This window comes from Syngnathoides biaculeatus, chromosome 11 (genome assembly GCF_019802595.1).
Source record: "Syngnathoides biaculeatus isolate LvHL_M chromosome 11, ASM1980259v1, whole genome shotgun sequence".
Taxonomy (NCBI): Eukaryota; Metazoa; Chordata; class Actinopteri; order Syngnathiformes; family Syngnathidae; genus Syngnathoides; species Syngnathoides biaculeatus.
Window position 1 is genome coordinate 5,157,060 of NC_084650.1, and position 72,089 is coordinate 5,229,148.

A 72,089-nucleotide genomic window follows, 5' to 3' on the forward strand; every position below is an offset into this window, starting at 1 on the left:
AATAAATTGTTAAAAAATAATACTTTGATTTCTGGATTTTTTTTTAGATTATCTCTCTCACAGTGGATATGCACTCCATGATTTCTAAGTGGGAGAATTTCCAATATAGCATGGTGTTCAAATGCTTATTTTCTTCACTGTATACAAACACACACACACACATATATATATATATATATATATATATATATATATATATATATATATATAATATATATATATATATATATATACATATATATATATATATATATATATATTCACACACTGTATTTAAGAAATACAAAGTCAGCAATAGGACAGCAATACTGATCAAAAGTAAATGATCAGACGTGTGCCAATTACGCAATGTGTCAGTGCTGCAATGATGAATTGACTAATAATGACTACAGAGATGACAGCAAAGTGTCAGTACTTCATGGACAACTGCAGTAATTAAGATTAGTAATTAAGAACAGAAGTCCAAAAAAAGGTTTGAACTCACAGCGAACCTTTGAGTCAACAATTTAAAAACTTAATGGCAAGGGGATAGAAACTGCTGGAATGCGTATCAGTTTTGCAGCACAGTCCGCACTTTCACGAAATCTCAAGGCAGATGGCCACCCGATGGCGAGATTCCGTTGTTTGAGGTTTCTTCCTTGGAGAGAATTTTCTTTGCCTGTCGCTAAAGTGCTTTCTCAGATTAAGTTCAACTGGTATCATAAATGTGTGAGTAGCAAGGTTCTTGACCTGCACTATGCGGAAAGTGCTCTGAGATAATGTCTGTTGTGAAGTGGCACTATAGAAAATTAACTTAACATTATTTTTTCTCTGGGTCCTCTGATTTTGTCCAACACTCCCAAAAATATACGCAGTAGGTTACTTCAAGAGTGTAGATTGCTCGTAGGAGTGAACATAAGTGTGAATGCGTGTCTGTCTGTACTTCATGTGCTCCACGATTAATCACAGTCCAGCGTGTTTTGTTTTTTTTTTGCCCACAGTCAGATCAATCTAGCGTTATCATAAATCGCAACAGGATGATAAACTAATTATATAATTTGATCCAAGTACAAATCTATTTGGATTCACTGAAGATTGAGACACAAAGACTTACTGCAATGAACACTTTTCTAGTGTTCGCCTATGTTACCAAGAGACACTAAGTTTATTGTGACTTACAAATTTGGGTTATTGTGCGTCAAGAGTAGCCCCTTATTAATAATAAACGTCATTGTCACTGAAATCATGTGAATTATAACTACAAGTCTATAAATTATTCATGTTTTTATTTATAGTCTTCTATTTCAGATCCATCGTGGTTGTATGTAACTTACAGGCAAAAACTGTGAAAGGATACATCCATGCATTCCTTTTGCACTGCTTATCCTTGGTAGCAATCACAAGACAGTTACAAACTCGTCACACTCACATTTACACTCATGTAAAATTAATGTTCAGTTTACTGAGTGAAGATGTAGGAGGAAGTTGAACTTAGCAGGAAAAACTCAGTGCAAAGCAAAACAAGAACTGCAAATGAAAAATGTGAAAATGCAAAGTGCACATACAACAGTAATAACCTAAGATTCTAACTAAGAACCAAGTTTGTGAGGCAGGCAGGCTTAAACAAGTTATTGGCTTTGTAATAATGAAATGAACGGATAAGTGAATGGGTTTTACTTTCAGTTCACTTAATTACATCATTTAAGATGTGTTTTTTTAGCTCTTTGTATTCATATGTTGGCAGCACAGTGGAACAGCTTTAAAATGTTGGCCTTGGAGTTCTGAGGACCGGGGTTCAAATCCGGGCACCACGTGTGTGGGGTTTGCATGTTTTTCCCATGCCTGCATGTGTTTTCTCCGAGGAATCCAGTTTCCTCCGCCGCGAGAGTGGATCGGACGATGCGTTATGGCCGTGATCGGATATCATCTGAATATGGCTCAAAACAATAGTGTAATATTGTCCCGGTAACTTCACTTGGTTGTGTGGTGTTGTCCTTTTCGAAAAGAGCTTCGGTGTCAGAAGGGGTGTCAGAAAAATGCAAATATCTCTGTTGTTCGGCTTCCATAGTAGCAGGCACTGCGCGTTTTCAACGGCGGAAGTAACGATGACGTCAAGGACAGAGGACGCGACTAATATGACGACCACTTGGATGTCAAGGGACACGCAATTGTGCAACTTTGTGCATGGATGACACATTCTCCGCTCACTTTTTTTTTCCGTATAGACATTGAAGTGAATACTGTTATATGTATTTTTCATTACAATATCTATTTTAGAATATTTATAGGTATGTCAGTCCCAGTTTAAAGAGGTACACATTTCTACTGTGAAACTTTAACTGCACAAAGACAAATGTCAGAGAAGGCTTACATCATTTTGCTTCTGGCTTGTGACATAACGCTCTTTTAAGTTAGATATTCTAATAGTTCATGCTCAAGGGCTTAATAAACTAACAGTAAGTTAAACAGTAAGGCTTAATGCAAATATCGCAAGTCCATGTTTAACTCCTCAAGACAGAATAGAACTTAACACGAAATGGTATTTATTTTCACGAACATCACTCATATGTTGCGAAAATGGCAGCCCGTTTCCACAACTGAGCAAAACCACCACATTTAATGAGGCAGCTGTTGGGAAGGCGATGTATTGTTTCCCTCTCATTGGGGATGCAGTGAGTAATTAGCACTAACTGGGGAGAAGCTCCCCCCCCCCCTCCTTCATCCTGCTTCAAACATCCACCTGACCACAACGGATGCCAAAACCACATTAACATTCCCCAACACAGGCCGACAATAGACATGCGCCACTGCGGTTATAATTGTTACCCCACAGTTTAGCAGGGTGTTTAGGATGATATTAGCTCACAATTAAATGAAATACCACAGGAGAACACAGCATATAGAATGTAATGCAGAGGAGAAACCAGCTAGTTTCAACCCAGCACAGGCACAGATTCACGTTTCTTACTTTTGACTAGGCATAATCAAAACCATTTTTACAAACCAAAACCAGTATGAGCATTCACTCTTGAGTACTCAGTGATACAGAGTATTGATGGCATCAAATATATATATGATACATAATATTTCAATCAACACAATGACAGATAATTGTGAACAAAGATGTTTCTTTCTTTGTGATACAGAAGGATTTACTTGATATAATTTTTTTTTAATTTTAGTTGTTTTTATTTTCTGCCTAACATACCGATGGCTGATATTCACAGCCTTCACGAGTACCAGTAGCAGTATCTTGAAATAAAGCGGTATCTTCCTGATACCTGGCATTGGTACTCAGCCATCCCTACTTTTGACACTACAGTACTGTATAACTGTCCTTCATGATCCTGTATCTCACAGTGCCCCTTGTGGCCAATGTCATAAAGTAACCTCATGCCCTTCAGTTAATGCAGTGCCCGAAGGCATTGACCAGAACTCCCATGAGAGCTCATAAGGGGTGCCTTGGGAAATAATCTGACTTCACTGTGTCAGAAAATTATCTATTAATTACATATATATCTTTGTTAAGCTATCATGACAGCCTGATCGATTGAATACTTTTCCATTAGATGGAAGGAGGTCAAATAAACCTGTGTATCCACCTGTTGCCATTCGTAAATCAGAATAAGTCATAGCTTGTTCAATTAAATAGGATCTGATATCACAATAGGTCTATTTGTTCGTCAATTCATACTTTTCATGACCTTTGTGTTATGGTGCTACACTGTATGTGCTTTCTCATGTAAATTGGGTGCCATTGCTCAATAAAGGTTGAGAAATACTGCCGTAAAGCTCAATTACAATGTTCCCAAAAGGAGGCATAGATACCAAAAAGCAAACCCACCAGTTAAGAATGGTCCCAACCACCACAGGGATGGTTTTTACAAGTGGATTCAAGCAAAGAATTGCATTTTTTTTCCAACAGCATGTTATAGACCACAGCTAAAAGATAGAAAATACAGTTATCAGACATTGTTTTGCAATTATACAGATGTATTACCCCCTTAAGGAACCCATGAATAGAATACTGCACTACAGTTAAATCACAGCAATTACATTGTGAACTGAGCAGACATATTTCCAGCTCAATGTAGTCTATATCAAGTATCCAAGTACAAGCATGACATTGCCAAGCAATATGATTACAAATATGACCAACCAGGCAAGGAAAATTATGTGTAAAACAGTGAGCATTCTGTGGGAGAGAACTTATCTAAATTTACTACCCTTTCCGACATCCTTTTTTAGTTCATAACTGCCATAGAATTAATAATTAATGAGGAAAATTCTCTGGCGTCTGGATGAGTCATACTTTCAGCTACTTGGTTCCCCAAAATCCCCATAGGTTGTATTAACACAGACGGAAATCCAGATTTTTTTTTTTCTTTTTTACTCTGTAATGGAACAAGCATGAATGTTTGATTTGTGCCTAAAACAGAAGAAACCTTTATACAGTACCTGTTGGATAAATGATTTGTGGCACAAAAGCACATGAGTCAAAGAGACATTGGAGTTAAAGCTTCCTCAAAACATGCTCAAATTAAATTATTTGTAACTTGATGGGGGACATACTTTGTTGCATTTCTAACTGATTTTCTAATTGAAAATGTTATGCCTTGAGTTAAAAGAAGTAGATGTGTGCTTACACCAACAGTTTATATGAATTAATCTAAACTGTAAAGCTACATAAACTTAACAAGTACAACATTGCGCCACTTAAAGATGTCCAACACTAAACTTTAAGATAATTCAACTTTGCTTTCAATGACCATCAACACTGTGTAGGACCCAACTTGACTGATTAAGTCAAGTCTCTGGGAAAACTAAGAGTGCAACTTGAAATAAATTGTGGGGACACAAATGCAAAAAGGTGCTTATTTTAATACCTTCACATTAACATAATAATACAAGAAAAAAATTAACCATTATACAGGAAATTTATGACTGAGAGAAAATTGGATTTATTATACTTTGTAAATTACATTCTATTGATTCGCAATGTTAACAAACAGTTGCGTATAATCAGTTTAACTTAACAATACTTTTAAATAAAAAACATAGAGTTAAGTTGTCTAACTTTGAACTGCATATTTTCTTTCAACAATATGACCTCAAACTAAATAAAACAAACACAATTTCAACATATTTCCTACTTGACTAGCTCTTAATATTGCACGTTGTCCGATGATATGATTCTGTCCTTGTCATAAGAGCCCAGATTTTTAGAATGTCACCACTCCCACATCAACAATCGGGAACCTTATTAAGTTTAATGCACATTTATTTTGGTTGCATAAGTTCATAAGAAATCTTTACAAGATGCTGAGGGAGATGTAAGAATTCAGAACATATTTGAGCCTTTACAGACTCCACCAGGCCTGTCGTGTGAAACAACACAGATCACACTTCACAATTGTTCATTATGGTAACTTGGTAAGAGAACAGAAATTATAAACCATTGAAACAAATCAATGGTCACATCGAGCTGTGACCTGTATTAGCTCTGATGAAAGTTAGTTCCTCTCAGGGTTGCAACCATTTTTGAATAATACCATCATCTCTTTAAATATCCCTGCATAGAAAAATAAACTAACTATCTTTTTAAATTCTTTCACTATGAATTGAGAACTGACAAGAAGGAAAGGTTTTATCACTGATTGAGTCATTAATGATCTCTGACATTTCTACAGGGGAGTCTCAACATGATGATGCTCCGCCATACAGCATGTCTGTGTGTGTGCATATGCAGATATTTGTCAGCGTAATTTACAAACCAGTCCCACAGATACAAATAATGTAAGACTTACAAAATAAATTCCAAGTTACGCTTACATGGCAAGCATCTTTACTTTTTTATCCTAGGGTTTTCGTTTTTAAGAAACATCTCTTGACAGTGTAATTGCCCATTCGGTTTCACCCAAAAACATACATTTTCAAATAGTAACTTGAAGAGGAAACACAACTCCATTCAGAATACATTATATATTAACATGGCTCTTTACACAAAGAAAACAAGTCATGAATTAGATCTCAAAAGAGTTTTTCAGTACATTGCCTTCCCATGAACAAAAAAACAGGAGCCGTTCAACCTTTCAGCATAGAGCAGGTGATCTGCCACGAGTGTATAATCCTGACAAAATGTCATCAAATCTGCAGGGAGCCCCAGAGAGATTCCCTACGAAAAAAACAAATATCCTTACAAAAAAAAAAAAAAAAACTAAAAAAAAAACATTGAATCCACTGAGTCATTCTTTTTAACTAAGCCCAGAAGTAGTGATTTCAGATACCTGTACATTTAGGAGCCAAAAAGGATACAACGTTAGGTCCCGTCATCTTTCTGTTTCAACGCCTTCTGTTATAAAATGAGGGGAGGAGCCTGCGAGGTATATTCTCAAGCACGGTTTCCAAGACCATTTGATTTGTTAGAAACTCAAAAAATAATAACAGCAATGGGAAAAAAAAGTTGCTATTCCTACAGCAACAAAAATATTATGACTGTCAGGTTGTTTGTAGGCTGTCCTCTGGTAGCTAGGTACAATTCATACATGTGGGATGGATGATCCAAACGTCTTTCACTGTAACATGTATCGTTGCTGATCCAAGTAAAAGCTTTGTCGTATGGAGCCATTTTGTCCATCTAAGCAGTGGTCATTACGATTTTCCAGAAGGCACTTTTTTGCTGAATGCGTGTGTGTGCGAGGGAGTGTATGCGCACAGCTGGCTGCAAAGAGAAAAAGGAAGATGGAAAGGAAAGGGTTTGGGGTTATATGATGCGTGCAACTAGAGGGGGGGGGGACAAAAAAAAACATGATTTGTTTGACCATCTTATTACCTATACGTGTATCTGACGCTGCTGTTTTTTTATGCAATTCCTTCACTGAATCAAACAACGCGTCTACATTTTAGTCAGTGCAGTCTGCTCCTCAAGCACCTGAAGATAATCAGGTATTCCTTGGAGCTTGGCTTTCAGCTCATAATACTCACTTTTTCTTTGCTCCACCACAATCTTACTGTGGTTCCCACCTATCAGTGATGATTTCTTCATCTTTCGATCCAGAGTTTTCTCCGGGTATCGGATTTCGTACGCACCCATTCCTATGCTGTTGAAATTTCTCTTACCGTCCAGGAAATTCTGGATGAACATGCTGGGCTCTCGATTTGGAAGGAATTCCTCAAGTTCGTCGATTGTACTGAGGCGCTTGTTACGCTCCAAAGTGGAGAGTGTCTCTTTATCCTTGTCGGCACTGCTCCGAAGGATAATTTTCTGCCTTTGTGAGTCAGCAAACTTAAACCCGGCATCCATGTCTGATGAGCGTCCAATACCACAAGTGTGGCTCTTACCAATGTGTTCAATGGTTTGGGGGATAAATGTTTCACCCCCCAATTCATCTCCTGGAATTGATCCTTTTTTGCCTGATTTGTGACCATGGCGGTGGAGCTGCAGCGACATGGAGCCACACTCCTGATTCCCCAGTTCCTGACGACCAGCTGGTTTTTTATTCCGTCTTAGGACAAAGACTAAAAGGCAGAAGGCCACAAACACTGTAAGTATTAGCACTACAAGGATACTAAGGATCATGATTGAGAGAGGTACAGGACCTCCTGTCGGGGCTTTGCCAACTCCTGCAGGTGAAACTGAAGTCAAAACCGGGGTAGCGGTGGTAAAAATGAAAGGCGGCCGAGCAATCAGCTTTGGGCACAAGATCTCGTTTTTCAACAGGCGTAGTTCAATATTGGAGAATTGCACAGGGGAGGCACATCTCACCTCTTTAGCAGCCACTCCATCATTTAACTTGTCTAACCATAGTTTGAGAGCGACCAAATCGCAGGAACACTCCCATGGGTTGCCCTCTAGGTCTATCTGGGTCAAAGAACTCAGCTGATCCAGGACACCACTTACTGGCAGGGTCATGAAGTGGTTGTTTTTCAAATTAAGTTTGGCTAAAGAGATGCCTGCAAACACATAGGCAGGGAGACTCCGCAATACATTATTATTGAGATACAAGAGTTGCAAATTTGGCATGGAATCAAATGTGCTGGCTAGAACTTCTTTAATGGCATTGTATTCCAAATATAGGTATTGTAGATTTGTGAGGCCCAAAAACATCTCAGGGTGTAACTGTTCGAGCTGGTTTCCATTCAGATACAATCTTCTTAGATTAGTGAAGTTAGCAAACACACCTTTCCGGACGAAGACAATTTGGTTGCTGCCAAGATGAAGCAAATCTAAACCTTCAAATCCTCGGAAATCAGTTGGGTTTATGTCACGAATGTAATTCCCACTCAGGTGAAGTTTTTTGGCATTTGCTGGTTTAGGGATAAGTTCAGATAGATTTTCTATATTTCTTTCCTGACAACTGACTGTAATACCAAAATCTGAAGGGTGCATTTTACAGCTACACGGCTGAGGGCATAACGTTGGGGGGCTCCGTGTCTGAAAGGAAATAATCTGGCTATTTCTTCCAAAAGGGGGTAAACCAGCTACAATTCCATTACCGTAAATTTTCGATGAGTCTGTGGTTTTTGGCGATTTTGTGGTAACTGCACCCGGGAACGTCGGTGATATTTTGGAAGATGACTGACCCGTATCAGGGAGTGCAGGTGGCATTCTAACATCAAAGTCACTTCCTGTACCCATGGGACAAAGCTCGTGCTTATTAGTTTCTTTCAGAAGCCTTCCATACAAGTCGCTGGGTGTTTCACATATGGCCTCTCCAATAAAAATATTATAGGGCATGTTTTCAAGCCATGCCTTTAGAGGGGCTAAATCACAGGTACAATTCCATGGGTTATCATCCAACTGCAGCTCAACAATCCGTCCGATGTGCTCCAGAACTCCCAAATATGGAAGCTTCTGGATCCGGTTCCCTCTTATATCCAGATGTGTGAGGGAGGCAAAGCGAAATATGTTGTCAGGAAGTGCCTGTATGAGATTATCATTCAGAATCAGCACTTTTAACTTATGCAGTTTGTTGAATGCTCCCTTTTCAATATACTTGATCAAGTTGTAGTCAGCTTGAAGGTACTCCAAGTTTTCTATTCCTTGAAACGTGTCTGCTTGCAACACCTTTAATTCATTGTTGTTTAGGTGGAGCTGTTTCAACGCACTCATCCCCATGAATGCGCCACCTTCAATGTTCTGCAGCTGATTATTCCCAAGTTGCAGAGACACAGCATGTGTGAAGTTGAGGAATGAGTTTGGGTAGAGAATAACTAAGAAGTTATTTTGGAAGTTGAGGTGGTATAATGACGACACAGGAGGAATGAGTTGTGTCGGTCGATATACAGTGATCTTTTCACAATTGACGTAGAGTACATTTTCCAGCGACAAGCAGGAGCAAGCACTGCATGTCTCAGATATCAAGTCCAGAGCAGAAGGGTCGGCCATTGGGAGTCCATCTGACATGGACGTGGAGGAGAGGGAGGAGCTTGAGATTGAAGAGGAAAAGGTTGCCAGCAGGAAAACGAGCATCATCTCGCCGATTAAAAATCCTCCCCCAGAAAATCATTTAGTTGCCTTTGGAAAGGAAAAAGAAGTCAGGTGCATGCAGAAGCACACACGCCACAAGATGCACATAAACACATATTTATCAAACTATATGTTCATTTAAATGCCATTCTAAAATGTATTATTAATTCTAACACATTGGAATTGAATAAAATTAGTGTTAAAAGATATATAAATATAAATCTTATTGTATGGTGTTCCCAGATATTTGAATTGTCCTCATTTAATAATTAGAACATAAGAACAGATTTGTTTGGCTTGTATCACCCTATTCACTGGACAACAGAAATGGTTGAGGCCAAAAAAAAATCATTAACGTATGCTCAGGAAATTGCAAACCAAGCAGCTGTTGCACATACTTCTCAGTTTATAGACTGACTGATAGACTTTGAAATGTCTGTGGCAATAGACCTGCAATGTTGTTCCCTCAGCATCATCAAAGTCAGACGACTGCGGTTCTCTTTATCATAACAGTCTGATTTAATGCCAGCCACAGTAGCACATTGAGGTTATTTAGGGAAAGCATCTGAGACCAAGTTGAAGAGTTGAGTCCGTCTTCATTAATAACAGTTTCAGAATTTTTTTTCGCAATGCAAATTTTGCATAGTTAATGATTTAAACCTAGGAAATTTCAATTGGACGAAAGAATATCTTCTGTAAAATGCACGAAAATAAATCAGTACTTACTTAAAGCTGATTTGGCAGGCTCCTTTTGGAGACTCGGGACAGCATTGGTGGTACATGGATGGAAAGGTGCCGCTGAAGCGCTCCCAGCCATTGAAGGAACGCAACAAGGCTTCCCCGCTCCTTCATTTCTTTTCCATGCAGACTACTGCACGTCAAGCGCGCAGCCTTGTATGGGGAGGGCACTTAGGAGATGGGAGGGCAGGGTGGGCTTCGATTTCACCCGATGCGTCTCTTGCTGAAATCACCCCTCTGCTTGTTTGAGTCCCAAGGTTGTCCCACCTCCATGGAAGAACATTTGATCGGCTGCAAGCGTCAAAGAAAAGCGTCCAACTGATTGCAGGAAGGCTTGTAAATGCAACACGAGGGAGGGGAGGCAGATTCTAAAGATCTTGATGGCGCGTCCAGCGACTCCTAGGCGTGGAAAGGTGCACAAGGTTGGTGACGCTATGCCATAACTCAGCCATTACTGTAATCTCATTATTTTGTCAACTGAAAGGGGACTGTCAGCAATCATCAAGTTCATTAACATTGGTATGTTTGACACGATTCAGAGTGCTGAACTCGTGCGCAGGGATAATTTTTCACACACTCCTGTTCTCATTAGTATCTAGTTCTCCTGTGTGTAACTGATATGTTAGTTTCCCATTCACTACACGAATCCAGTTTGTACTCATCCTTGAAGACTGTCAATCTGGCAGTTGCAGTAGGGGAAAAAAAGAAATAAAAATGAGTGTAAAAAGACCAAGTTCTACTAATGGCTAAACATTGCTTAGAAAAATGAAAAAAAAAGGAAAACTGCAAAATAGTAGGTAATGAGAAACACCACAAACTGCTCCGGAAAAATGCATAATGCAGTTATTTAGCTGCTAGTCCGATGCAGTGCAGGTGACCACCAGCACATTCTGCCCTTTCCATCTTTAAATAAAAGCAGGGAAGTTAAAATTTACACAGCCACTTAATCCAGAGGGCAAAAAAAGGAGAGAAAGAGAGAGGACGGAACCTTGTAGTTTCCCCTCCTGTAAAACAGCGCTGTGTCCGTGGCAGGCATCTAAATGTGGCTCGTTCCTTTCTCAGACGCATTCACCAAGCCTCCAACTACACTGGAGGAGGATGCAGGGACTGAGAGGGGGTGGAGGAAGGGATGGGCCACAAAAGAGAGAGAGAGAGAGAGAGAGAGGAGAGAGAGAGAGAGTACAGTAAACAAAAACAAGCTCACTCGTCTGCTGCTTTTATGTTCAACTGTAGCATCACTTTAATCAAGAAAAGGTTCAGAGGTTCACGTCTAGTTTGTTGTCCTCTATAAGAGAATGAGGTATCACCAACGAGAAAAGGAGGATCCCAAATGCTTTACCTACAAAATTGTCCGCTCGGGTTTGAGTTGTGCGGCCCAGGCACATTCTTGGCACCGATAAGTGAAAAAGGGTGGAGGTATATATATATATATATATATATATATATATATATATATATATATATATATATAAACAGGGTAGCAACGCGACTGTGAGCTGCATTTTAAATGGAAGAGTTGGGTAGGAGGAGAGAGAGCTATTGTTCAAGAGTGCTGCAGTCAGAAAGGCAGTGGGGAGGTGGGACATCAGACACTCAGAGGCCTGTGCTTATTACTAGTGGGAAGAGATCGAAGAGGAGATGGATGGAGTGGAGAGAAGAGTGCCTGAAGCGCCGAGACTCCTGCTTTAAATTTCCCCAAAGTATGTAAATCTTTCCATCTATTGATTGTTGGTCTGTCTATGGTGCTGTACAAAACTCCCGAGCTGACAATAGCTTTGCTGTTTTAATGCAGCAGTCATACAGACATTGGAAATCAATAAACTGATGAAAGGCCTTTCACACTGAAATTACCAGGAACCGTTCTGTAATGGTGCATTAAAGAGAGAGGTTTTAGTTAAAACAAACAATTTTTGTCATATATGTCAAAAATGTTGGTATGACCTGACAGTTTAGTTAACTTCCGTACAGACAGGCACATACGTAATTCGTGTTGATTTGACCATCTGTTTGTTCGTCAGCAGTTCAATGATGGTTCATTGAGGACGGTGAACCAATAATAATAATTATTATATACGATAAAATAATATATCATAATAGTAATATCATAAAAAAATCAAAAGACATAATTCTCAACAATGTATCCTGTATCTGTGCACTGTTATAGTACTGTACAAAGTCAAAATAACTTATCTGAAAAATGTAATTAAAATAATGCAGCGTTTGTCCAAAATTAATTCAAAATCCTTTGCAAAGAGCATATTTATATTCATTAAAATCTTCAAACTTTTCATTCATTCTCTATTGTGATATCCAAGCCATGTAAAAATGGTTATGTTCAAATATCATGTCAGTCCCTTTTCCTTGTACAAACTCTATCCGGTGCAAATTTTTATTTGACTTTTGTTAAGGTGAATTGTTGAGGAAATCTAATTTAGCAGACTAAGTTAAAGAATAAATATAGACATGAAGAAATTTATCTAATTAGTTAGATAGTACATGCAAGCATATTTTTGATGTAACAAGTGCTGGTTAAGCCATCTCTCCTGCTCAAAGCATTACAAAAGACAAAATAACCATCCGCCTTGTACAACTGTAGATTAAAATATGAGAGTCCATGAGAATGTTGATATGTGACAGTCTTGGACATGTTCCTGTTCTCTGGCTGTGAGTGTCCTAAGGGAACCAATCCCACTAGAAAATGAGCCAGACTTTTGGCAAGGACTTCTTCCATCTCACTTGTCAGTGATATTGTTGCCATGTGGCTGTGACATCGTTTCCCGTGTCCAAGCACTGTAGAAAAGAAATCTAATAAATGCTAAATCACATTCACTGAGGGAAAAAAAAAAAAAACATTCTGACATGTATTTCGAAGGATTCTTGAGAGGTGCTGTTGGCATGTTATCTGCTTGCCAGTCACTGTGAATTTCTGGAATGTTTCTTTGCAGAGATTCTGGATCTCATTTGTTGCCCCCATCTGGTGAGAAAATTAACTGCGTCTCATTCGAAAAATAGGTTAGTATTGCTGCACAAGTCTATACAAGAGGATGAGTGTGCCGTCATTTTAGTATGGTTTAAACGCATCTTATTTCAGTGAACAGGTACAATTTTCTCAAAGTAGGCAAGCAGAACTAATTCTACTATGTACAGTCTATTTTATCCTTACAATGTATAACAGTACTCAACTGACTGGTTTAAATGTGGTAATAAATTTAACTGCCATTACCAAAATACACCCCCATTAGGTTGTGAAATGGCAAACATTTGGTATTTTTATTTAATACTTTCATTTTGCTTAGATACTCAACTAAAAACGAAATATTAACATAGATTCCTGCCCCCATGCTATCCATCCCAGTCTTTGACTTAATGCATAACATGAAAAAAAATGTTAACAAAAGGTTGATAACAGTAAATTGGAACTATCATGTTCAATTACATGTCATGACTAGTCTAGGTTAAATAGTGAACTTCCCAACTCAGTCAGTATTCTAAATTTGTCATGAACCAATGGTGCGGGGGCAGAGATAAATGCAGGACTCCAAGATGAGGACATGATGTTCAATGAGTTTTATTATAAACTAAAGTTGTGCATGACAACACAGTCCAAGAAGGCACGATCCAAAAAACAAGAAACAATGTCAAGGACGGCAAGCACCAGGGTCCCTATGGAGCGATTCGGGTGGACATCCTCGAGGAGGAACCCAAAGGTGAAGCAGGAACCAGATGGAAACAGACGACAGCACCGGCTCAAGACCTCCCAGGACATGGTCGTGAGGCGGTCGGGGATCGGTCACCACCGAGGCTTGGTCGTGGGGCAGCTGTGGATCGGTCGCCGCCGAGGCCAGGTCAGAAGGTGGCCGGGGATCAGTCGCTGCTGAGTTTCAGTCATGAGACGGGAGAGGACCGATCACAACTGTGGCGTGGTCGTCACATGGCCGGGAATCAGTTGCCACCGAGGCTTGGTCGTGAAGCGGCCATGGATCGGTCGCTGCCAAGGCTAGATCGGGATGTGGCTGGGGATCAGTAGCTTCTGCGGTGTGAGCGTGGTACACCAGGAAATCTGTCGCCACCACGACATGAGCTTGGGTTAACACCGAGTCTGTGGCTAACGCGATGTGGTCGTGGTTCACCAGGAAGTCTGTCGCCAACGGGACGTGGGCTTGGCCCGGTAACGGGTCGTTTGCTACCGCGACATGGGTCTTGCTTGGCAGCAGGTCGGTTGCTACCGCGACGTGGGCGTGGCTTGGCAGTGGGTCGCTCATCACCGCTGCACGGGCTCAAAACAGCTGGTATGAGAATGTCCAATTGTCGCTGAATCCCATCCATAAGATCCGCAATTTCAAAGATCGACGATTTGGAGCCAGGGAAGCGTCAGGGGAAGTCGCCTAGGGCTCGGCCATTGATGGACGGAAGCGGGATGCTGCTGTGCCTTGGTTGTTAGCGAAGCACCACTGGAGGTCAGCTGAGACTCGACCGTTGCAGGAGCAGAATCGGGATGCCGCTGTGGCTTGGTTGTCGGCGAAGTGCCGGCGGAGGACGGCTGAGGCTTGTTTGGCGGTGACACGTGGATGGACAATGGCTGCGTCCCGGCCGTTGCTGAAATGGAAGCGAGATGGCCCTGTGGCTTGGTTGTCGCCGTGGAGTGGGCGATGGTCTGCAGTGGCATAGTTGTCTTGGTCGCCGCACCGCGGGAGGCGCTAGGCGGCCCCCTGCTTGGGCGTCTCCTCTGGCCGCCTCACGGAAAGCCCTGATATATGGTCAAACGGGTTCTGAAAAAAGGATTAGAGTAAGCGGATTTGAACTCACCAGGCGAAGGCACAGAGGAGCGGGAAGCGTGGGACCGCAAAACAAACTCCTTGAGACTCATCACTTGGAGGGAAATTTCAAGTTCATTGTCCGAGTCAGAATCAGGCAGTCGGTCATGGAAATTTAAATCTTCCTCGTAATCCAAAAAAATCTGAATCCAAACCAATATGCGTGTTGAGCCTGTTGTGATTGGGACGTACTCATTGCACACGGGAGGCAAGGTAGGAGAGGATGATATAACAGAGCCCACCCGGAGATAGGAGATGGTTGACCCTCAGGCAGACGGTGTCGACGTACCCCGCAACGCCGTGTCTTCTCTGCTGGGTCCTGGTCTGGCCAGTTCATTCTGTCATGGACAAATGGTGCGGGGGCGGACACAAATGCAGGACTCCAAGACGAGGTCACGATGTTCAATGGGTTTTATTATAAACTAAAGTTGTGCACAACAACACAGTCCAAGAAGGCAAGATAAAAAAAAACAAGAAACAATGTCCGATAACTATAAGACAACTACAGAGCATAACAAAACCATGACTGGCCTATAATGGTGCAGTGGTGGAGTAACCCTGGATGCAGTAAAGCATACTCAATGGACTGGCAGATGCCAGTGACAAAACTCCAGTTTAAATACATGGTCTAATTACAGTGCCTCATGAGAAACAGCTGTGACCAGCGACAGGTGTGACAGATGACACCGCTCGGAGCGGTGGCCAGGCCAAGCCCTCTTGGCCATGGTCCAACCTTGCACATGACAAAATTATTTGTGTCATATGCAAATGTGTAGACTTTAAACATGACAAACTACATTCACATTTATATTTACAGTATTGACAATTATATTTAAGAAAATTTTCATATTCAGCTTTTTCTTTACTTCACAGACACTAAACTGGTGAATGTTGTAACAAATGTGAGGGTAACTTAGTTTTCTTTTTGTGTCGCCTACAATAGGTTGACACCCTGGATTACTGCCAATTGGCAGACTCAGTATAGAGGACAGAGGCATCATGAAAATGACCAATAGGACTGTCTAAGGGAATTTCTACCTGACAGGTGTTGTCGAAATATAATAGCCTATTGACCATTGCCCATCAATCTGAGATTCCACAGGTCACTGAAATTAGACTTTTTTCTCATCCTCCTCTTGACACTGCGAACAGCAATGGGTTTTAATCACTTGTCCCTGGGCTACATGGCTATTCCTAGTCATTGGAGAGATAACTTAGCTTTGCAACTTGTGGATCTACAAATGAATGCAGAAGCACCTCAGAAACAAAATCACTTCTTTTTATAACATAAATGGCTTCATAAAAATCATTTAAATTGCACTATTTACATGCTAAGTTTTAAATTCTGTGGATACAGCGCATAAGTCCTAACTACTTGTTCCTCAAATTGTAGTTTTGGCTTCACTCAGCTGATGGGTAGGCTAAGCGTAGTGGCTTCTTCCATCACCACAAGTGTGCCAAATCTTTATTCATTGGTTTATTGCACACAAGTATTCAATGCCCCAAATAACCTGGGGCCAAAACAGGAGGGACGTGACAGAGGTGAGGTGGAGAAGGAAGAGACCCTGGTGGAAAAATGAGAGTGGGAGCTCCTGTCCATGCCCATGAGGGTAAGAGGAATTTTTAAGAAGAGAACAAAGGTTAAGGGAGACTTCAAATTTTTGGCAGGCTCTATAACACAACGGAAGATTGGACTGCTAGTTTTCAGATGGAACACCTCTTAATAAAACAATTAGCCCAAATTTCAGTGATTCTTCTGTTTGCTGCCTGGACTCAGTGGGAAAATAAACTTCACCATACTTCCATCTTATACTCTTCCTTTTCTCTCATTTTCTTGATTCATTAACTCAAACTATTATTGCCATCTATCCAGCACAGTACTGGCACCAGTAAACATGTTTGCAAAACATCTTAAACATCTTAACCTCCTGTCCATAATTCCCATCGTTTTCTCTTTTCTTTTCTTTCCTTTTTTACTGTCATAAGATCACCATTTCACTATGTTTAAGTGATAGCATGATTTTGTTCATATCAAATGCTGGGGAATGTTAAGTCCAGATAATGTACAGCACATCTTTCAAAAAGTTTAAAGCTTAATTTTTCCATCTAAGCCTATCTCGTGCATCTTCCTCTCTAACACCCACTGTCCTCATGTCCTCCCTCACAACATCCACCAACCTTTACGTTGGTCTTCCTCTCGCTCTTTTGCCTAGCAGATCCACCCTAAGCACCTTTCTACCAATATACTCACTCTCTCGCCTTTGAACATGTCCAAACCATCTAAGTCTGCTCTCTCTAACTTTGTCTCCAACACATCCAACTTTTGCTATCCCCCCAATGAGCTCATTTCTAATTCTCCCCAAACTGTTTACTCCAAATGAGAACCTCAGCATCTTCATTTCTGCTACCTCCTGTTCTGCTTCCTGTTGTTTCGTCAGTGCCACAGTCTCCAATATGTCCATCATGGCCGGCCTCACCACTTTTTTATACACTTTGTCCTTCGGAGAATCTTCTATCACATAGAACACCAGACACCTTCCGCCAACTGTTCCACCCCGGTTGGTCGTGTTTCTTCACTTCCTTACGATAGTCTCCATTGCTCTGCATTATTGACCCCAAGTATTTGAAGACGTCCAACCTCGCTATCTCTTCTACCTGGAGCTTCACTCTTCTTCCTCCGCCCCTCAAATTCATGCACATATATTCTGTTTTACTTCAGCTAATCTTCATTCCTCTTCTTTCCAGTACATAGCTCCATCTTTCTAATTGTTCCTCTGCCTGCTCCCTGCTTTCACTGCATCACAATATAATCTGCGAACATCATTGTCCAAGGGGATTCCAGTCGAACCGCATCTGTCAGCCTACCCATTACTAAAGCAAACAGGATGGGGCTCAGCGTGGATCCCTGATGCAGTCCCACCTCCACGTTAAATTCTTCTGACACACCTAAGGCACATCTCACCGCTGTTCTGCTGCCCTCATACATGTCCTGTAGTATTCTAACATATTTCTCTGCCACACCAGACATGCGCATTGCACTCTGTCATAAGCTTTCTCTATGTCTACAAAGACACAATGTATCTTCTTCTGGCCTTCTCTGTACTTTTCCACGAGCATCCTCAAGGGAAATAATGCATCTGTGGGACTCTTTCTAGGCATGAAACAATACTGTTGCTCGCAGATACTTACTTCTCTCCTGAGTCTTGCCTCCAATACTCATTCCCATAACTTCATTGTGTGACTCATCATCTTTATTCCTCTGTAGTTTCCACAGTTCTGGCCATCGCCTTTGTTCTTTAAAATGGGGACGAGCACATTTTTCCTACATTCTTCTGGCATCTTCTCTCCCGCTAGTATTCTATTGAATAAATTGGTCAAAAACTCCACAGCCAACTAACCAAATTGCTTCCATACCTCCACTGGTATCTCATCAGGACCAACTGTCTTTCCATTTTTTATTCTGTTCAGTGCCTTTCTAACTTCCCTCTTACTAATCATTGTCACTTTGTGGTCATTCATATTTGCCTCTTCTCCTGTACCTTCTCTCTCATTTTCTTCATTTATTAACTTCTCAAAGTACTCTTTCCACCTGCTTACCACACTACTGGCACAAGTCAACATATTTCAATTGCTATCCTTAATCATCTTTACTTGCTGCACATCCTTCCCATCTCTATCCCTCTGTCTGATCAACCTGTAGAGATCCTTTTCTCCTTCTTCCGTATCCAACCTGGTATACATGTTGTCATATGCCTATTGTTTAGCCTTCCCCACCTCTACCCTTGCCCTACGCCGCATCTTAATGTATTCTTCTCCTCAGTCCTCTCCATGTCCCACTTCTTCTTCGATAATCTCTTTCCTTGTATGACTGCCTGTATTTTGGGGTTCCACCACCAAGTCTCCTTCTCCCCTTTCCTACCATAAGGCACCCCAAGTACTCTCCTGCCTGCCTCTCTGAGTACCTTGGCAGTAGTATTCCAGTCTTCCAGGAGCTCTTCCTGTCCATCTAAAGGCTGTCTCACTTCTCTCCGAAAGGCCACACATTCCTCCTTTCTCAACTTCCACCACCTGATTCTCTGCTCTACCTTTGTCTTTTTAATCTTTCTACCCACTCCCAGAGTCATCCTACACACCACCATCCTATGATGTCAAGCTAAATTCTTCCCCATCACTACTTTACAATCAGTAACCTCTTCCAGATTACATCATCTGCGCAAAATATAATCCACCTGCGTGCTTCTACCTCTGTTCTTGTAGGTTACTCAATGTTCCTGTCTCTTCTGGAGATAAGTGTTTACCTTTGCCAATTCCATCCTTTTTACGAAGTCCACCACTTTCTCACCCTCAAAGTTCCTTTGCTGAATGCCATACTTACCCATCACTTCTTCATCACCCCTATTTCCTTGACCAACATGTCCATTGAAATCTGCACCAATAACAACTCTCTCTCTCTCTCTCTGGGATGCTCAGGACTACTTCATCTAGTTGCTTCCAGAATTTCTCTTTCAACTCGAGGTCACATCCTACCTGTGGGGCATAGCCGCTAATCACATTATACACAAAACCCACAATTTCAAATTTCAGCCTCATTTCTCGATCTGATACTCTTTTCACCTCCAAGACATTCTTAGTTAGCTCTTCCTTTAAAATAACCCCTACTCCATTTCTCTTCCCATCTACTTCATTGTAAAATATTTTCAACTCTGCTCCTTAGCTTCTAGCCTTACTCCCCTTCCAGTTGCTCTCTTGGATGCACAATACATCAACCTTTCTCCTAATCATCATGCAAACTAACTCCTGAGCTTTTCCTGCCATAGTCCCAACATTTAAAGTCCCTACACACAGTTGTCGTGTCTGTGAATGCCTTTTCTTCTTATGGCGATTAAGCCGCTTTCCTCCTCTTTTTGTGTTCGACCTACATTATCTAAATTCCATCGTACGCCTTGCAGCTTATCAGTGCCAGGGGCGGGCATAGTTAACCTGGGCCATGACCTATCCGTTACGGAATTTGTTTTATGAACGATCATATATGTTTGGCGCAGTTTAACACCAGATGCCCTTCCTGCCACAATCCTCTGCATTTATCCGGGCTTGGGACCGGCCTACAGTACTCACAGGAATTGCGCCCCCTTTTGGCTGCAGATAGTCAACAACAAGCAATCAACTAAACAAAGTCAGCACATAAGATACACAATTTACACACTACCTCATTTATGTTAAAGTTAAAGTCAGATAAAAGCAATCAAATAAACACAGTCAGCACATAAGGTACACAAAGATACTGATACTACTTGTGTGAAAATATAAATGTGTGAAAATATAAATGATATGGCAATTTAAAGGATATGTGGACCCGCCAAAAACTATGTCCCCCCCAATTTCTTTGTCCGTTTCTTCAATCGTTCCCCCTGTCCCCCTGGCTGTGGAGAGAGATTCCACCCTCCCCTGTCCGGCTGGGGAGCTTCCATCATTCCCTGGCACCAGGATGTCTGTGGGCCTTGCATAGTTGGGTGTGATAAATGAATGCAGATTTGGAACCAGAAACCGTGTTGATCACCACAAGTGGTCATCCACGAGGTGGCTGACTGTGAAAACACCAAATGGCCTGAGAATTCCTTTGAAGTGGACTTACTCAAGGAGTTGGTCCATCTTACTTTCTAAGCTCAGACCTGAGCTTCCCTCATTCAGGTTTTATTTTATATAATGTCAAAATACACTACACAAAATACACTACAGTTGTCAGTTTAAAAGTGACAATTGTGAAAAAAAATATACCTGACCTTAACCCTCTAAATGCACAATAAAATCACCATCACTGATGCCTAAACAGCAAATGAAATTAAGTCTGAAGAACATTTTACAAGAAAAAGATCATTACTTCATGATTATTAAAGAAAGGATTTAAAAATCAAAGGTTGGGTAGCAAGTGCTTTTGAAACGGACACAATGTGTCAGCTGATACCTGTAATGAAGATCCCAAAGTGATCTCTGGTCACCAATGTGTATGATTTTTATGAGGAAGCACAAATTTCGAGTGCACCAATACAAATAAAAAACAAAACAAAAACAACACATTGAAAAAGAGGTGGAGAGAGTGACGGCCGAAAGGAATTCCCCAAAAACAAACATTACTGTCAAAAGACCAAATCGGACCTACACAAAGTATGCAGCAGAAATCCCAGATGTTGTTACTCTAAAATGGAAACATTAAAAAACGGTAATCACACTGGAGAATAAAGAGGAAACCTATATAAAACACTAGTGATATTGTATAAAGGGCAAATAAACAAATGGAAGTAAGATTTGGAATTTGAAAATTCCAACATCCCTCCACCACAGCTGCACCTATAAACCAGCTGATTGACAAATAAAATAAGATGCCAAAGAGGAAGATTCCATCAACCAAAGCTCAGCAAAGCATCCGAGAAACAAAACAAACTACCATAGGAAGATGAGACAATGCAAATAATTGATTTCTTTTGGGTCTTTTGTGTTTAAATATCACTATTCTACAAGGATCAGGTGATTTTAGCTAATGTGTGTTGAATATAGTTGTTAGCATGAGGTCATTTCAGCGTGTCAGATACAGCTAAGCACTTTTATGAATAACTGAACAAGAAATTAACCTTGTGTCGTGCATTCCTTGATGTCCTCATCATCAACAAACATTATCATCCTTTCCACATGACTGCCCCCAGTTTTTCAGTAGACTAAATATATTCCATAGAATCCTGTTTTCATTCTACCGTTCATAATGATGTGGAAATAGTTTCCGCAAAAGCGTGACCCAATTTCAGATTGTGCTACTTGTGGCTGAATTATTGTCGTTATCAGCTCATCATGACAGCTTTAACCCTGATAGTGACAACCTGTTTTTGGCATTACTCTCTCAAATGGTGATGAAAGGAAAATACATTTTTGCAGTGCTGGGTGGTTTTACATAAATCGGCAGTGTTTGATAGCTCATTATTAATTTAACAGCATGCACCGCAGAGTGAGTTGCTTGCCTATTTATTACAGCTGAGTGTAAAGACTATGCAGAAATAGGCACACAGATTCACAGTGTGATGGAGGGAGTGGATGGAGATGGCAGATAAACATTATGTGTATGTATGACAGGTAAATCCTGACAACAAGTGCTATTTCCCTGCTGCTGTCTGGACTGTCTCTTTGCAGTACAGTTTTCACTCTGTAAGCCAGGGTTCAGTGGAGAGAGACACGTGAAAAATAGAAAGAGGCTGAGTGGGCATCGATGGACCTCCCTGTTTGAAAGGGTTGTGACAGCCTGCTACTTGGTAATAACTTGGGGAAACACATGGAAAAGAGGGGCTCTGTTGTTTTCACGAGGCGGTGTAAAACCTTTACAGATTGTGTATGTATTGTATATGCATATCAATTGCATTGTTGTAGGAGTAAGGAATATTTATTTAGATCACCCATAATAGTCAGCAATGTGGAAGTTATTAGACTCTCACAAACTCACTGAGGAGATTTGAGAAAAATTTTTACACATCTTGGGTAACACCTAAGTATTAGAATCCTGCTTAAGGACCACAATTATTGCTCCTGAAAAAAATATTTAAATAAATATATATATATATATATATATATATATATATATACATCCAAATTTGGCTGTCCGTCTAATGAGCTCATTTCTAAACCTATTCAACCTGCTCACTCCTAGAGAGAACCTCACTCAAGCTCTTCATTTGTGCCACCTCCACCTCTGCGTCCTGTTGTCTGTTCAGTGCCACTGGCAAATTCCTCCGCTTCCATTGATCCTTCAAACAGAGGCGGAAGGCGGCTAATTCTTTGACGCACTTTGCTTGAAGGGCAGCAAATTCTTCATTCCAACCTACTGGGGTCTGAAATTTTCATTGCAGGTGCATGTCCACTGTGAAAGAGATAATCTAAAAAGAAAAATCCAGAAATCACAATGTATGATTTTTTTCAATGATTTATCTGTGTGATACAGCTGCAAATAAGTATTGAACACCAGAGAAAACGTTAATAGTTGGTAGAGTAGCCTTTGTTTGCAATTACAGAGGTCAAACGTTTCCTGTATTTGTTCATCAGGTTTGCACACACTGCAGGAGGGATTTTGTTCCACTCCTCCACACAGATCTCTCGATCAGACAGGTTTCTGGGCTGTCGCTGAGAAACACAAAGTTTCAGCTGCCTCCAAAGTTTAAGCAAAGCAAAGCAGCAAAGCAAATTTATTTGTATAGCACACTTTATACACGAGGTAACTCAATGTGCTTTATATGATTATAGGCATTTGAAAACAAAGAGATAAAACATTTAAAATAGGATAAAAACAATAAAAAATACACAAAATATATTTAAAAAAAAGTTAAAACCGTATACAGTGCAAGTAATATGATCAAAAAGTGCATATATTCTAAAAAGCATGAGAAAAAAAGAAGAGTTTTCAACCAGGATTTAAGAATGTTCACACTTAGGGGTGACCTCACCTCTGTTGGCAACATATTGCATTTCTGTGCAGCATCAAACCAAAGAATCAATCAGAACACCAAGTATTCGGAATTGGTCTTTGGTTTTTAAAGATAGAGAGCAACGGGGGTGGGGGGGAGTTGAAAGATTGTCAACCACAGCAAATAGAGCATGAGTATTGTTGAGGTTCTTGTTGATTACTTCAGAAAAGTGTTGCTGTCTAGCTCTAATTAACTCTTGGTTAAAATTACAAAGACACTGTCTGTAGAGGTCATAGTCAATTTGGAGTTTAGTTTTTCTTCACTTGCGTTCCCCTTTCCTACACTCGGATTTAGATCTTTTGACCATCATTGTGCTCCTCCATGGTGTTCTAGGTCGCCTCAGGATGGTTTTAGTTTTAACAGGAGCGACAGCTTTCATGGTATTGGTGATTTAGGTGAAACTGTCCAAAGGTTCATCAACTGTCTCAGCATTCAGAGTCTGTGGCACAGCCACAGTCTCCATAAACTTTGTGGCAGTACTCTCATGTATGTACCTTTTCCTTATAGGTTGTCTGAACTTTTGGTAGAATCTGTCATACAAAAAATACACAAAAATATTCAGAAATAGCCATTCGATAGAATTTCAACATCCTTAGAGATGACCAGGTCTAAGATGTGCCCTTGAGTGTGAGTTGGACTCTGAATATGTTGAGAGAGGTCAAAAGTGTCTAGTATTGCAGAAAGTCCCTTGGATGTTTTTCATGTTATTGTCAACATGAATGTTAAAGTCCCCTGTTATGACAAAATAGTTGTAGTGAGTACAAATAACTGACAGCAGTTCTGAAAAATCCTCCACAAATTTTCCATTGTATTTTGGAGGTCTATAAATGATTAAAATGATAACTCTTAGGTCACCCTTAACTAAAAAACACAAATATTCAAAAGAGCTAAAATCATCCAGTATAATTTCTTTACATTGAAATAATGATTTAAAAATCATAGCAATACCACAACCTTTTTTCCCTGTTTGACAGTTGTTCATAAAATTAAAATTGCTGGTGTTGCCTCATTTAAAATGATATTACAGCTACTTTCTGTTCACCACATTTCATTTAAGAACAAAAAGCCCAGACAGTGATTTGTTACCCAGTGACCTGATAGTAAAAAGAGCTAGTCTCGCAGAGATGGCTGGAGAGAAAGGTTCAATAGACTCACATTTCATCCTCACAAAGTTGGAAGTTCTATTTTTTTGGTGCCATATCTTTTTGACCAACTTTCTGTTCCTTGTAATTACAGGGATGAAAAATGCCCGATCTCCATAGGGGTCTGTGTTAGTCTGGAAAAGACCCAGTGAATATCAGTCAGATTTACAGATAGTCTTCATGGGTGAAGGAGTGGCCTTTCGCTTCTTAGTGGATGGTGGTTTCAGGCGAGGGGGGATGATCTTGGCATGGTTTGGGCTAGACTCGTTGACAATAGTCTTCATCCTATCCATCACACCCAACATTGCATTCAGGCTGGGAGAGGGGGAGCCTACCTCTACTGCGGATTGTATGGTTGTTGTAGTCATCCAGGGGAGATTCTGAGGTATGGATGGCTCCAATGGGTCAGGAAGAGGTGTGGGAGATTTAAAGTGCCGGCATATTCCATTTGTCATTTGCTCATCAGATTGTTTGGATGACGCAAATGAATTTGTGTGCACCTTGTCTCACCTAATCTTTTGTTCCTCTGATTGTATGAGAACAACTGTATCCCTTTGTCCTTGTTTTTTGTAAACTTTTTCTTTACAGGCTGGTGAATGATGCACACAGTAGAAAATGTTAGCAGCTAATAACTTAACCCCCTTGTCTATTTAGACAGAAACCGTCTGCTTTGTAAAGATTTTTACGCTCCAAAAAAGCAGAACTTGTCAATGAAACGGATAGTGCAGTGCACACCTCGCCTAACCACCTATTCAATTGACTGAGCCTCAAGAAACGTTCATCTCCAGATCGTACAAGTGAGAGAGATCTGCTTTGAAAAACCTCAGCATCCATCACTTGCACGAATGTTAGGAGATCAATGAAATCTCGCTTTAGTACCTCCGGTTGCTGCTTGAGAACATCCAGGGCCCCTGTATGTTTAATGACAGATTTCACAGTTGGGTGCTGATCAGTGATCTCCAGGACTTTTTGAAACATATCAGACACAGTGTCATTAGTAAAATAGAGTACTTTGCTGTTCTTCTCACAGCAAAAGCGTTTCACATCCTTGATGTCTCCATCACCAACTATTAATGTTTGGGGTCACAATTTTTTCTTAAATTATTTAATTTCATACCTTTCAGTGGTGGAGGAGGATGAGCATTCTTGGCCTGGGTCTTATAAGTGTGCCTCAAATCTTTTTTTAAGTCCGATATCAATAGTTTGCACTGACTCACATTCTTTTTTCTTGCTTTCCGCTGTAACAACCATCCATGGCCGCTCACTTGGTGTTGAGGCGGCCCGCAACGCAGGCCTGCCAGATTCTTCGTTAATCTCGTGGTGCTGTTGTGTCTTTCTTTTTAAATGTCCCATATGTTTGGGCTTTGCTCTCAGTAAATTTCAGGGAGAACTGCTGTGGTGTCCGTTATCCTTTCCACAGTTCACATCAGTCCTCATTTGTTGAGCTAGGTGGCTGTCTGTCAACACACCTCTGCTCACTATTTTGAGAAGTATTGAGAGTGGTTTCATTCCCCGACTGTCCATTTACATCCACATAGACTTCAACACGACAAATTTTCAATTCCAGAAATGACACCCTCTGCAGTAGTCCATTAAAGTCCTCAGTAGAGAAAGGAGGCATCTTGACGGCTGGTCTTGTTGCTAGCACCAGACTTGCGCTAATTAGCAGGCCACGCTCACGTAATGATGAAACAACTGATTATCCAAAAAAAGAAAAGAAAAATACAGTCCCATAGATTTAAAAGTATCCGGGAGTTGCTGCTTCTAAAAAGGCTTAGGTCTGGAGACTGGCTAGGCCACGCCAGAACCTTGATATGCTTCTTACGGAGCCACTCCTTGGTTTTCCTGGCTGTGTTCTATGGGTCATTGTCATGTTGAAAGACACAGCCGTGACCCATCTTCAGTGCTCTGACTGAGGGAAAGAGATTGTTCACCATAATCACACAATACATGGCCACTGTCATTCTCCCATTAATACAGTGCAGTCGTCCTGTCCCATGTGCAGAAAAACACCCCAAAACATGATGCTACCACCTTCATCCTTCACAGTCGGGATGGTGTTCTTGGGATGGACCTCATCATTCGTCTTCCTCCAAACACGGTTTGTTGAATTATGACCCAAAAGTTCCATTTTGGTCTCATATGACTGCAAAACCTTCTCCCATCACACCTCTGTATTATCCAAATGGTCATTGGCAAACTTAAGACGGGCCTTGACAAGTGCTGGTTTAAGCAGGGGAACCTTCCGTGCCATGCATGATTTCAAACCATGACGTCTTAGTGTATTACCAACATCACCTTGGAAACGGCGGTCCCAGATCTTTTCAGGCCATTGACAAAGTCCTGTCGTGTAGTCCTGTCTAAGGATCATTGAGACCCCACGAGGTGATATCTTGCATAGTGCTCCACTCCCATTGAGATTTACCGTCATGTTTAGCTTCTACCATTTTCTAATGATTGCTCAAACAGTGGACCTTTTTTCACCAAGCTGTTCGGTAATTTCTCCGTAGCCCTTTTCAGCCGTGTGAAGTTGTACAATTTTGTCTCTGGTGTCTTTGGACAGCTCTTTGGTCTTGGCCATGTTACAAGTTTGAGTCTTACTGATTGTATGGGGTGGACAGGTGTCTTTATGCCAACATGGAGTGGAGGTGGACTTTTAAATAGGTCTTTGAGGGTCAGAAATCTACCTGATAGACACGTGTTCAAATACTTATTTGCAGCTGTATCATACAAATAAATCGGTAAAAAATCATACATTGTGATTTCTGGATTTTTCTTTTTAGACTTTCTCTCTCACAGTGGACATGCACCTCCGATGAAAATTTCAGACCCCTCCATGATTTCTAAGTGGGAGAGCTTGCAATGTAGCAGGGTGCTGAAATACTTATTTTCTTCACTGTAACTATGAAGCACAACTTGAAACATGAACAAGACTTGGCTAGTGGTATAGAAACACTGTAACACGGGAGACACTCTAACAAGAAGCTTTAGTACTCACACACGATGCTCGATCTTAAATACAATGAACTGGCAACAGACAATGCAGCACACAAGACTTATCTTCTTCTTATTGTTTTCCTTTCGGTTTGTCCTGTTAGCACAACATGTCATATTTTTCCATCTAAGCCTATCTCGTGCATCGTCCTTTGTAACACCTACTGTCCTCATGTCTTCCCTCAAAACATCCATCAACCTTTTCTTTGGCCTTCCTCTCACTCGTTTGCCTGGCAGCTCCATCCTTAGCACCCTTCTACCAATATACACTCTCTCTCGCCTCTGAATATGTCCAAACCATTGACGTTTGCACTCTTGAACCTTGTCTCTGAAACATCTAACTTTGGCTGTCCCTCTAATGAGCTCATTTCTAATCCTATCCAACCTACTCACTCCAAGTGAGTACCTCAGGATCTTCATTTCTGCCACCTCTCGTTCTGCTTCCTATTGTCTCTTCAGTGCCACTGTCTCTAATCCGTACAGCATGGCCAGCCTCAACACCGTTTTATAAACTTTGCCCTTCATCCTAGCAGAGACTCTTCTGTCACATAACACAGCAGACACCTTCCGCCAGCTGTTCCAACCTGTTTGGACCGGTTTCTTTACTTCCTTACTACACTCACCATTGCGATGGATTGTTGACCCCAAGTATTTGAAGTCATCCACCCTCGATATCTCTTCTCCCTGTAGCCTCACTCTTCCCCCTCTACCCCTCTCATTCACGCACATATATTCAGTTTTACTTTGGCTAATCTTCATTCCTCTTCTTTTCAGTGCTTGCCTCCTTCTTTCTAATTGAACAAGGCTTATATGCCTGGCCTAATTAGCGTCAGTGTGATGCAGGTGAGGAGCTGCTGCCGGAAGCAGCTACACACGGTGCAGTGGCTTGGTCACGCCCCTAACTGCATCTGCTTCTGAAGGATGAAGTGGTATAAAAACTGATTTTGTGGCTATTTTTAAAATTTAATTAAAATTAAACATGGAAATTTCCCATTACAACTGTAATTTAACCATTTTGTATTTATTATATACCATTCATTTTCTCCCAGTAATGTAATATTTTATAACTACAAACTCAATTCCAATGAAGTTGGGACATTATGCGAAACAAAAACACCATGATTTTCAAATCATTCTGAACCTGTATTTAACTGAATACACTACAACGACAAGAAATGTAATGGTCAAACTGATACACTTTATTGTGTTTGTAAAAAAATCTTTACATTTTCTGGCTGCAACATGCTCCAAAAGAGCTGGGACAGTGTCTTTTTTAACACTGCGTTACATCACCTTTTCTTTGAAACATTTGGTAACTCAGGACACAAATTGCTGAAGCTTTGTTGTTGGAATTCTTTCCCATTCTTGCTTAAAGCCCAAGTGTCATCCCTATAAATTGTAAAACAGATATTGTAATGAAAAATACATATAACATTATTCACTTCAATGTCAATCCGAAAAAATAAATGTGAGCGGATCGCGTGTCATCCATGCGCAAAGTTGCAGAAGTGTCATTCTACGATATCAAAGTGGTCACCATATTGGCTGCATCCTCTGTAAGTGACGTCACCCGGACATTTGCCAATGAAAACACGCGGTGCACCCTATGGGAGACGAACACATTCCTTCTGACACGGAAGCTCTTTTCAACAAGGACAACACCACACAACCGAGTGAAGTTACCGGGGCAATATTACACTATTGTTTCGAGCCCTCAGGGCAATATTACACGATTGTTTCGAGCCATTTTCAGATGATATGCAATCACGGCCAAACCGCATCCCCGTCCGATCCACTTCTGCGGCAGAGATGAGCCATCGCGGCTCATCGCAGCAGGCCACTGTGGCTTATGACGGAGCCGAGCGGTGCTGCTTTAGCGAGTGTTCACAGACGCCGCAGTACTGAGCAACACAGTTGAACCGGGGTGCTTTATGCGCGCAAGCGAGTGAGTAACGCATTCTCGGCTGGGTTCTTCAGAGCCGCCCCCGTCCACAGAGCCCGACGCGTAGCCTTTGCAGAAGTTGTGACCGCCGAATGCGGCGCCTCAGCCGGTGTGGCTGATTTTCGGCGCCATGGTGGCATATAATGGAGCCGAGGCGTGCTGCTTTTAGAGGGTTGTTCACAGCCACCGCAGTCCGCAATGAACACTATTGAGCCGGGGTGTATTACTGCGCGCACGAGGCTGAGTGAGACAAGTGTTCAAGCAATGTCCAGCAATGCTATGAGCCGGCATTTTGGCTAACACGAAGGAACAACAAGTTAGCGAGGTAAAAGTAATGGAAACAAAGGAGTCCACTTGGAACGCCGCTGTCCTTTACATCACTTCCTGCTTCTTCTCGAAAACAAATCCCTCGAGAGGATTTTCATGGCGGTAGTTACAAAAAGCTGTATAAGTCAAAATCATGTTTTGTGGTGAAAAAACGCATGGGCCCATATTGGCTGACAGGTGGGAAGGCTGTTACCCGGAGCAGTTGCACACGAGGCAGAGAAAAGACATGCCCATGACAGTACCCCCTCCCCTAACGGCTGCCACCAGACGGCCTCAGGATGCATGATGTGGAAATCTCTGATGAGTGTGGGGTCGATAATAAAGCAAGAAGGGATCCAAGACCGCTCCCAAGGCCCATAGCCCTCCCAATTGACAAGGTACTACACCCCCTTCTCCCTATGACGTGAGGACAACAGCCACCAAACCGAGAAGACCGGGCCCCCGTGCACTAATCGCATAGGAGGAGGGTGCCTGGAAGGCAGGACCAATGGGGACACCTGGGCATGCTTGAGTAGGCTGAGGTGGAATGCCAGGTGAATCCGCATTGACCTCGGAGGTTTCAGTCTCATCATGACTGGGTTGGTGACCTTTGTGATCGGGAAAGGCCTAACGAACCTTGGAAGCGAGCTTCCAGGATTTCACCTAGGGTGGAAGATGTTTCACGGCGATCCAGACGTGATGACCCACCCTGTAGGCCGGAGCCGGGGTCTTTTTATAGTCTGCCGCGGTCTTGTAGGCCATGTATTTTAGCCTTGTATGTTTTTTTGCTATTTGGCAGTTCGTTGTTAGAAATTGCATTAGTCTGAGTGAGTATACAAGCTTCTTGATGAGTCATGTTATCATGACCAGTCTTCATGTGCTACCACTTCCATGTCTAATTACACCATGTTTTTGCCTGGTAGTTATCTGAACTTGTATTCATATTTTTGGACCTTGCCTTTTGCCACGTGTTTTTGTGCCTGTGCCTTTTGTGTTTTTGGACTGCTTACCTGTATATGACCTCTGCCTGGAATAAAACTACCCTTGACATCATGTCACTGCCTCAGCGTACTGCATTTGGGCCCAACCCCTTGTCCCATGTTTGTGACAATATTCTGTTTTTATTTATATTTAACACAACATCCCAACTTCAAAGGAATTGGGTTTGTACATCAAATTTGTAATTAATATACATAATCTTGTTACAAGAATTTTGCTGCTCCGAAACACTGGCTTTGCACATAGACTACTTTTCAATATCTGCATTGCTACCCTTGAGCTTAAAGTCATAGCTCTAGTACTGTTTGTTTTGAAAGAAAAATTTGACTGCTCATATTAGCTGTTGTATTTTTTTATTTAGTCCAAAATGCATCACCTTTTCTAAATTTTTCCGCTTTTTAGTGTAGGAAAACCTTAGATTTCCTTCAACATTTCTGTGACAGCAAAATCTCTCTGACCTCAAGGCCCTCCCATCTTCCCACTTAAGTTGAGTACAGTAAAAGTTTATCAGTTTTTTTTTTTATACCCTGACATTAGGAGGGGAATAATCTGATTTGGGGTGTAATTCAAAAGCCTGAAAAGATTATTTCAAACTCTGTTAAAGGTTGCAGATTTCGTTTGCAATGACAAATGTACTACACATATCCTTGAATGACAGGTGGCACAGTGAATGACTGGTTGGAGTGTCTCCCGCACACTCTGAGGATCAGGGTTCAACTCTCAGCCTTGCCTGTGTGAAGTCTGAATGTTCTCTCTGTGCCTCCTTCGGTTTTTCCAGACACTCCAGTCCCCACCAACCCCTGATCCCCAAAACATGCACGCTAGCTTTGTTGGTTGACCCTAAATTGCCAATAGGTATGAATGCGAGTGTGAACAGATGTTTGTTTGCATGTGACCTGCAATTAGCTGGTGACCAGTTCTGGGTGTACCTGAAAGTCCCCTGAAATAGAAGCAAGCACAACCGCGACCCTTGTGAGGATAAGATGTACCAAAAAATGCATGGAGGGATGAAATTCTAGCAGTTTTAAAATTGTCTGAGTTCAAATTTTGAACCCCAAATAAAACAATACTAAAATACAAATTTAGACTTACTGAGACTTTTAGATTTACAAGACACTTCTTAATTGTATCCTGCCTCGCTATTTCCACTCTCACAGTTTAATAATTACCTTCTGTATTCTGTGAATTGAATTTGTCTCACTTAGATGCGTTGCACATACTCTTTTTAATCATCCCCGTTCACTTTTCCCTTCTTTAATCAACAATGATGTTTCCACATGAGCAGAAACACAATACTGTATTTGTAAGCAGTTGCTCACCCAATATCCAATAGAGAAAATTCAAGATGTGGAAAAAAATGCACAATGGAGTATTTTGTTTTGTTTTTTGTTTAAAATATATATATTTTTGTTTGTAATTAAGTAGATACGGGTACAATGTCATGGGCCAGGGGTTGTCAAATTTCAAACTCGGCGGCATCTTGAGGCGGTGCAGATTTTTCAAGATCATCTTATGGAAGATGACAGAGACAGAGAATCAGATCTTTGATGACTTTGATTCGGGGATGGTCAGCAGGCTCAAATTAGTCCTGATTATTGGTACATGTGTATCCCACTTTAGAGCATTATGAGAAATGGAGGCCTACCTCTAAAAAGGAATAGTATTTTTGACATTGTGACAAGCATTATGATCCCCTTGAAATAAATAAATGATTCAACATAGAAACAAAACACAATCCTTGCATTTGCAAAGGAAAATTTCAGCAACAAAAGATGGGAGTGAGATCCTGCACACGTCAGAAACCTGCATACATCCACACTTTTAAAGATCAAGGATCCTAACCTGGCAGGAGTCTGGACTGCATTCAGATCAGTATGCAATCGCACCATCCCAAGCCTGAGACGTATCATACATAATGTATTAACATCATCTGAGACTCCTGAAAAAAATTCATTATGTGAAGAGGGTTGGTGGCCAAGAAAATAGGCAGAGTGTGTATACTATTTCCCCTGCTCCAATAAGGCGAAATTCTTTTCTGGAGTTTTCAATTACTGTAGATCAAAATTGGAGTTTGCAGAATCAATGAAAGATATATTGTAGTTCATGAAAAAGTCAAATATGCGTTTTTAATGTATTTGTGCTCTGAACAGGTGTGGGTAGTAATGTGCTACATTTATTTCATTGCATGTACTCGGGTAACATTTTCAATAAACTGTACTTGTCAGGGGTGGCACGGGGTGGAAAGCACCGTTCTGAAGTGCCCGGTTCAATGCCGGACCCGCCTTTGTGGAGTTTGCATGTTCTCCGCGTGCCTACGTGGGTTTTCTCCGGGCACTCCAGTTTCCTCCCACATCCCAAAACGTGTAACATTAATTGGACACTCTAAATTTCCCCTAGGTGCTATTGTCAGTGCGGCTACTTGTCTCGATGTGCCCTGCGATTGGCTGACAACCAGTTCAGGGTGTACCCCGCCTCCTGCCCGTTGATATCTGCGATAGGCGCGAGCACGCCCCGCGACCCTTGTGAGGATAAGCGGATGAGAAAATGGATGGATGTACTTGTCAGAATACTTTAAATGTACTGTACTTTTTACTCGAGTATTTATTTGAAGAACAATCAACACTTTTACTCCATTACAATGATCAATATGATATTTGCTATTTTTATTTACCTAATCTTTCGTGGTGGTGCTTATTTTTAGACTTCATGACTTCCACTTAGCGGCATGGTGGAACAGCTGTAGAGCATTGGCATCACAGTTCTGAGGTCCAAGGTTAAATCCCGACCCCACCTGTGTGGAGTTTGCATGTTCTCCCGTGGGTTTTCTCTGGGCGCTCCGGTTTCATCCCACATCCAAAAAACATGCAACATTAACTGGACACTCTAAATTGCCCCTTGGTGTGTTTATTAGTGCGACCGTTGTCTGTCTCCATGTGCCCTGCAATTGGCTGGCAACCAGTTAAAGGTGTACCCTCCCTCCTTCCCATTGACAGCTGGGATAGGCTCCAGCACCCTTGCGAGAAGAAGCGGCTCATAAAATGGATGGATGCCCAAACTTATATTTCAGCCCACTTCTAACTTAGGAAAACATCTTTTGGTAAGTTTCAGATGTGTTTCTGTTGTTGTTTTGAGAGTGGAGATGGCAACATTTCCCCTATACAATGGGATCGTACATGCACACACCAACCAAGTCTGGTCATCACACAACTTTTGCATAAATCATGATTCTGTAGGCCTATATCCACATGTGTTGTTGGGTTTGATATTTTAATATTGAAAGAATGAGCTTTATTGGCCAAGTGTGTAAAAATACACACGGAATTTTTCTCTGACAGTCGGTACTGCCCTGATACGACATACAGAACAAAGAACAACAAAGCAGCAAGAACAAAGAACCAGAGACATTTGTATTTGTAGGAACTATTGCTTACAGTATAAGAGTCATGCAAGATGTAAAAGCTTCTTCATTCAGAACAGGTATGAGATAAATGTGTCAACGTCCCACATTGTGTAAAGCTTCAACAAAGTCCTTTTGCCCGTTCGCGGTTCCCGTTATAGACCAGTGCAATGACAGTGCAAGTGATGAATAGTGCAATATTCTATTAAATATATTATTAATACTAATATGAATTATTAATTAATTAATATTAATATTAGACCAGCAGAATGTGAGTGAGAGTCCCAACAATGGCACAAGGCAGAAAATAGTAAATTTGCTGATCAAGAATGTAATGACTTAATTGCTAGAGGGAGAATGTTCGAATGCCTGCTAGTTTTGACTTGCATTGATCTGTAGTGCTTTCCCGACAGAAAGAGCTTGTGGCCAGGATGTGGAGGATCCAAAATGTATTTGATATTTATGGAATGATTAAAAAAAAAAAAAAATCTGAAGTTACTCACAAGTTACTCTGAATCGTTCTTTCATTGAGAACTTTATTTTTCTTAAAGTGGAACTGTCATTCTTATGAACATTCTAAAATAGATATTGTTATGAAAAATACATATAAGAGTATTCACTTCAATGTCGATACGAAAAAATAAATGTGAGCGGATCGCGCGTCATCCACGCGCAAAGTTCCGCAATAGAGTGTCCCTTGACATCCAAGTGGTTGCCAGATTAGTCGCGTCCTCTGTCCTTGACGTCATCGTCACTTCCGCCGTTGAAAACGCGCAGTGCCTGCTACTATGGAAGTCAAACAACAGAGATATTCAGATTTTTCCGACGCCCCTTCTGACACCGAAGCTCTTTTTGAAAAGGACAACACCACACACATCCGAGTGAAGTTACCGGGGCAATATTACATTATTGTTTTGAGCCATATTCAGATGATATGCGATCACGGCCAAACCGCATCCCCGTCCGATCCACTTCCGCGGCGGATATGAGCCAGGCTCATCGCAGCCGGCCAGTGTGGCTTATGACGGAGCCGAGCGGTGCTGCTTTAGCGAGTGTTCACAGACGCCGCAGTACTGAGCAACACAGTTGAACCGGGGTGCTTTATGCGCGCAAGCGAGTGAGTAACGCATTCTCGGCTGGGTTCTTCAGAGCCTGCCCCGTCGCAAAGACCAACGCACAGCCTTCGCAGAAGCTGTGACAGCCGATCGCAGCGCCTCAGCCGGTGTGGCTGATTTTCGGCGTCGTGGTGGCATATATTGGAGCCGAAGCTTTTAGAGGGTTGTTCACAGCCACCACAGTACGCAATGAACACTATCGAGACGAGGCTGAGTGAGACATTGTTGACTGGGTGACACGCACATCGACACATTTCTTTTATTACGTTGTGAGAGAGACCGATTACGTGGTCCGCCCCAAAGTATTATTTTTTTTAGTAGTTGTATACACACCTAACTGTTATTTGGAACCCACGAAACTCTCATCCTTTGCACCCGTGCAATCCATTTTTCACAACGAACAGTGTCTCTTTCAAACTTATGAAGGGTAATTCCATTCTCCCGTGTGTGACAGCAATGTCCAGCAATGCATTGAGCTGGTATTTTGGCTAACACGAAGGAACAATGAGCTAGCGAGGTAAAACTAATGGAAACAAACAAGTCCACTAGGGGGCGCTGCTGTCCTTTATGTCACTTCCTGCTTCTTCTCGAAAACAAATCCCTCGAGAGGATTTTCATGGCAGGAGTTACAAAAAGCTGTATATGTCAAAATCATGTTTTGTGGTGAAAAAACACCTGGGACCATATTAGCTGTGGGTTTTTCATTAATAATATACCAAAAATCATCCCTTTCATGACAGTCACACTTTAAGTAAATACAGCATTTTTATGTTTTTGTTTTTTACTTTTGCTTGACTTATATTGTTATAAAGTAATAATAGTCTTCCTTGAGTAGAGTAATTGACAATTCTGACCACCTCTGGCTCGGAATCAGTGTCATTGTAATATTTAAAAAAGGTGTATAGCAGGAAAATAATATTAGTCTTGAATAATGTCGCGCATTTTTGGCACCATCTGTGACTATCTCATTTTTCCTGAGCGAAATGAAAACAAATAATGGTTTTATGTTGTAAAAGGGTAATATGAGGTAATTTTTTTTAATTCTTTGGCATGAACGCAACATTGCATTGAGCTGATAAAACACGTTGCAGACACTCTCTGACTCAACTTGACAGTTGCTGTATAATCAAGAATGGAATACAAGTTGACAGTTTAAGTCTGTTAGCACACTCGGGGAAAACACGCACATTTCCTACCACAGATTAAAATCTCAGCATGCAAACTGTAGATTAGCACAGTCACTTATAGAAATGTAAGTGTGTGCAGACTTGCAATCCACAATTGGAGAAAATTCCACAGATTACATTTTGAATACACAAGAACAGCTGTTATGATTACATATCTAGTAGGATAGCCGCTTTAATAATTAACTGGGAAGAAAATGAGACTAATGTGCATCATTTATGTCTTTTTTGGGGCAAAGAAAAGAGACCACCACCAAGGCTTGATGATGCCACATGATTATGTAACTGTTTGAGCTCTTATTTTGAATGCAAGTCAGAATATGCAAGCAGGGAGGAAAAATATCAAAATGTATGCTTTTTCAGAGTATTTCATTTTGACTGTGGATTATTTCTTTGACTACATTTACATGGTATTCTGTTGAGAATAACATACGGAAAACTGCTGATTCGACAGGCCCTACATGGGTGTGATTACAGTAATCGTAGCAAAAGCAGCAAGCCAAATTGGGTGTGGATATTTTACACAACTAACATTTGATACTGGAGAGCAAAAGTTGGACTTGCATGCTAAACAAGGCTTGCAAAGTCAAAGGTTGATTTCTAAACACCGACCGAATAATACACAGATGTTAAAAATATTCCTTTTCTACTTATTCTAACTTGAAATATAATATTAGGTCATACAGCGAAAAGGAAAAGGTCAGAGGACAGAACAGAAAAGGATATCACAATTTTCCAGACCAGCCTAATTCCTGTGCGGGAGGGGAATGATTTGATAGGTAGTGATAATTTCATAAACTAACACACTCCTTTGAGCGACTTGTGCCATTGAGGATTTGTCTCCAGCTGACAACTCACAACTACCAAAATAATGTAAAGTTAACAGAGTAAACATAAGAGTCATCTCTGCAAGTTCGAGGTACTTCGATATGTCAATGAATCACCTGAAATAATGCTGTTATTGGCATCGATGTGGAAAGAGGCAGTGATTGTACAAGCCTGTATGTGTGATTGTCAGAGTGTAAGAAGATCAATACAGTCTTGTTTTGTTTCACGGAGGTTCGTTGATATGATGGGTGACTACCGGTAGTTTTTAACGTAATATTAGTTCACTGGTCCTGCTCTGAATCATGAGCTGATTCAATGGGAGAATATATATGTTGAGAATACTTAGCATGAGTTTGCGTGGAAGACATTAGATTCTGTACAACTCACAACTAATAACTGATCCTCTGAACTGAAAATTAAAGGGAAGATAAGAGTCCAGGGGCTATTTAGTGTTTACCAGTTGCTTTCTTCTCTTGAAACAAAGCTGATGATAATATTGAAACAGTGAGAGTAGTAAGAAGTACAGTATACGAGTGAATGTAAAATTCAGTGATTCAGTGATTTATCTGAAAAACATGGTGGGAACTTTTAAATATTGTGTGAACTCATTAAAGCCCTCAAGGCTGTTTGTGTTCTGTCGGAGTTTTATTGCACTCATAGCGAGTATTATGGTTTTTATGTAGCAAATGTCATATTAATAATTAATAATGCAGCAGCATAATTTTAAATGACAAAGGCCCTGCTATTGCATGACAATATCTAAATTGCAATAATGAAATAATTTTTATGTTACTCAAATTCTGTAATAAATTAAGCATGTTGAATGGAGCATATCAGCATATGATCCACCATTAATCCTTTTTTGTTTTTTTAAATTTCAAACCCTTGTTGCAGATGAATGGACGGAAGTCTAAAAGCACATTCTGGCAGAATTTCAATCAGCCAACAACACCAGCTGTTCTAACTTGCTAGCGCCTGTTTCTTCACTTCCTTACCATACTCACCATTGCTCTGGATTGTTGTCCCCAAGTATTTGAAGTGTACCCTTGCTATCTCTTCTCCCTGGAGCCTCACTCTTCCCCCTCAACCCCCCCCCCCCATTCATGCACATATCTTCTTACTTTGGCTAATCTTCATTCCACTCCTTTGCAGTGCATGTGTCCACCCTTCTAACTTCCTCTACCTGCTCCCTGCTTTCACTGCAGGTCACAATGTCATGTGCGAACATCATGGTCCAAGGGGATTCCAGTCTAAACCCATCTGTCATCCTGCCCTGATTTCCCCAGGTGTCATTAAATTACTGTATTTTCAAGACGACAAGCTGCTACTTTTGTCAAGCTCTGTGAACCCCGTGGCATATTTAAAATATTGTTGTTGTTGTTTTTGTCACTATTTCAAAAGTACAACAAAAACTTGTCTAAATCAAATGGTTAAAACAGGGCTGTTCCCGATAATGCACTTGGATTTGGGAATGTGCTGATGCCGGCAATGTGTAGAAGAATACGTTTGTCATGATTGTCATGTCTTATCCAGTACAGAATCATACAAAGTCTCTAAGTGGGAGCAGCAATTCACAGTCGAGTTACACCAAGGCATGGCAATTAATGGGAAACCACATCCATTATTTATCATTTTCCTCATAATTTTCAGGGGCGTGACCAGGCCACTGCGCTTTGTATCGCTGCCTCCCACAGCAGTTCCTCACCTGTACCATTAATTATCCAATGTATTTATGTGTTGTATTGCTCGTGGCTAGTTCATTGTTTGAAACTGCAGTTGTCTGCGTGAGTATACAAGCTTCTTGTGAATTTGGCTTTTTGTCACAGCCAGCATTCCTGTGCCACCACAGCCAAGTCTACAAAAGACTTGTTTTTGCCTAGTAGTTATCTGACCTTGTAATCAAGTTTTTGGATTTTGTCCTTTTCCATGTGTTTTTGTGGCTTTACCTTTCTTGGATTGGCTACCTGTGTATGACCTCAGCCTAGAATAAAACCACCCTTGAAATCATGTCACTGCCTCAGAGTCCTGCACTTGGGTCCTCCCACTTGTCCCATGCTCGTGATAAAACAAACTGGACACAGCAGGACCCAGCGGGAAAAACGTGGCGTCACCAGTTGCACCGTTGGTCTGCCTTCCAGCGCACTCAGCCTGCTGACCAAACGTTCCCTGTCCGAGTGGGCTCTGTCTTATTGTACTCCTATTCTTTTTCACCTGCCCCCCCCCCCCCACGTATTATGATTATCGTCCAAGCCCAACCCATTCACCACCACATTTTATAGACTAGTATTTTTCTGAATTTCAGGAGGACCTTTACTTATATCACCACCTGCCCGATTCAGACTCTGATATTGAGTTTGTTTTTTCCCTCCCTATTTTTAGTCCAAGTCAATTTCTGTTACCTCTCGCTCTCTCTAGCCCCCATATATCCAAGCCCAAGTCCACTTCCTCCAATCTTTCTGGGGTACCCATTTGGCCATTGAACTAACATGCATATTATAATAATTTATGAGGTCTGGACTTATATCTTCTTAAACTGTATATGTTTGGACTGACCCAATGTCATAAAGACTCTGTCGTTTGAATCATTTCCCACGTGCAAAAAAGTACGTCCATCTGGAACAAATATGCATTGCAGTAAACATGGACAGAACATGGACAGAAGCCGAACGGTTCTGGGCTGCGCAAACATGCTTTTATTAATACTTTTTTGGCTCAAGGCAGAAATCCTTGAGTCGTCCAACTTTGTGGTCAACTTAACTGATTAGCTGATTTTTTTTTTCATAGCCCAATTATAAAGTGAACATACACCCTCTTTGTGTTTATTGTGCTCTGCATCTTGTTGTTGTGCTATATCTTTCCATTTTTTATGTTCCAACGGGAGGGAAAGTGGTATCCTAACAGATGACCTGTCTAATTTTCAGTACTTTGTGCAAGTTGGCTCATGTGATAACGTGCAATGTGGAAAGAGAAAGTATCCCATAAACACATATATAACATAGAAAGTTAATATTATGCTGTCATACAGTATTAAATGCAAATATATAGACAAGACAAGATGGCGGCGCACACAGGTGCACTGGCTCTTAGCTGTCCAGTCTGGTGTTTTTTCTTTTTCATTATTTTGGTGCTATTTGTGGATTTCTGTAAAGCCACGGTCACATATAACTGATTGCCACTAAGCCTTTATAGCATATAAACATAAGAATGGATAGAAAATCAAAAAGAAAGAAAAGTCTTTGCAAAGAGAGGAAAAGGTCTTACGACTTGTCCAGACTAAAAGTCCCTTCGCAATATTCAAGTGAGAGTGACAAAGATAAAGCAAAACAATTATCTACGTCCACTTGTACCAAGTTTTACACACATGAAGCCAGAATAACAACATAGTGTTAAAGGATCTTGGGACAAATGTTACAAACAGCATGACTCAGGGAGATACAAGAACAGTCTGTGAAAGTTGAAAGTAGAACTAATAGAACTAATTTTTTAGATGAAATGCACAAAATTTCCAACATAATTCCCCCCCTTTGATTCAATCAATCCACAATTCATCAAAATGAAATTGCAAATGGTAATCAAATGAAAAGCCAGCACATACTGCTAAAAAACATTGCTAAACATTAATGATTGAAGTTAAAACAAAAACATGAAAAAACATTTCAGGCGGACATGCCATAAAGGAAGACTGAGGAGTATGAGGCAGACAGGAAGAGGAAACACGGACATTATCGGAGTCGCCAATGAACACCAGGAAGTCGGATTGATGGAAGAGGTCGAAAACGTTCATCAGACACTGAACACTAAATTAATGCATCACAAACAAATGGCATGACAATTATGCGAGAAATTGGACACTTTACAAAAGGGACAAAACAACAAGACATGGAAAAGATGCCACGCAATAGGACACAAACCATAAGTGCGAAGCAATACAGCCAAGCTTAGTCCCGTGATAGCATATGGGTTCACAGCTGCGTCCAGAGTGAAAGAACAACTACATTTAAAATGATATTGGGAATGTGCTACATGAAGGGAATATAGAAATCAAAGATTCATCCTGTCGGATGTGCAATTAACAAAATTAGTGGTGAATGTATGTAACCCAAAAGGTTTGTCATGATTGTCATGTCTCGTCCAGTACAGAATCGTACCAATTCCCAAAGTGGGAGCATCAATCCACAGTCTAGTTACAACAATCACGGGAATTAATGGGACACTACCAAGGAAACTCCCGGAAGATGTCACCATTGTCTTCTTTTCTTTTGCTGAATTACCCAAGTGTAGCCGTGGTCAATTCAAACAGATTATAGGGCGTTGCTCGGACTTTATGACCTATCTTCTGCTCCTCTATGACCTATCAACTGGAAATCAGCTGCCAACACTGATTGAAGCTAAAAGTGTAGGGTAAAAGTGAATTAATTTTCTTAGATGTAGTTTCTCAGCCTCATTAGGTCGACCTTTACAGTCATCTGTCGTTGAAGGTGAAGGAAGTAGAGTTGGGTCCAGAGGAGGCCTTGGGACCTTCTTGCAGTGTGATGTGTGAACCCATGAAGCTCTTTCAGTGACCTTCACTGCAGTGTTGGTTATGTGAACTTGGAAAGGCCACAACCAGCCCGATGTCACCGGGTTGTCATGGAGGGGTTCGTTGACCATCCCCGAACGATTTGTATATCCATCGGCAGATCTAGCTTTGGTAGACATAAATGGAGTGCCTGCATAAATAATCTCAAAAAATAGGGGGCAGACACTTCCTCATATATATCACTATATATCTAATTGAAATAACTTCTCTGTATCTATTCAGTGCCCCTCATACAGCCTCGAGTTCTGCTCATGACAAGTATCAGCTACTAATTCAAATTAGAGCACTGTGTTCCCTTTAAAAGATACGGTTGACAAGTCTTGTATTTATTTTTTTTTAATTTTACCATACATTTTAAAGAAATCATTCATATGTTCTAATTTATACTAATACATAACATAGTTGGTTACACATCACCACCAAGCTTGTACCTTGGAACTCACTGTCTTGGAAAGAGATGTCATCAATCAAACAGATGTAATCAATCAAACAGTCACACACACTCACACACACACTCATCATGTGATTCACTGAATAAAAAGAAGCTGCAAGGGGACACAAGTTGGAGTTGGTTGGAAGCAGGGAGAAGTCCTGTCGCTCCCCTTGCAGCAAGTAAAACTTGAAGCCTTGTCTGTTCACCTTCTTTTAAAAGAGAGTCAAGCTTTTTAACCCTGACATTTGGTCCTTCGAGCCGGATCCCTAACACACCACCGTCCATCGAGGAGGGAGAAGACACACCAAAGTCTGTCGACAGCCAGGAGCATTGAGTTGTTCCTGAAGAAAAGCCCTGGTGGGACGTGAATTCGTGGCCAGGCCGGTGCCAGAGTCCAATCTCCCCTCAGTGGACGAAGGTTGACGGGATCACGAAGAGCTGGCGTCCAGACAACGCGTGAACCGGTAAGTAAAGGCTACTCCGCCAGAAGGAGGTTGAAGGCTACTCCGCCAGAAGGAGGTTGAAGGCTACACCGCCAGAAAGAGGTTTTAAGGCTACTCCATCAGAAGGAGGTTTCAAGGCTACTCCGTCAGAAGGAGGTTTCAAGGCTACTCCGCCAGAAGGAGGTTTTAAGGTTACTCCACCTTTAAAGAGGGTATTTATAAGGATTCATAAATGCGAATGTGAATGCCATTACATACCTGTGGAATCATAGGTCATGGATGGAAACCTAATGATGCTAACAGAAGTCTGTGTTCCGGTGAAGTAAACAAGGTAGTGGATTAGGACTTAGGTCCTAAAAAGGACAAGTAGTCTCTAAGGGACAAACTTGGAAAAGCATAATGGTGAGCGAGAATAGTAAGTCTGCCCTAGAGGGGATGTAAACTTTATGAAATAATGTTTCTTAAAGAAATGGAAAAAAAAAAGAGAAAAATAGCATGGCTTAAATGGCAAGTTAAGAGTTGAAGGATGCAGCAGGTTGGTAGAAAGATTGATGGCAAGGGTTACAGGGAAGTAAGGAAAAGCCAAGATTAAGACATCTTTGGATTGTGAGAGGTTGGTTAGCATAGGCAAGAAAGAGAAAGGCAGGAGAGTCAGGTGAAGTAATGCAAGCAGTGGCTATATTAAAACCAGCTACAACAGTTTAAAACAGGCTAAAGAAAGTGAGGCAGAATGAGAGCTGTAAGAAAATCTTGAAAAAAAATGAAAAAGAAAAAAAAATGCTGTCTCATTGGGAAATACATTCGCTGATAAAAGCGCCAAGGAGGCAGCAACAGGAAAATATGGCACACATATATTGACACAATCTCAAGCCCCCGACCCTCCTATTGAGTTAACAGCTTTAAAAGATGTGGAAAACATGCTCCTCAAAGTGAAACTCAGTAATGGCTTACAGAAAAAAATGAATTGGAAGATAATATACATTAGGTGGTACCGAACTGGCGGTCCGCAGGTCATTTGTGGCCCCAAGATGATGTTTTGCGGCCCCCACCTTACTTACTATGAAAGTCAAATGATGGTGTGGCCCTGAAGTTTTATATGAATGGCACTTTACGGTGTTGTGTGCAGAGCTGGTGAACCTACCAATCACGGTGGGCTTGTGGCTCTCGGGGGTGTGACAGTGAAAAGGCTTGATACAAGCAGAGAAATATTTTTCACTGAGTGAAAGTTACTGGTTTTGCCATGGAGAGTTTTATTAGTTTTGCACACAACCTGTTTACACCAGCTTTCTTGCTTATCTTATTTTGTGCTTAAAAAAAAAGACATTTTTAAATTTTCTCTTTTAAATTGTGTGCAACTAGAATCACTAAGGGTGTAGTGGTACACACGTCTGCCTTTGGTGTGGGCAGTGTGGGACCGATTCCCGCTCAGTGATGGTGTTGATATCTGCCCTGTGACTGACTGCCGACCAATTCAGGCTGTAGTCCACCTTTCGCCCGAAGTTAGCTGGGATAGGCTCCAGCTTTCCTGCAACTCTTGTGAGGATAAACGGCTTGAATAATGACATGTTATGACAAATTGTGTGCATGTGCGCTGAGGCTGGACCCAGCCTCAGCCAGAATGTGCCTGTGATATACATAATCAGAGGAAAACCTGTATTACCAAAAAAAAAAAAAAATCTGTTTAAAACACTGGCAATTTTGAGTCACGGCCTTGCCATGTCTCAACAGGAGGGATGGTAATGGTAGATGTTATACAGACATTTTCGCACCTCTGGATTCAATTCTTACTAAAAAAAAAAAAAATTGTAGATCATGTCTTAATTGCTGCAAACACAATACTCAAGGGAACTGTAGACCTAAGATAGGGCAGTTTCCCCAAGGTAGTCAGCCTTTCCAGTTTTTACACATTAATTTTATTTGAGTTAAACAGCATTACAAATGTTGTTTAGTATTGATCTGACCCTTATCTAAATGGGTGGAGATTTTTCCATGTACAAGTGCTGATGCTATTACTGTGGCAAAGTTCTTGTGTAAATATATTATTCCTTCTCATGGCATCCCAGAAAAATTGTATGGCAACAATGTGCCACATTTTGTTCATTAAAAAAAAAAAAATCAGTAAAGTATCTGCAAATCTAGAAATAACTTAAAAAAATAATAATTGTGCAGAATTAGTGGAACAAAGCAATGGGACAGTGAAGTCTTGATTCAGGAAAACTACATTTAATAAAACTGTATATGAAAATAACCCCAGCAGATAAAGGATTCTTCCCATTTGAAATAGTATCTAGTAGTTAGATTAGATTAGACTGCCCATGGTAGAGCGGCCAGTGCAGCAGTCAGAAAAAAATACTTTAAGTGATTGGGTAAAGAGATGCTGCTAAATAAAACTTTGAAAGAAGCAGATGCTCTGCCGCCTACTGTGCTTTCTTCACAGGTGCTGTGTCCATTGGTGATTGTGTCCTGAGAAAAGTCATCAGGAGGAAGTGTTGGTCCTCACCTCGCTGGGATGGTCCACTCCCACGGTGATAAAGATAGCAGAACGTCCCACATGGATACACTTGTCCCACTGCAAGCCTGTGGCTCCCTTTTCATTCAACGACGAGTAGTGGTGGAAGTCCGGCTACAAAGGGTGGGGTAGCAATAGGCTGCCCTGGTCTTAAACCGGTGAAGAATTCAGCTGATCTGCGCTTCAGCATGTTAGATAAAGGAGAGCCACCATTGGGACTGCTGACCTTCGTGCTGTTCGGAGCATGGCTCCTCCGCACTGGCCAGTCTCGGACTGTACGTGTTTATCACTGGATCTATGGACATGAATCATCATGGAGCAAAGACAATCCCACCTCTCCAATGGGCGCCAACACCTGGTACTCTTATGTGAATATGGTGTCCCTCTGTGGACAACCAATGACAGATCAACAATTCTGGTGAAACTGGAACTACTCAGATGCCCCGCCATGAAAAGAAGTCTGCAGCAGCGATGAGTCCGACAATGCCAGCAATTCCACCTGCTGGTCCCAGACGTCATGCTAGGCCAGGAGAGGATGCAGAGAGAAACCATCTGAGGTCTTCAGGACGGACCTGATCACCACCATGAAGGTGCATGACTCATACTAGCTCAACGCAGAGGATTACTATGTCCTGGCCGATCCATAGAAGCAGAAGCGAGAAAAAGGGTATCCACATGCCTGTTACCCCACAGTCCATCCTGGAGCCCGTAGCCCGGGTGCTAACTGACAAAATCAAGGATGTCATGTTCATCAGGCCCAATAAGATGATCCGCACATCTGCCACCCTGGTCCTCAGTTATGTGGACATCAGGACTTTGGCGGAGGGCATGTGTCACTACGACCTCAACGAGGAAGACATCACCTGGCTGCAGGTCATCAATGAGGAGTTTGCAAGGTTGGCCCTTCTACCAATGGATGAATTCGCCACGGAGTGCTGAGCACCATTGTCATAGCAACATGACACTCACTACCAAGACACAGTAGGGCCTTGGCATCGAGTACAACGAGAATGTAGTGTGCGACGTGCCAGTTCCCCAACGGAGAGGAAGACAACGAGATGGTATTTTGCAACAAGTGCAATATCTGCGTCCACCAGGTATCCTGCCAAAGTGCCAGTTGTGCCCGAAAACGTTGGAGTTGGTTGGAAGCAGGGAGAAGTCCTGTCGCTCCCCTTGCAGCAAGTAAAACTTGAAGCCTTGTCTGTTCGCCTTCTTTTAAAAGAGAGTCAAGCTTTTTAAACCTGACAACATCCATCCCACATTACAACAAACAATTCCAAAACAACAACAAACAATTCCAGATAACCCCCCCCCCTTTCCTTTGATAAAATGACACATAATCCCATCCATACTCACTTCAGCAAAATAACAATTTTTTTAAGCCTGTTCCTCAGAACTGTGAGGGCAATGCACTGGCCAGTTGGACGCTGTGCCTTCTCTACAAACACATTTAATGTATTTAGAAGCAAAACACGAACATGACTTTACAGTACCTTTGACAAACAGGCTTGAGCAAAAGAAAAAAGGTGTGTAAAATTCACAATTCTTGAACTTTGTGTATTTTCACAAAAGCATGATTTGAAAACACCTGGGAACTGTTCTTAAGAAGGATGCAAACACGGCAAATAAACACTATTTGGACACCCAAGAACCCCAGTAAACTTAATTAGAAATGCCATGTTATTGTATTCTTGGGAAATAAGACTTTTTTTTAAGATCCAGCAATCATATTTATAGTTATTTTAACAGAATAAACTTGGCCGTTTTTTGCTTTCCAAGTAATTTCTCCCTTTTTTAGCACTTCATCACAGTGGATGCAGTCTATCCTCATGTGCATATTTTATTGATGACATTATTGTTTGACGAAAACATGTCAATATCCCGGAAAAAATGTTTGTTTATAGCCACATTTTTCCACCTATAAACCTGAATTTCTTGGCTAGCCTAGACTGCAATAACCTCCTCCCCCTCCTCCCTCATCTCCTGGATCAAAGACAGACTTATAATGCTGTGTGCAAGTGTACACCATATAATTTGCCTTAGGCAAAAAGACCACTGTGACAACTATGTAGTAATATGAATGATGCTCTAATTGATTTTACTCTCTGAATGTTAAAATATGCTGTGTTTACCACATGATTAAAAAGCCAAAAATCTATTTACTATTCTGCACTCCGATATTCACTATACATAAGTAAGAAAGGTGACAATGGCATTTTCTACAATATCCTCCTATTTCCTTTTCACCTACTCCAAACTATCACAGGCAAAAAATGTCAAATCAACTATAGTTACAGTTAAAATGTCTAACTTCAAACGCAAATTATCTTATCTATACAAAAATGTAAGCCAAAAATCTATTTACTATTCTGCACTCCAATATTCACTATACATAAGTAAGAAAGGCGACAATGGCATTTTCTACAATATCCTCCTATTTCCTTTTCTCCTACTCCAAACTATCACAGGCAAAAAATGTCAAATCAACTATAGTTACAGTTAAAATGTCTAACTTCAAACGCAAATTATCTTATCTATACAAAAATGTATGTTCAACTGTACCATGAAATGCATAACCTTTTCGATGTTTTTACCAAAAATATAAGCGTTAATGTATTAAAATCCGTAAACTTTGACCGAGTTTCCCGTATCTGATAAACCACTAATTTCAGGGGCGGAGCCTCGTACACTGTAAATGTAGTAATGTAGTGTAAAATTCCAGATAGTGGACGTTCTCTGTTCGGTAAAATGTATCCACGAACAATGGGGGGGTCAGAACAGGAAGCTCTGTAGGCGTGGCAAATGCTGATTGGGTGTCAGTTTTCCAGTCGAGCTTATTGGAATGTCTGACTGGGAAAGGAATTTCGATAATACTTTTCCAATTCAGAGATGTTTATTTGTCAAATCTGTGGAGAACTCTGGGATTAAAAGAAACACTGAACCCTCATATACTAACTTTTATGGTGTGCTCCCATTCCTATTACTTTAGACTAAGTGTTCCTTTAACTGTAAGAAAATGAAAAACAACTTAATCATTCAATTAAACTGTATTACATGAAAAAGTGAACTGCAAATTGTACCTAAAATGTTATTAATTAGTCATAAAGTCCAATGCAAATAATGCAAATGCTTTAAATTTCAATGTGAAATACTAATCTACTGTATTGTAGATTTAAAATTTGAAAAAAAGATTAAGTTCATTATAGTGGGAGCCCATATAAGCAGTGGCTGTACTCGTACCAAACCCTGAAAACCACTGCTCTAACTAAGAGTGAGAGTGTTGCAAGCAATCTACCAAGAATGCCAACATTTACAAAGATCCCAGTTGCCTGTTGGCAACAGGTGTAAAAGTTATGGAAAGCACTGAATTTAACAGAGGCTTTTGTATTTTAGAGAGCTGTGACAGTTTTCACTGTGGAACAATTGGGAGAGCACTGCAATTAAATGAAGTTTGCAAGATGGCACCTACCAGTGTCGCAGCCTCTGGCACATCCTCCCTGCTACTGTTTATGTTTGTGTGTTTTTCAGTCGTCTCGGGACTCAAGTACACAAGAGAGGACTTGCTCACCATCAGAGAATCTTCTCGGGACTTTTTTTCAACAACTCTCAAGAATTTGCTGATTCTTTTTTGGAGTTACTCATCGCCACACTCTTCAAGGCTTCGCGTCGGGAACGAAGGGGGACGCGAGCTGGTACACAATTTAAACTGCAATGAGTGCTCCCGTTGATTAATCTCGCAAACCTACGCTCCGTAGCAACAAAATTGATGAACTTCAGGTTCTGATTAAAACCTGCAAAGACTTTGGACGTTCTGCTGCCTTGTGCTTCACGGAGACTTGGCTTTGTGGACGCGTCCCCGACACCACCATTGCACTCCCCGGCTTCCATCTTTCTTTTGCTGACCATGTCGGGGCCAACATGGAAATCGAAAGACGGTGGAATATGCTTTTATATCACTGAGAAATGGTGCACGGATGTTACACAGCTCAGCACACATTGCAACCTGCATTTAGAGTCATTGTTTTGGAACTGGAGGCCATTTTATTCGCCAAGTCAGTTTGCCTCTTTCATCTGTGTTTATCTTCCACCTGAAGCTAGCTTGAACGCAGCACTGCTAACACTCACCGAGCAGATAAACGAGATTGAGAACAAACACCCAGATTCACCGCTCATTATCCTTGGAGATTTTAACACAGCTAAACTTAATCGCGAACTCCCTAAATATAAGCAAGACGTAAAATGTCCGACGTGGGTAAAAAACACTCTAGAACACTGTTACACTCCCATTAAAAACGCGTATCGTGCAATTTCCCATACACCTATTGGCTCCTCTGATCATTGCTTAATCACTACTTACTTACAAAGGCAAGCACTTAAGTGTGCGAAGCCTTTGGTAAAATCAGTTAAAAAGTGGACCAATGAGGTAAAACTAGAACTTCAAATCTGCTTTGACTGCACAGACTGGAGTGTCTTTGAAAATTCAGCATGCAACCGAGAATGAATTCACGGCATAGTCAGTTTCTGTGAGGATGTGTGTGTACCAACAAAATTTTTCGCAGGTTCAATAACAACAAGCCCTGGTTTACAACCAGATTTAGGCAACTCCGCCAGACTAAAGAGATTGTTTATCATAGTGGGGATGGACACAATCACACTACAAAAAAAATATTCTGACGAAAGAAATTAACATTCCAAAGAGGGACTAAGCAGTTAAACTGGAAAAACATCTTGACGCAAATGACAGATTACAATCACTCACTAATTACAAGCGATGTTCCCCCAAAGTAGAAAACGAGCGAGCTCGTCATGACCTAAATACTGCAAAGCCGAAATAGGTACTTCCACACCACACACTCACCAAGCTGCACCACCTTCCACTCCTCCGTGTAATATAAAAGGACGATAGACAGATCTTCAAACAACAAAAGATCAGCAAAGCGCTGGGCCCAGACCTTGTGTCACCATTGTTAAAATAATCATCCATATGTTCTCATTTTGTTCAAACTAGTTGGTTACACATCACCACCAAGCTTGTACCTTTGAACTCACTGTCTTGATGTAATCAATCTAACTTGATGTAATCAATCTAACAGATCTAAACAATCAAACAGTCAGACACACTCACGCACACACTCATCACGTGATTCACTGAATAAAAAGAAGCTGCAAAGAGACACAAGTTGGAGTTGGTTGGAAGCAGGGAAGTCCTGTCGCTCCCCTTGCAGCAAGTAAAACTTGAAGCCTTGTCTGTTCACCTTCTTTTAATAGAGTCGGGCTTTTTAACCTGACAACCATCTTGCCTCAAAGTCTGCGCAGACCAACTTGCTCCTGTTTTCACAAAGGTCTTCAACAGATCTCTAGAACTGTGTGAAGTACCAACCTGCTTCTAACGCTCCACCGTTACACCGGTCTCCCAGAAAGCAGCAGTCCCTGTGGTGACCCCTAAAGGGACAAGCCGAAAGAAATTTACTCAGATCTTAATGACTACAGGCTTGTTGCCTTGACATCCGTGGCCATGAAGTCCTTTGAACGGCGTGTGCAGGACCATGTCAAGAGTGTCACAGGTTCCCAGCTGAACCCACTGCAGTTTGCCTATCGTGCTAACAGGTCTGCGGATGATGCTCTTAACTTGGGTCTGCACTTCATCCTTGAACAACAACAAGGACTATCAGCACTGGGGCACTCCTTGGTTGTCTTCTCCCCTCTGATCTTCTCACTCTATACGAACGACTGCACCTCAAGGCATCTGACTGTCAAACTCCTGAAGTTTGCAGATGACACCATGGTCATCAGCCTCATGAAAGTACGATACACACGAGTCTGTGTATCAAGACGAAGTGGTGAAACTGAAGCTTTGGTGTGGTCAACACAACCTCCTGTTGAACACTCTAAAGACTGTAGAGATGTTTGTGGACTTCAGGATGCATCCTTCACCACAGCTGCCCCTGACACTGTCCAACTGTCTTCAAGTTCTTGGGAATTCCAGTCAAAGAGGACCTGAAGTGGGAGACGAACATCAACTCCATCCTTAAAAAAGCCCAGCGAAGGATATACTTCTTGCGGCTTCTAAGGAACCATGGCCTGTCACAAGAGCTGCTGAGACAGTTCTACACAGCGGTCATCCATTCAGTACTGTGTACCTCCATCACAATCTGGTTTGGGGCCCCCACAAAAAAGGACAAACTCCCACTGGAACTGACAATCAAAACCACTGAACGGATTTTCGGCACCACTCTACCCACTATTGAAGACTTGCACGCAACACGAACTAGGTCCAGAGCAGGTAGGATCCTTTTGGACCCGCCAAATCCTGGCCATCAGCTATTCCAGCTACTAACGTCGAGTAGGCATTACCGATAAATGTAAATAAAAACTAGCCGGTATTCGAACTGTTTTTTTCCTCTGGCAATTAAGTCATTAAATTCTTGATCAGCGAACCAACAATGCCTTGTGAAAGTATTTGCCCCCCTTGAACTTTTCAACCTTTTGCCACATTTCAGGCTTCAAACGTAAAATATATATATATTTTTTTGTCAAGAATCAACAACTTGGACACAATTGTGAAGTGGAACGAAATTTATTGGGTATTTGATATTTTTTTAACAGATAAAAACTGAAAAACATACGTACGTATTTGACCCCCCTGCATTAATGCTTTGCAGCGCCACATTTTGCGAACAAACGCATCACGGAGTAACAGAAAACAGAATGTTCCAATAATTTGGGGGAAGATGCCAGATTATCACCTTTTTGGTGTAGCACAAAATATTTCTGTAACATGACAGGGCGAAAAACAGTTGAACAAGGCCAAACAAAGAATCAGTCGGAATGATCTCTTCCAGGTGTACATGCAGCACTGGTTGATGATTTAAAATTGTCCTTCCTTGTCCAAGACACCCACCTCAAAGTGCCCCCCAAAGGACACAAGTGAGAACCAGTTGATAGCAAAAACAAAAAAGTTTTGGATCTTTAGTTATTTTTTTTTTCCAGGTACTATTATGTTACTTTGATACCTGCCTCTCAAAGCTTGTGGTTAGATTGTGTGCTTAGGTAGTTTCTCAATGTATTTCCTTTTCTCGGTTTTGTAGTTTAGACATCATGTTTTTACACTTTTTACATTACTTTATTAGACTATTATGATGGCTTATTGTTCTTCCTTTAGGATGAGTACTTTAGTTATTGTACCTTGTATTTTTGTATTTTATCTGTGTAGTGTTTCCTTAAGTTTGATTTATTTTACTTTTCTGTTTTCTTCCTTCTGTATCCCTCCATCTATAAACCATGTTTGTATATTTTAATTTTTTTTTCATGATTTTCATTGTTTTACTTTCTTCCTTGTTGTTGATGAGATCTGTGTTCATGTATTTATCTATTCATGTATGTATCATGTATGTATCTATTTTGGTAAAATAAACGCCTTGTTACATCACGTATTCTTGGTTGTTTGCTTTGGGATCCTATACGTACCTCAATTAAAAAACCCTGAAATCATCTTGCCATATTTATGTGGTTTTGACATGAATATTACTCAGGAATATCATTCTGGGTTGGCACAGTGGCACAACTGTAATGCATTGGCCTCACAGTTCTGAGGACCCGAGTTAAATCCAGGCCCCACCTGTGTGGACTTTGCATGTTCTCCCCATGCTTGTGTGGGTTTTCTCTGGGCACACCGATTTCCTCCCACATCACAAAACCATGCAATAATTGGATACTCTAAATTACCCGTAGGTGTGATTGTGAGTGCAACCGTTTTCTGTCTCCATGCCATTGGCTAGCAACCAGTTCAGAGTGTACCCTGCCTCCTGCCATTGATAGCAGCTACCCTCGTGACGATAAGCGGCTAAGAAAATGGATGAATGGATGGATGGATGGATGGATGGATGGATGGATGGATGTAATATTAACATTACAAAATTAAAAGTTCAGATTTTTTCCCCACTATGACACGCTGGCTAATTTACATTTTAAAAAAAGAACTCCCACGGTAAGTTTCTCCAAGCATGATTTGGCAGTGACGCTGGTCAAAGATCAGCCACATTCAAGTCAAGTCAAAGTCAAGCCAAGTTTATTTGTATAGCTCTTCTTCACAAGAGCATCGAAGGCCTTCACACGCCCACACTTGTCAATGACTGACAACATCCCTTAGTCTAAACACCCCAGTTGGGCAAGAAAAAACTCAAAACCTCTTTTGGAGAAAAAAATCCCCATTCCGGGATATCCAAGCTGCAATGGACGGTGAGAATGCAACAATTATCACCTAGTCTGGTGCTATACAATTATAATTAATATGGCATATAGGAAGAGTGAATTTAAAGCGATGAAGCGCAGCAGGTAGACACGTTGGGGACAGGGCTTTTGCCTGAGTTCTTGCCCGATTGGTCAGACCAGAATCTTCACTACCAAGGACTCCAGGTATATGGTCTGCCTTAGATCTCACCCTAGTTGGTCAGTGCAGAATCATTACAGCAACAGCCTGATATTCGATCAACATCACCTTGCCCTCTCTCTGAGCAGAAGAGGGCAAGGGCAGGCTGGCTTATGGGAGACGAGGGATATTCCTGGTGGGCCAGTGGGCTAGCCCTGCTACAAGATGAAGAAGTAAATGAAACAGAAGGGCAGGGTAGGGCAGGGCAGGGCAGAGCAGGCTTAAAGCTTCCCTGAGCTAAAAAAAAAAAAAAAAAAAAACTCAAAAGCACATACACGATGGGTTTAATCACAGTCCCCAAACCAATCAGAGGTAGTGGGGGGTAGTATGCGACTCCTGCGTGTGTATGATATGTGGCCACTAGCGCACGCCCACAAATTTAAGTTTTCTAATGACTAGCTGGCAGCTGCAGTTGTTTATATTTTTCTATCTAAGATTTATCATTTGTTGATCTACATTACAATGATAATATTCATGATTCATTAAATTGAAATTGAATTGTTCTAAAACAGGATGTACCTTTTTCCTTTATTCGATTTGTGCACTCTGGTGGTTGCTCGAGACCAATGGTCTGCAACGTTTAACACTTTCGATACGGTTTCCACTAAAAAGACAACACTGTGAGCTGCAAACACTTTATGACATCTAAAATTAAATATTAGCCTATATATTTTTTGTGTGTCCATAGACCTTCTCAAGAATGTGTAGAATGTCCCAGTTGTCATTGGACAGGAGGCAGGGTACATCCTGAACTGGTTGCCAGCCAATCACAGGGCACATAAAGACAGACAAGAGCTCCACTCACAATCACACCTGGGGGGAAGTTAGAGTGTCCAATTAATGTTGCATGTTTTTGGGATGTGGGAGGAAACCGGAGTGCCTGGAGAAAACTCATGCAGGCATGGGAAGAAAGTGCAAACCCCACACAGGGAGGACAAGGATTGAACCCAGGTCCTTAAACTGTGAGGCCAGTGCTTTCTAGCTGTGCCTCCGTGCGGCCGGATACATCTATAATTTGATTTTAAAATTTTGAGATCACAATAATCTTACAGTTTATACCTATTATTGAACAAACGAACAAACCCAAATAAAATTGTTTGTAAAGATTTTTTGCGGCGGCAAGTTGGATTACCTCGTAAAGCGTTGGCGTCACAGTTCTGAGGTCCCGGGTTCAATCCCGGACCCGCCCGCGTAGAGATAGCATGTTCTCCCAGTGCTCCTCCCACATTCCAAAAACATGCAAAATTAATTGGACACTCTAAATTGTCCCTCGATTGTGAGTGCGTCTGTTTGTCTCAATGTGCCCTGCGATTGGCTGGCAACCAGTTCAGGGTGTATCCGGCCTCCTGCCCGTTGACAGCTGGGATAGGCTCCAGCACTCCCCGCAACCCTCGTGAGGAAAAGCGGTGAAGAAAATGGATGGATGGATAGATGGATGGATGGATGGATGGATGGATGGATGGATGGATATTTTGCAGTTTTGGTATCGCGTATGCCGGGTGTCAAATCTCCTTGCTGACACATCAATTGCAGTCCAACGTCTCTGAAGAAGCCGAATGATGATCACTGAAATTTCACAAGGTTTAAAGAAAGAAGTTAAAACTGACTTGACCTGATATTTAAATTTGAGACAATTAACATAAATTTCAATGGGAAACTTAGAATTCATGTTCCTAAGCCACGCAGAGACACAACATATAAAATGGTTCATTAACCATCCATAACTTTTCTGAGTCACTTATCCTCACGAGGGTCGCGGGAGTGCTGGAGTCTATCCCTGCTGTCATCGGGCAGGAGGTAGCGTACACCCTGAGCTGGTTGCAGCCGCACAGGGACAACATGGAAACCCCACACAAGCTGGTGCAGGATTTGAATCCAGGTCGTCAGAATTGTGAGGCTGACGCCTAACAGCTGCTCCACCGTGCCACCCTTGGCTCATCATCATGTACACAAAAAGAAGAGGGTTTAAATTAAGGGCGATGAAATATTTTTTCTCTCAAGGTCTCTTAATTTTAGTTTGAAGGAAATGAACACTTTCAAAACTTTCAGTCGAAAAAAAGTTTTTCCTAGTCAACTGGTCTTAGCTCATAAATGCACAACCATGAACCTGATGTATTATTTATCAGAAAATGCTAAGTGAAGATGCAGAAATGCTGTTAAGTGGGAAGTTCCCACAGGGAGCGCATATTAAAAGTCCGTATAATGTGCGAAATTACATTATGAACCAAAGCAAAGGTTTTGAACAAACATAAGCTGTAACACGGGTCAGTTGAATTTTGTTTAATGAAACTATGTAAAATAGTTTGAGATGTCATTGTTTTGTCAAAATGCCAAACAGAAAAGGGGATACTCAAACTTTATTTTAGTTCTACACTTTATTTGAACACATTTAGCTTCTTTTCTTTTCTATTTAATTGATCGTATTATCACAGCAGTCTTTCTTCTTCTTCTTCTTTTCTTTTCGGCTTGTCCCATTTGGAGTCGCCACAGCATGTCATCTGAGATGAACGCATATTTTGTTTGGCACAGTTTTACACCGGATGCCCTTACTGACGCAACCCCTCTGCATTTAGCCCGGGAGAGAAGCTTACAGCACCCGGTATTCTCAGGCAGTCTCCCATCCAAGTACGAACCAGGGCCAAACCCGCTTAGCTTCCAAGATATGACAAGATCGGGCTTTCTCGGGCTTGGCCGTAAGCCTACATGTAGAAGTTTTTATTACCCACTAATATGGGGTGTCAAACAAAGTTTTGTCAAGGGTCACAGTGTCATTTCACTTTCTTTCAGCGGGCCATCATGACAGTGAAGCCATGAATCGTCATATTCTTTCATCTACACAACAAACTAGTTATTGATAACTAGTTTTAAAAAATCAGAACGATTATAATTTGATCAACTAGTGTTCAAATTACCATAAAAAAAGGCATCGGTGCCAGAAAAATAACATATTTCAACATTATTGTTCATAACATCTGAACATTGGTCAGATTTTAACAAGAATCATGGAAGTTAAAAACATAATTTCCTTTTGCAGGCCACATAAAATGACGGGGCAAACCACATCTGGCTCCCGGACCTTGAGTTTGCCACCATGCTCTGATATCATATCAGTGGCATGAAAAAAAAAATACTCACTATTGGTTATCTTCAAGCTTTTTGGGAAAGTACATTGTTCTAAAATATCTATCATGAGGCAAGCCTAAACACGTTCAGCAACAGAAAGAGTAATGGATAACACAAAAATATTATACAAACAGTATAAAAGATTAAAGAGTAACAACTTTAATAAAAATAGCAAAAGTGTAAAGCAAGAACCGAGATGTAGCGGAGGATTAGTGTATCTGTATTCCGTGATGATAAATTGCAGGGACTTATTGTTCCAAGAGCTATTCCTCATCGTCTCCTTAACATGTGCATCATGGGACTCACATAGTCTTAAGTGTAAAATGATCTATGCGTTGACATCGGTTGGATAAGTTCAGACTGCAGACCCTTTGCAAAAAATAGGTATTTGTATCCAGTAGACAGTGTGCATATATATATTATTTGTACAGAAGAAAAGTGAGGTATGCTTAAACGCACACCTGCGCGTCATGTGATATCCAAAATTTATTAAACATTGACACGCTCTCTTGTTCCAAAAATTGTTCTCCTTTCATTTGATGGAGTCTTTAAGGTTCCACGACTGAGTGGGAGGATTCACAACTGTGCCATCGATTTTTTCCTCTTCTCATTCCCTCTTGTCAAAGTCATGTCACTACTGTCTTTTATTCCTGTGTTTTGATCCCCAATGTGTTGACAATTGGTCCCAGTCATTAGTGGGTGTCTCCATATGCTGTCTATTCACTGGAATATCATTTATTCCTCCCCTGTGACAAGTGTCTTTTCTTCATACCACCTCCTCAAATCCAACTCTTTTATTTAGATATTTTATTGAATGGTCCTCCTTACTGACAGACCTAGTTAACAGACTTAGCAGTCTTTTAGAATGAATTAATCGATTAATTGGTCAATGTATCAAACAATCAATCAAACTTTATTTTTAAAGCAATTTTCATCCAAACAATGCATGAACCCCCTCTCGCCACTCACTCACACAGACACATGCGTGGGCACACACATACTTAAGGGTTAAAAATAAAAACAGAATGCATATGATCGGGTACAGAGGATCCAGGTGAGGTAACACTCTCTCAAGAAGCCATACACACAAGGAACAGCTCACAAATTCCGGCCACGGGTCACTGACACATTGCTTTGAGTGCAGTGACGTCATCGGGGCTACTTATGGCAAGTGAGGGAGGGGGCATCACAGCTCCCAGTGCAGAGGGCTCAGTCTGAGAAAACATTGAAAGAGTAAAATAATACTTGAAAAAAAGAAAACAAGGAAATCAACTAAAATGTCAAATATGTATAACTAAGAAAGAATCAAAAGGACATTAACAGATAATAATAGAGAGATGAAAATAAAATTTAAGTTAAAAAAGGGAAATATAAATAAATATTAATTAAAAGCTGAATTTGAAAAAGTGAGTCTTGAGCTCGCTTGTGATATGAACCAGCACAGATAGGCACGTAAAACTGAACTTTCTTCTTTCGGCTTGTCCAGTTAGGGGTTCACCACAGCGTGCCAACGTTTTCCATCTCAGCCTACCTCTTCTATGTTCCATTCTAACATCAACTGCCCTCATGTCTTCCCTCACAGCATCCATCTACCTCTTTGGTCTTCCTTTCGCACTTTTGCCTGAGAGCTCCATTATCGCACCCTTCTACCAATATCTCAATAACTCTCGTCTCTGGCCATGTCCAAACCATCGAAGTCTGCTCTCTAACACCTTGTCTCCAAAACATCCAACTTTCGTTGTCCCACTAATGAGATAATTTCTAATCCTATCCAACCTGCTCACTACTAGCGAGATCCTCAAAATTTTCATTTCTGCCACCTCAAGTTGTGGTTCCTGTTGTCTCTTCTGTCCAATCTTCATTTCTCTCCTTTCCAGTGCATGTCTCCATCTTTCTTATTGTTCCTACAACTGCTCCCTGCTTTCACTGCATATCATGTCATCTGCGAACATCATGATTGAAGAGGATACCAGTCTAACCTCATCTGTCAGCCTATCCATTACCACAGCAAACAGGAAGAGGCTCAGAGCTGATCGCTGATGCAGTCCCACCTCAACCTTAAATTTGTCTGTCACACCTACGGCACACCTCACCACTGTTCTGCGGCCCTCATACAGGTCCTGTACTATTCTGACATATTTCTCTGCCACACCAGACCTACGCATGCAGGACTACAGTTCCTCTCTTGGCACTCTGTCATAGGCTTTTTGTAGATACACAAAGACACAATGTAGCTCCGTCTGACCTTCTCAGTACTTTTCCATAAGCATCCTCAAGGCAAATAGTGCATCTGTGGTACTCTTTCTGGGCATGAATCCTTATTGTTGCTCGCAGATACTTACTTTGTCCTGAGTCTCTGCTACTCTTTCCATTTGTTCTTAAAAATGGGAACAAGCACACTTTTCCTCCATTCTCCAGCCATCTTCTCGCCTGCTAGTATTCTGTTGAATAAATTGGTCAAAAACTCCACAGCCACCTCTCCAAATTGCTTCCATGTCATCAGGACCAACTGCCTTTCCATTTTTCATCCTCTTCTACCTTTCCACATCCTCTCTTGGATGTACAATTTATCAACCTTTCTCCTAATCATCATGTCAACCAACTCTTGAGCTTTTCCTGTCATAGTCCCAACATTCAAAGTTCCTATACTCAGTTGTAGGCTATGCACATTCCTCTTCTTCTTCTGCAGATGAGTCCGGTTTCCTCCTCTTCTTTGTCTTCGACCCACAGTAGCTGAATTTCCACCGACACTCTGCAGGTTGACAGTGCCGGGGGTAGGCATTGTTCACCAACCACAATTGATCCAGTATTGTATTCTTTAGATGAACGCTCATATTTGTTTGGCAGTTTTATGTCGGATGCCCTTTCTGACTAACCCTCTGCATTTTTTCCGGGTTTGGGACCGGCCTACAGATTGCCCTGGTTTGTGTCCCCATTGGGAAAAGTTGAAACAATGCCTCAAAATGTGTGTGCTGAATTTAGCAGTTACTAGAAAACAAGAGCTGGAGAACTGAGGATAGATAGAAAGATATAAGACCCTTGAATCTTTAGCTTTTTTTAAACTAAAGTTGAAGCATTTTTTTGCTAGATAGATAGATAGATAGATAGATAGATAGATAGATAGATAGATAGATAGATAGATAGATAGATAGATAGATAGATAGATAGATAGATAGATAGATAGATAGATAGAGATAGATAGATAGATAGATAGATAGATAGATAGATAGATAGATAGATTTGGGCAAAAGGCGGACTACACCCTTAACTGGTCGCCAGTGAATCGCAGTTCAGATATCAACACCATCACTGAGTGGGAATCGATCCCACGCTGCCCATGTCACAACAAAGTTGCACGCCGGGAGTAATTGGTCAGATTACTGCATCAACAATTTCAAGTTCTGGAACCCGTTTACTTAGGCCATGTTCTATTTGACGGGCTAAACATGAAAAGTTCAGACTATCTTTTTGCCCTGGCTTTCCGATTTGGCCAGATATTTTAAAGTCTTTGTGCCACACGGCAAGGAGGAAATTCTGGTGTGTGCTCTATGTTAGCATGCTAGGCCAGCGGTTTGAATTTCTCTGCGGGCTCTTTGTCATTCTGTTTCTGTTTTGCATCCAACTGAAGTTTCAAAGTCTCAATCTCCTTCCGTAATCTTTCCTCTTCTTCCTGTGTTTGTTTCTGTTTTAGAGCAGTGGCTCTGCGAAGATTAGCAATTTCATCCTTAAGTCCGAACAAGTCAGCCATTCCGTTATCCTCCAGTTCGTCAAGTTCCTCCCTCTGTATGTAATGTTTAGAATGTGAGAGCAGCTCCCCTGGTATGTAGAAATACCTCAGCTTGGTTTCCCCGTGTTCACTGATAGTCAGGACTGTTGCTGGTAGATAGCTAGATAGCTAGATAGATAGATAGATAGATAGATAGATAGATAGATAGATAGATAGATAGATAGATAGATAGATAGATAGATAGATAGATAGATAGATAGATAGATAGATAGATAGATAGATAGTTAGATAGACAGATAGATAGATAGATAGATAGATAGATGAAAGTATATGAACAATTCATTGCAACAAATGGGTTTCATTTAATGGACATCTGCCAGAGAGAACGTGAGAAGTGTGAGAGAAGTTACACTCCGAAAGAAAACGTCATTAGAAAGAAAGAAAAAGAAAAATATGTGACTGTTCCTCTCTCCTTAACAGCCTGGAGATTTGATGAACACCTTACACCAGACTGCATCAACATGATGTATGGCCATCCATAATTAAACATGATTTGAGAACACATTTCAGGGATTTACAGTAGCTGCAAAGCAGTTTTTATGGTCATAAATCCAATTTAAAAACTCCTTCCTCCTGAGCTGCTGAATCCTTCTCAATTACTTTTAGACTTTACTTTTTGAATGCATGCTGTTAGAGAATCATAACATATATTACTTTCATCTCAGGTTAGGGTGGCACTGTCATTCTAAAATGAAACCAAGTTTTGTGAAGTAGATATATTTTTAATAGATATATATGTGTATTGAAAATTGTTTGGAAACTTAACTAACTCGTTTTATTTGTTCATGCCTTTATTTTTTGTTTTAATCGTATCTGTGGGCTGTCAGTCATATTTTTATAGCGAAGTGCTTTTTATTCATACACCAAAGCATGCATTTACAGCTACAAAGTAATATGTTCGCCGCTTGGGCATTCTTTTAAGATTTACTGTTTATCTAAAAACCCGTTAGGCATTCTTTTCAAATATTATATTGAGAATAAATGTTCTCTGCATGTTGTGGAGCAATGCATCTATCCAGTCAATGATGTAGTTTGTGTAAAATTTATGTTCATTGACATTTAAAGAGAGTGAGATGACCACCACATGATGACAAGGGGAATAAAACAACAACAACAAAAGACAGATGATTGATTTGTCGTCCTCGTTGTGGCACCACTTATTATAACATATAAAAAGAGTTTTAATCTGATAGATATTATTAAAAGATGGGGAAAATAGCAAGGAGACTGACATATTACCTGCTATCTCGTAAATGGCCTATTTCAGAATTGAACTTAAAACATTTTAAAAACATAAAAGGTCTCCATCACTTTGCATCACTGTTTTTCCATTTAATGTTCATGATCTTTGATGTACTTTTATCTCGTTTTCATTATCATTTTGGTTGAAAAGGCCCAAACTATCCATTTTGAAGCTCTTTAAGATGGCCTTTTGTACCTGACATTCAAGACAGTCATATTTGTCATTATTATGTGAAATGTAAATGAGCTGTTCTCTGATTGGATCGCTCATTTTTCCTAATTTAAACATGAAAACAGTATGAGTGTGATTGGTCCATATTACTGCATCTGCTAGGTATGATATGTATGTATGCATGATATAATTGTCCTTGTTTGTCTTAGTCGAGGGATGTATGTGGAGGTGAGGGACACAAAAATGGTCGCTTCCAACAAGGTGTGGGATGGTGGGTTGCTCTTTATGCATGTTCATTGTCGGAGTAGCCATGATCCGGGGTTTTATCCCCTCTGGTGGGACACTTTACATACATTCTCATACTAATTTTGGGAGAACTGTCTTTAAACGTGCTTGATTGAAGTCACCAGCAACAATAAACTCTCCGTCAGGATGGGGAAGCTGCTGTTTTTTTCCAGTTGTAAGCTGATTGCTAAGTGCTGTGCTAACGTTAGCATCGGGCAGGATGCAATCAGCGATCATAATGACTCCCGTTAAATTCCTTGATAGATCAAAAGTCTCTATGAGACTACAAGAACCTCCATATAAGGAGCGCAGTGGGTGTTGATGATCTTGTTGTTATAACACCTGTTGTTGTAAACATAATCACAAAGCCCCCTCCTCTGCTCTTACCGTCTTTGGTTCGGTCCTGTTGGTGTCGCGTTCAGTCCGCTACTGAAACTGCAGCATCAGGGATTTGTGGATATTGCCATGTCTCCGTGATGAAAATAACACTGAAGTTCCGATCCAAGTTGTTTGTGGTGAGTTGTTACTCCAATACTTCCATTTTGTAGGTGATTGATGTGGCGTTGGTCAGAAAGACACTTGGTTGTTGAGGTTTGTGACATCATTTCCTGCTTAACAGCCAGGCGTAACCTCCATCCTTGCTTTTTCTCTCAGCCCTTCTGCTGTCACCGTTGCTTGTTGGGTGGACTGACTATCCATTGAGATGACGGTGGCCTCAATATGTCTCGCCAAAGACAACCCATTATAGAAACCATGATGTAGATAGAGTAAATTTTACTTAAAAAAAGTTCAAGGGCCAGATTCAAGAAGTTCTCAAGGCCAGATTTGAGCCAGCACACTGAGGATATCTGCTGCAGCAAGTCTGTTCTACCAACTAACGTATTGAAGGCAAGTTCAGTTTATCCTGTAAGTTACATGTTAGTCTTTGCCTGAAGACCACAAGTCTCATTAGAATTTACTAAAAAATAGACCTGGGATGATAATACCAGAGAAAATGTGGGTTCATAATATGCATGCCATTGAGGAAAAAAATAAAAGGGAAAGGTTAAATTTCACTTAATTAAAATACTGGCAAACCCTTCAAGTTCCTGGAAACTACAGTCTCTCAGAGACAACAGTGGGAGACCAAGATCAACTCCATCCTTGAAAAGACTCATCAGAGGATGTACTGTCTGCAACATTTGAAGAAGCACGGCCTGCCACAGAAGCTGTTGAATAAGTTCTAAAAAACAGTTACTGACTCAGTTCTGTGTTCATCTATCGCAGTCTGGTTTGGTGCCGCTTCAAAGAAGGACAAAATTCGACTGCAACAGACAATCAGGACAAAAAGTCATCCGTACCCCATACCTGTCTTTGGGACATGCACATTGCCAGAACTGAGACAAGAGCATTCAATATTCTCTTGGACTGTCCACAGCCTGGTCACCACCTCTTGCAGCTCCTTCCTACAGATAGGCACCATCTGACACTACAAACGTAAAGCAGGAGACATGCCAAAAGCTTCTCTTTCCATAAACGTCTTAAACAGTTAATTTTAAATTTTACTGCAACATTCTGCCATTTTTACTCATCTCTGTAGGGACACTACAACATTATTCGTGGGCACAGATTGCATATCTGATGTTGATCAATTGTGGCCACTCATGTGCTTGGGAACTATCTGCATCATTTACTCAACAGTCACTGCTCTAAGCGGCTCATTGTCACTAATCACTGTGTCACTGCCACCACAGCAAAGTCTAGTTAAGGCTTGTTCTTGCCTAGTAGTTATCCAACCTCGTTTTCATATTTTTGGACCTTGTCTTTTTCCACGTGTTTTTGTGCTTTTGCCATTATGGACTGCTTAACAGTGTATGACCTCTGCCTGGAATAAAACCACCCTTGACATCATGTCACTGCCTTGGAGTCCCATATTTAGGTCCAACCACGTGTCCTATTTCTGTGGCAAATTTAACTGGCCATCTATGCACATCAAGATGAAGAATTTTCTACTCTTCAAGCACAGTGGGTTGAAAAATCTGCTGCATTTTTCCTCCTTTTTAAGGACCAATCAGAGCAGTGGAGTTCTACGATGAATCATTTGGCCTCATTGGTGTCAGTTTTCATAGATTGGGCTGAAGAGAGGGGATTAATCGACAAGCCTCTGCCTCTTATTTTTGTACTGATGATCCCGGGCCGTGGCCTTCAGCTCTCTCTCCTGTTACATCTGCACAATGTCCGCGGTGACCATCCTTTGCTCATGCACTCCAGCGCGGATGTTCAACCTGTGACTGTAGCCATAGACACCCAAGACCTGACCGCCCGGTACGCTCTCCAGCAGTGGTGCGCACCACTTCTCAGTCTTGCTTCAGTAGCGCCATCAAGCCTTCTCCTGTTCTTGTTCCAACAGCACTCAGCCCGTGCTGTCCATCACGTACTCAGGTCTCATCGGCGGCCGACTCGCAAATCCAAGTAGAGCTTTGCTTTATGCCTCCCACTTCACTCATTAATTTTACATTCAAAGTCCAACATTTTTTAGATGGATTTTATTGATATTCACATTTTAGGAAGACACAACATTCCAAATAAATGAATACATTTGTTGTTTGTGTTAAAGCAGGTTGATTTAGCTGCTCATTGGTTTTACACAGAATGTCATCATCATGCATTCACATAAGTAATTGGTTTGTGCTGCAGTGATTGAAGCAACTGAATGCTTGTCACTCTGACACTCAATATACACAACATCAAAGTGGAAATTCTATGCCTTCCACACAAGCTACAGTACATCTACAAGACAAAAAGACTACATACACACACACACACACACACACACACATATATATAATGTCTATCCATCCATTTTCTGAGCTGTTTATCCTCAGGAGGGTTTCAGGAGTGCCGGAGCATGACCTCCCTGTGCCTGCGTGGGATTTCTCCGGGCACTCCGCTTTCCTCCCACATCCCCAAAAACATGCATTAATAGGAGACTCCAAATTACCCTTAAGCGTGATTGTGAGAGTGACTGCTGTCTATCTCCATGTTCCCTACAATTCGCTGGCAACCAGTTCAGGCTGTACCCTGCCACCTGCCCAATGACATCTGGGACAGGCTCCGGTGATCCCGCGACCCTCGTGAGGATAAGTGGCTCAGAAAATAGATGGATATATGTACATGATTCTCTACTCTACCTTTATCATCTTAATCTTCCTCCCCACCACCAGAGTCATCTTTTCACACCACCTCCTTCAGGTTAAACTGTCTGCACCAAATGTAATCTAGCTGGGTGCTTCTACCTTCATTCTTGTAGGTCACCCTATGTTCCTGCCTCTGCTGAGAAGAAATGTGTTCACAACAGCCATTTCTATCCTTTTTGCAAAGTCAACCATCTGTCCTCAAAGTTCATTTCCTGAATGCCATATGTACCCATAACTTCTCCATCACCCCCATTCCCTGTTTTCTTCACCTGTCCTTTACAACTTGTACCAATGACAACTCTCTTTATGTCTGGGATGCTGAGAAATGATTCATCTAGTTCCTTCCAAATTTTCTATTTCAATCAGACGTACAAACTGCGGGCGGCGGCGTGTCTCCCACGGCCTCCTTCACCCACGACTCGACCGCCCAGGTGAAGCCAGACACAAAGCAGGATAGGAACCGCTACTGACTCCGTGCACTCCCCCTCGTGGATCCGTGAGAGGGCATCTGGCTTGCTGTTCTTGGAACGTGTGCGGGAGGACAGAGTGAAGTGGAAGCGGGTGAAGAAGAGAGCCCACCTGGCCTGGCGGGTGTTCAACCGCTTCACTGTCCTCAGGTACTTTAGGTTTTTGTGGTCGGTGAGGACCACGAACGGTAGTTGTGAGCCCTCCAGCCAGTGCCGCCTCTCCTCCATAGCCATCTTGACTGCCAGCAGTTTGCTATCCCCCACGTCGTAGTTTCTCTCTGCCGGGGTTAGCTTCCTAGACAGGAACGCACACGGGTGGATCCTTCCATCTTTGGGACTCCTCTGCGACAAAATGGCTCCGAGTCCCGAGTCCGACACGTCCACCTCCACCACGAACTGGCGATCTGGATCCGGGATAATGAGGATGGCTGCAGTGGTGAAACTTGCCTTAAGTTTATTGAAGGCCTCCTGGCAGGTTCTGGACCATTAAAAAACGTTGTGCGGATAGGTGACGGCGTGCAGAGGGGCGGCCATGGTGCTGAAGTTCCGAATGAACTTTCTGGGGAAATTTGCCAAGCCAATGAAACTCTGCACGTCCCTCCTGCTGGCGGGGGTGGGCCACCAAAGCACCGCGATGATCTTCACGGGATCCATCCGTATCTCGCCTTCTGTCAGGATGAAGCCCAGAAAGGACACGGATGCTCGGTGGAACTCACACTTCTCCCATTTCACGAACAGCTGGTGCTGCAAGAGACACTGGAGCACCTCTCTGACCTGTCGGATATGGGAGGCCAGGTCTGCTGAAAAGATAAGAATGTCGTCAAGGTATACAAATACGTTTTTGTTCACAAACTCCCAAAGCACGTCATTAATGAAGTTTTGGAAGACCGCCGGGGCATTTGTCAGTCCGAAGGGCATCACAAGATACTCATAATGCTCCGTGGGAGTGTTTAAAGCCGTCTTCCATTCGTTGCCCTCCCGGATCCGCACCAGATGATACGAGCTGCACAAGTCCAGTTTGGTGAAGATCCGGGCTCCTTGGAGGAGTTCAAATGCCGTAGCGATTAAGGGCAAGGGGTACCTGTTCTTGACCATGATGTCATTAAATCCTCGGTAGTCGATGCAGGGTCGTAAAGTGGAATCCTTCTTCTTAACGAAAAAAAAAACCCTGCACCAGCTGGTGAGGACAACGGGTGAATGAGTCCAGTTCCCAGCGACTCCTCGACGTAATCCCTCATTGCCTGGTCCTCCGCTCATGTCAAAGAGAACAGCTTCCCTCTGGGAGATGACTTTTTTGAGAGGAGTTCGATAGCACAGTCATAAGGCCGATGCCACGGAAGAGATTTTGCCTTAGACTCAGAAAAAACCTCCTTTAAATCATGGTAGCAAGAGGGCACCATGGCTAATTCGGAAGCTAATCCTTCCGTCCCCCTGAGCAGCGAGACACTACGTGTGACAGTCCTCACCCCATGCCATTATCCGACCCGTGACCCAGTCAATGTGGGGGTTGTGTCTCTTGACCTATTGCCTCCCCAGCATTATATCACTGCCGCTCGAGTTAAAAACGTGGAAACTAATGCGCTCTGTGTGCGTGTCCGGAAAGTCCATACGTAAGGTTTGTGTGCGGGGTGTAACCCGGCAGAGGAACTTGCCGTTGGTGGCATAAGCAATACGAAGACGCTGTGTGGGGAAGGTCACCACATGCAACGCCACACAGGGATTTTTTAGGTTTTTGAACCGGAGTCAATGAACGCGGTCACTAGGCATGAGCCAGAGTCAGTTCCCACGGTGAGGTGCAAAAGTGACCGCCCTGACTCAGCGACAGTATACCGCACACTCACTGCCGTAGAACCGGGCAGCGGGCGATTAAGTGTCCAAGACGACCATAGAAGAAACAACGCCCTTCTCGTCGCCGGCATAAGCGCTCCTCCGCTAAGCTGCCGAGCCCCTCCACTTGCATGGGTTCCGACGTAGTAACCAGCGTGGGTGGCCGGGAAGAGACCAGGCTGAGCCTCTCCGTCTCCTCCTCGGTCATGCCATCCATCTGCCCAAGCACTGATCCACCTTGAGGGCCAGTGCGATGAGGGCGTCCAGCGAAGGAGGAAGATACACGGCAGTGAGGTGACCACGGATCTGTGGGGAAAGTCCCTAGTAGAAGGCGTCATGGAGAGCCTCCTCGTTCCACCACCTCTCGGCAGCCCGGATCTGGAATTTGATAGCGTAGTCTGACACGCGGCGACGGCCTTGGTGAATTGTCATTGCGTTCCGGAGCTGCGTACTGCCTTACTTGGGTGAGCGCGCAGACAAACGTCGTCCATGAATGGCAGATCGCCGAGTTGCGACTCCATTCTGCTGTGGCCCACCCCTCAGCCCTTCCTGTTATGTGGGAAATGACGAAGGCGATCCGGGAGCGGTCCGTGGGGAAAGCGGACGCCTGCAGTTCGAAATGGAGGTTGCACTGCGCAAGGAAGGGCTTGACGTTGTCTGTGTCACATGAGAAACGTTCTGGTCAGGAAAGTGGAGTTATGCTGGCACGGGAGGGCTCCGAAACAGGCGGTACGGGTGGACTTGGAACGACAGGCAGAGTGACCATTGTCGGCGTAGCAGCCGCGCTAGCTTGGGATGCTAGCCACGGCTCCAGCCAGGCACAGATCTCATGGAGATGTTGATTCGTTACCTGAAGATCAGCCTCCTGCTCAGCCAGGTGTCTGCTCTGGAACTGTAACGAGCGGCGGATGGCTTCGGAGTCGGCTGGGTCCATGTTGTGGCCAGATCGTTCTGTCACGAACGAGGCTCGAGGGCGGACCCAAATGCACGACTCCGGAGGCAAGCAGGTAGTGTACAAAAAGCCTTTATTCGGTCCGTAGTCAATGATCAGCAAGTCAGTCAAGAAAAGCAGCAGTATCAGAAGAGGCAGGCTTACTATGATGGCCAGGGAACAGGCAAGGGTTGGTACACAGTAGGTCAGGTATACGGGAGTGCGGGAACGAGGCATGGGAATCAACGATCTGGTGGAGGACTAGTTGTCCCCCGTGTCCTATAAGTACCGGGTGTAATCAGCCGAAACAGGGTGCAAGTGTGTGCCGACTAATTGGCTGGCCACGCCCAGCCTGGGCAGGATGCCAGGGCATGATAGAAAGGGCTACGGAGGAATTGCCAAGCAGCTTGGTGAAAAAGGTCCACTTTTAGAGCAATCTTTAGAAAATGGAAGAAGCTAAATATGACGGTCAATCTCAACTGTAGTCGAGGCCCATGCAAGATATCACCTCGTGGGGTCTCAGTGATCCTTATAAAGGTGAGGAATCAGCCCAGGACTACACGACAGGTCTTAGTCAATGACCTGAAAAGAACTGGGACTACCCTTTCCAAGGTGACTATTGGTAATACACAAAGACGTCGTGGTTTGAAATCATGCATGGCACAGAAGGTTCCCCCGCGTAAACCAGCACATGTCAAGGCCCGTCTTAAGTTTACCAAGGGCTAATTGGTTGATACAGGGTCATGGGAGAATATTTTGCAGTCAGATGAGACCAAAATGGAACTTTTTGGTCATAATTCCACAAACCGTGTTCAGAGGAACACAAATGATGAGTTCCATCCCAAGAACCCCAGCCCTACTGTGAAGCATGGAGGTGGTAGCATCATGCTTTGGGGGTGTTTTTCTGAAAATAGCACAGGACGACTGCATTGTATTCAGGAGAGGATGACCGCGGCCATGTATTGTGAGATTTTGGGGAACAACCTCTTTCCCTGAGTTAGATCATTGAAGATGGGTCGTGGCTGGGTCTTTCAACATGACAATGACCAGAACCACACATCCATCCACAACCAAGGACTGGCACATCAAGATTCCGGCGTTGCTTAGCCAGTCTCCAGACATAAACCCAATAGAAAATCTTTGGAGGGAGCTGAAACTCTGTGTTTCTCAGTGACAGCCCAGAAACCTGTCTGATCTAGAGAAGATCTGTGTGGAGGAGTGAGCCAAAATCCCTCCTCCAGTGTGTGCAAACCTGGTGAACAACTACAGGAAAGATTTGACCTCTGTAATGGCAAACAAAGGTTACTGTACCAAATATTAACATTAGTTTTCTCAGGTGTTTAAATACTTATTTGCAGCTGTATCACACAAATAAATTGTTTAAAAAAATCATACATTTTGAAGTCCAGATTTTTATTTATTATCTCTCTCAGAGTGGACATGCACCTACAGTGAAAATTTCAGACCCCTCCATGATTTGTAGGTGGGATAAAATAGCAGGGTGTTCATTATTTTCTTCACGGTATAATGATATATACAGTATAAGCTGTTGTTTTTCTTTGTCTAAATATTAACATTGTAATGTTTTGGCTAGGGTTATTGTTTGAAGGTTTATCCTGAAGGTCCTTTGACAAATAAACACTGTAACCAGAGGTGATTGATGCACTTGTACTGGAGTGAGGACAAAAGAAAGGAGCCACATGTGAAACTCAAGAGCAAGTAGTCCCGTTATTCTTAGATTGAGCTACAGTACTTCTCATATATAGCAAGATCATAACATGGTGTCAGAGTGACAGCAGTATAACTACGGACTCACGAGAGAACAAAAAAGAGAACGAAAACAACAAGGAGTTCTCCACGATAGAGGCGTTCGGTGTTCCAACCCCAAGTATGGACTGGGACTCATCCAACTTACCATATCCCTGGCGGAGATTCAAACAACATGCGAAACTCATGTTCGCGGGAGCGCTTAAAAACAGAGCTGAATAGGAAATGATCAGTTTCTTCCTGCTGCGGATCAGTGATACAGGACAGGATGTTGCCAATATGTGGACACTGGCCAGAGACGAAGCTAAGTTGCTCAAAAAAAGTTCTCTGATTACCTCACTCCAAAATCAAACCCCAAATTTGCTAGATATGTTTCACAAAAAGGAGCAAGGTAACAACGAGGCATCTGAGCACACAACTCAATCTGTTGGTTAAAGGCTGTAACTACACAGACAGCAATGAGATGGTTGAAGACTTTATAGTTTTTGCTACCAACCACCGAGTGTACGCAAAAAGTTACTCAGCCAGGGGCCGAATCTCACGCTCGAAAAAAGCAATCGACAAAGCTCACTCCCATGAGTTCATCAAAAGTGCAGCTAAAGGGTATGGCTAGCGACACCCACGAGGTTCACATTATCCACCGCATACCTGGAAAGATAAGTTTCACTGTGGATGCTTGTAGTCGTATTGACAGCCCAAAGAACTATGTAAAGATATGTAATCAGTGTGGAGGATACCACAGTAAATCAGCAGAATGCTGTCAGATTTCACTTATCCGCAGGAGTAATTGGGAAAATATCCTGACCGACTCTCCAATTAAATGGTTAAGCTTCCCCTTTACGCCAGCCGACTCTAACACCGTATCCGCCAGGGGACGGGAGCTTTCTAAGCTGGTGTCGAGATGAATTTGCCTTTGGTTTCAGGAAGCCAATCTGGTCTGCCCTCACTTAATAGCCTTGTCATGAATGGGACTCGAGGGCGGACCCAAATGCACGACTTGGGTGACAGGCAAGCGGTAAGGAGAAAGTCTTTATTCGTTCCAGAGTCGGTAACCAGGGAGTCAGTCAGCACAAACAGCAAGAACAGGAGTGACAGGCTTACAGGGTAGGCCGGGCGACAGGCATTGGTCGGTACACGGGAGATTGGCGCCAGGAATGTGGAAGTGCGGGAACGAGGCATGCGAGGCGACGATCTGGCGAAGACCAGTCGTCCCCGAGTCCTATAAGTACCAGGGTTAATCAGTGGAGATGAGGTGCAGGTGTGCACCTCCTAATCATTGACGGTCTGCTGGGATACGCCCAGGCAGGGCTGGAACAGCAGGACCATGACAGTCCCCCCCCCCCCCCCCCAACGGGCGGCTCCAGGCGGCCCAGGAGCTTCAGGATGGGCCGTGTGGAAGTCACTGATGAGGGTGGGGTCAACAATGGAGCGGGAGGGGATCCAGGTACGCTCCTCCGGGCCATACCCCTCCCAATCCACCAGATACCAGACCCCACTGCTTCTCCAATGAGAACA

At 42.0% G+C, this 72,089-nt stretch overlaps 1 protein-coding gene and 1 long non-coding RNA gene across 6 annotated transcripts; one reads left to right on the forward strand and one right to left on the reverse strand.

Annotated features, from left to right (window-relative positions):
• Window positions 1–5,106: 5,106 nt before the first annotated feature.
• On the reverse strand, window positions 5,107–10,313 carry slitrk4 (SLIT and NTRK-like family, member 4). Of its 2 annotated transcripts, none has more exons than XR_009797080.1 (2): window positions 10,175–10,313; window positions 5,107–6,700 (listed from the first exon to the last, which is right to left on the reverse strand). XR_009797080.1 is itself a non-coding variant. In XM_061834708.1 (2 exons), exon 2 carries the CDS (start codon window positions 9,452–9,454, stop codon window positions 6,875–6,877), a length of 2,580 nt encoding a protein of 859 aa, XP_061690692.1. In that variant the 5' UTR covers window positions 9,455–9,496; window positions 10,175–10,310; the 3' UTR covers window positions 6,729–6,874. The 2 variants fall into 2 exon arrangements, 1 of the variants encoding a protein (XP_061690692.1); XM_061834708.1 differs by lacking the exon at window positions 5,107–6,700 and adding an exon at window positions 6,729–9,496 and having other exon boundaries at window positions 10,175–10,310.
• LOC133508537 (uncharacterized) lies at window positions 9,943–48,912 on the forward strand. Of its 4 annotated transcripts, none has more exons than XR_009797081.1 (6): window positions 9,943–10,031; window positions 10,193–10,608; window positions 11,804–11,886; window positions 13,132–13,198; window positions 41,066–42,881; window positions 45,298–47,527. It is a non-coding gene; the product is annotated as an uncharacterized LOC133508537 (long non-coding RNA). The 4 variants fall into 4 exon arrangements; XR_009797084.1 differs by lacking the exon at window positions 9,943–10,031 and having other exon boundaries at window positions 10,204–10,342; window positions 10,437–10,608; XR_009797083.1 differs by lacking the exon at window positions 9,943–10,031 and having other exon boundaries at window positions 10,214–10,342; window positions 10,444–10,608.
• The last annotated feature ends 23,177 nt before the right edge of the window (window positions 48,913–72,089 follow it).

What these genes read in the sequence shown, in the direction of transcription:
- slitrk4 (XM_061834708.1), bottom strand. Translation starts at nt 9,454, where the DNA reads ATGATGCTCGTTTTCCTGCTGGCAACCTTTTCCTCTTCAATCTCAAGC.